Source organism: Phytophthora infestans, genomic scaffold (assembly GCF_000142945.1).
Source record: "Phytophthora infestans T30-4 supercont1.32 genomic scaffold, whole genome shotgun sequence".
Classification (NCBI taxonomy): Eukaryota; Oomycota; class Peronosporomycetes; order Peronosporales; family Peronosporaceae; genus Phytophthora; species Phytophthora infestans.
The window spans coordinates 1,553,383-1,619,629 of record NW_003303727.1 but is presented as its reverse complement, the minus strand read 5'-3'; the positions used below and the strand labels follow the sequence as shown (position 1 = coordinate 1,619,629).

Genomic DNA, 66,247 nt, shown 5'->3' with positions numbered 1-66,247 from the left:
CATCCCGATTTTGATACTGCCGTAGATCCCGTTTTGGCCGTCGATCCGGACTTGGACACCGCTGATCCTGTTTTGGATGGGGCAACGGATCCAGCCTTGGACGCCGTAGACCCAGTCTTGGGTCCGGATCCAGATTTTGACGCAGCAGCGGTGGATCCCGTCTTGGACGTCGATCCCGGTTTGGACACCGTCGATCCCGTTTTGGACGTAGCAACGGGTCCAGTCTTGGACGCCGAGGTAGACTTGGATCTAGCGGTGGATCCAGACTTGGATCCGGCACCTGACTTCGAGGGAGAAACGGAAGTCTTGGGCGCGGGTGTAGATCCTGCCTTGGACAAAGAAGTGGATCCCGCTTGCGGAGCCGATTTAGAAACCGGAGTCGTTTTGGGCTTGGCTTTCGGGGAAGCTCGGGCCTGCTTATGGGGACGGGAGGATCCGGTGCTAGGAGCGGGAGATGTACTACGCGGGCGTTTCGCAGTCGACGAATCCGCCCCACTTACCGTCGGAAGAGGAGCAGAAACGCTAGCAGCCTGAGAGGGCCCCGACAAGGGAGGAAGTGGATCCGAGACGGCAGCTGTCACCAGCGCCAGTCGTCGACGTGCCAAATCGCGCTCCGACAGGCCGCGATCGCGCTCCAGGATCAGCTGTTGCTGCTGAGTTTGGGCTGCGGAAAGTTGATCCTGGAGTTTCGCGGTGGTCGCATCTGCTTTCTTCAATTTGTCACCTAGATGGACAATTAACAAGTGAATATGGGAGTCACTAGCAAGGGCTAAAAGAGGATCCACGTACTCATGCGGCGAAGCTTTGGATTCCAGCTCCGTTAGCGCACGCTCGGCATCCGCCCACTCGGTAGTCGCCTTGTCCCGCTGGAGCTCGCTGTCTGCCAGTTTCGTTTGGATCTCGTCCCGCAATCGAGTCATACGCACGAATTCTTCAAGCGCGTAATCTCGTCCGGTAGACGCCCTCTCGAGCGACTCCTTGGTGTCTTGCAACTCCTCAGAGAGTTGAGCCAGGGCTACATCCGGCGACGAGGGAGGTGGATTTGGCGCGGGGGACCCTCCACGCGCCGACCCTAAGGCGGATCCGTCATGGGCGGATCCCACATAGTCGTTGGTCACCACCTCCTCCTGGGTCAAACGCAACTCGTCACGGAGGCGGTCCAAGCTCACATCCGCAGCTGCCCTAGCAGTCTGGGAATCCTCCAGGTCCCGCTCGAGGTCGTGGATCCGGGATTGGAGTTGGTGGATCTCAGATCCGGCGAGTGCCACCTCCCTAAGGAGATGGTCGTTGTCATCTCGCATAACGTCTCGTTGACGGGAGGCGCGATCCAGCCGTCCGGTCAGGTCGCGGATCTCGACCGCCTGATCAGCCAACAGGAGTCGCAGGTCCTGCGACCGAGAGGTCGCACGGTGCTCCCACCCCTGGATCTCCATCGCTTGGTCATGGATTTGGGCCCGCAAGGTCTGAAGTTGGGTAGTGTGTAGAGATGCAGCTTGGTCTTGGGCATCTTGAGCCGTCTGGAGCTCCGCCGTCAGGGTTTGCACCTGATCGGAAAGAGCCTGGGCTAGAACCCGCAGATCGGTGGGCGACATGGAAGACGGACTGACCGGAGGTGTAGTGGATGGGACCTTGCCCGACGATTTGCCGGTACGCTTGGTGGGAGACATGTGTCGCGAAGGGGAGAAAGCGGTTGTGGATGCTGGTGATGCACGTCGTGGACGCTGTTGTGCAGCGCCGACCACGTACAGGAGGCGATTGTGGTGAAGTGCTTTCTCAGAAATAAGAGAATGGTCCTGACGCGGGGTCACTATCCCGAATCAGTGACAATTTCAAGTGATTATAGGGGATTTGGGTTGTTTGGCACGGGTGCAAGTTGCCTGTGGTGGATTAGCCATGGCGAGCAGCACCCCGTATGGAATGACGATGGATCTGATATGAGCGATGTACGAGAAGGCAAGATCCACCAAGACTTACCTCGGATCCACCCTTACCTGGATTCACTAAGATGGATATGGGATATACTATACAAGAGTGGATCGAGTGTGGATCCTATGAAGGAAGGATGGTCGGTGCCCTCTGACGGTGGATCTAGTAGCCACGGCTAATGAAGAGTCAAGATCCACCGCGAGGTACCCCGGATCCCATACTTCCGAGTTCGTATCCAAGGAGGGAGGATCCCGCCTGGAGGGACCTGGATCCAGGGTATAGGGATGAGGGATACAGTGGATCTCGAACTTCCGTGGGACAACGGAGATCACAGATGGTTGCGAGATGATGTTGGATGATTGGAGAGCTCGGATCCACGGCGAGTGTACCATTACAGTGAGGTGGATCCAAGCGACCTGGATCCGGATGAGTGTACCCATAATAGGGTGACCATGATGATTACGTCATATATCCGGTGGATCTGAAGATAACACAGCTGGGATGATGGGTCAAGGGAAGAAGGGACATGCAGCCGAGCCTGGTAAGGGATTTAGCAGATGAAAGACATAGAAGGTAGAAACCCAGGCAGGTATAGGCTTAAATATCAATACAGAACTCAATTTGCACAGTATCACGCAAGTGCCTTCCTGCCCTCAAGAACCGGAACTACATTTGGCCGTACGAGCTCCGAGAAGGTTGGGAATTGCGAATCTAGTGTTGGTAGTGATAACTGGATAATACATTGGCCAGATCCTACAACCTAGTGAGCTTTTCCTTTACTCGTGCAGATCCGACAGGTTAACCGAATTTACTACTTGGTCGGTTATACCCTAGAGGCTCTCAACTTTCAAGATCCCGTCACAGGAGGCGGCAAGTACGACTTAAAGGACAACACAAAGGCAAGGGAACACACCCGCAAGGCAACCCTACGGCCAGATCCACGATCTAGGCCCCGGATCCATAAGCTCGAATATTCGCTTAGGATACGGAACCATCCACGGACGCAGAGTGAAGATTTTCCACTGCTGCTCCACCCCATCCCCACGTCTCGCCAAGACACTCAAGCTTCACCACTTGAACTCTTCGGAAGTTACCGAGAGAGCAGATCCCGCCCTACCGACGGGTACACAAGGTGAGGAAAGTTCAGCAGAACACGGATCATCGGGGGACCCCCTCCGTTAGTCGGTGTCTGGGCGCAGTTGGTAAGTTGGATCTGGCAATCTCGCAGATTTTGCTGATCCCGCTACACCACACGGCACCTCACTGCAAAGCACTGCCCCGCTGGCACGCGAGGCAGGCTCATGGATGAGCTTACGCAGCTAAAGAAGAAGCGTGGTAATACTGTCAGACAGTATAGCTGCGAGTTCCGAATGCTGCTACGAATGATACCGTTTCTCGAGCACGGCGAGAATGAAGCCGTCGCCGAAGCAGATGCGGTACGGATGTACCGGCAAGGGATGCCGATAGATTGGCAGGTTGAAGTCAATCGCATCTCCCGCATCTGGGACCTGGCGTCGATTGAGACTCAGTTTGAGCTCATTGAGAGAAACGAGCACGACGAAGCTATCCTACGAAGCAACCGTCCTCGGCGTAGCGAGCCCAAACAACAACGCGACCACCAGCGCGGAAACACTGGTCGTCAACAGCGCAATGAGCCGCGCAACTCTCGTGGCAATAATAACACGGTAGCAAGCGGCAAGTACTGTAATTACTGCAAAAAGGACAACCACAGTGACGACCACTGCTTTCGAAACCCTGCGTCACCGGCTTACCGACCACGCCCTGAAAAGCACTACGCAGGACGGTCCAATGCTGGGGGCAGTGGCGGCACAATGGCCGCGATGCAGGAGCAGCTGACTGACATGGCGGCAATGGTGAGCGCCATGCAGAAGCGTCAGAACAGGGAGTTCGCATCCATGCGATTCTACGACAGCGGTAATTCTGACATCATGGCGGCTATGAGGACGGAGGCTTGTATGAAGCCGACGGCGAAGACGCTCGACCCAAGTATGGAGATGCAAATCCTCATGGGTAAGCACCGAGTAAAGGTGCTGCTGGACACAGGCTGCACTCGCTCGGCGATGGACCGCACGACGGCGGAACTTCTGAAGTCTACGGCCCGATGTTGCCAAATTTAGGAACGTCGATGGCTCAGTTGGCACGACCACGACACCGCTCGGAAAGTTCGTGTTCCTAAAACTGCCTATGGGCGTGTCGACCGCTCCGGACGAGTTCCAGGCTGCGATGGACGAGATCCTCGGGGACCTGGACTACGTGCACGTGTACTTGGACGACATCTTGGTGACGTCGTCCACCTTCGAGGAGCATCTGCAGCACTTGGCGGTAGTGTTTGGTCGACTTCGTGATCACGGGCTAACACTACACCGTACGAAGTCAAAGATCTGTGCCTCAGTGATCGAGTACCTGGGGTATCAAATTTCGGATGATGGAATCTCGGCATTACCTAACAAGGTCACGGCGATTAATGCGATTGCCCCGCCGAACAACCGCCGTGAAGTTCGTCGATTCGTTGGCATGGTCAACTTTTACAGCGACATGCTGCCACGCAGAGCGCAACTACTGGCACCGCTGACTCAACTCACGTCCCCAGTGAAGTTAGCAGGTTATTCCAGAACACACAGGTTCTTCCTGCTCTGGTGCCTCGCACCGGGTATATATTGGAATGAGAAGGTTAAGTAGGTCTGCCACAGATAGTGATCCTAGGCTACCGTAGTATGTAGTGGGAGTTTCGTTGGTTTCGTATGCAGGCCGTCGCTATCGATAGTTAGGTCCCAGGTCGTTAATGGCGCAACTGCACCGATCGCAGTTTGCGACAGAATGAGACTTGCAACACTCCTCCTTGATGTGACGGGCGTGATATAGATGTATGTTGTCATGACGTGATCAATTTAAGCATCGCCACATTGCGTCCATGCAGTGTAGTACCGAGTGGTTTAGTCAGGATATCAGCTTTCATCTCCGTAGTTGGGCAGTAGCGTATGCTGATTCCCTCATTGCGAATAGCGTCACGAATAAAGTGGAACTTTATGTTGATGTGTTTCATGCGGGCGGTTGTCACGTCATTCTCCATGTTTTTGATGGCGCTCTGATTATCAACGTGTAAGATGACATTATCACCTTTGACTCTCAGTTTGAGCTCGTCAATCAATTGTTTCACCCACAAACAGTCTTGGACTGCAGTTGCTCCGGCAATATACTCCGCTTCTGCCGTTGATAGAGCTACTGTCGATTGGTTCTTGCTATACCAGGAGATCAGCATGTCATTTATGGTAAGCAAACCACCAGACGTAGATTTAGCGTCCTTGTCGCCTGCCCAGTCAGCATCGCTGTAAATGGCTACACTAATTCTGTGCTGGGGTGCCTGGGGTCGGAGGAACTCAAGCTTCAGCTCCCGAGTCCCTTTCAGGTACCGGAGGATTTGTTTGACAGCTGTCCAATGAGTAGTAGTCGGTGCGGCAACGAAACGGGCAAGGGTAGTTCACCGCCATAGTGATATCAGGACGAGTGCACGTACTAATCCACAATAACGAGCCAATGGTCTCTCGCATGTTGTTCGTGTCAAAATGCGGCTCGCAGTCTTCACTGTGTAGGTTTCGAGTCGATTCCATGGGCGTCTTCACAGGACGGCAATTTTCCATCTCTAATTTCGCCAGTAAGCTATCGATGTTTGTAGTCTGGTCCATAGAAATGCCCGATGTACTCTGCGCAATGTTGATCCCAAGGCATCTTTTGGCGGGACCCATGTCCTTGATCTGAAATTGGCCACTCAGCTTCTTCATTGTCCAGTTGCTATCGCTCTCACGCTGGCTGACTACTATTACGTCATCGACATAGAGACCGAGTATGGTGAGGCTGCCATTGTATCGTCGAAAGTACAGGCACGGGTCGAGTTGGCTCCTCTCGAAGCCGGTTCCAGCAAGTAGGCGTGGATGGTATCGTTCCAGAGCTTCCCGCTCTGTTTAAGACCGTAAAGACTCTTTAATAACAGCATACACTTGCCTTTTGGTACTCGAAGACCAGCAGGGGCTCGCATGTAGATAGGTCGATCCAGGTTAGCTCGAAGGTAAGCGTTGGGTACGTCTCCTTGGCGAACAATAGCGTGCCACAATGCTGCAAGAGCGACAATCAGTCGTAGACTTGCGATCTTCAGTACAGGTGCGAAAGTCTCTTCAGAATCAACTCCATATTTCTGGTTGAAGCCGCGCGCTACAAGCCGAGCTTTGAATCGTTCCAGTTCTCCTTTGTCGTCGAATTTTATCTTAGACACCCATTTTGCAGTTATCAGATTTCCATCGGAAGGAATGTCGACAATTTCCCACGTGGCGCTGCTGGATATCGCGTGGAGCTCCTCCTGCATCGCCTGCATCCATTCACGGCAGTACGGGCTGTTCATTGCTTCTGCGACTGTCGTAGGTACCTTAGTTCTATCGGATTCCAGTAGAGTTACAAATGCGGTTCCTTCACGGGGCGCTACTGTTAGCAAGGCAGTCACAGGAGTAGCGAATTCGTCGAGGAAAGATTGAGGTAGTTGAAAATCGTCTCGTTCTGGACTACTATTACCGCGATTTAGGCCGAAGATACGTTGAATGGCACGTGAGGTGAGTTGTTGGTTCTCCACTGGGCTCCCCACATCAGCTTCGCTTAGTTCAGACTCTTCGCGAGGGCTAGAGACATCTTCTGTGGCTCTGTCACCTTCGTTTGCGGCTTCATCAGCGTTGGTAGCGTCGGTAGCGTCCATATATCGCCCCACAGCACGCGTATCCAGTCGGTCAATGTTCTGGATGTGAGTCGTCGAAATAACTCGCTTGGTGCGCGGGATGTAAACACGGTACGCTTTCTTTTGAGAGTCAACGCCAATGACAATTCCTTTTTCAGCACGTTTCTTGGTCGATTTCTTCGAGGGATGGGCGATATGGTTTGTACATTTTGATTCAAACTTTAAAATGTGCGAAACACTAGGCACTTTGCCAGATAAAGCCTCAATAGGCGACGCGTAGTCTGCATTCGCACGGGTAGGCAAGTAGTTCTGGATGTAGCTGGCGTAAAGAACGGCATCGCCCCAGAATCTCTGAGGTAATGTAGAAGCCCACAGCATAGCTCTAGCGGAGTCCATCAATGTCCTGTGAAAGCGCTCGGCCTTTCCGTTAGAAGAGGACATGTCACGTTCAGTGAGTTGATGGCGAATTCCACGATTGAGGAGGAAACGATTCAGTCTTCCACTGATAAATTCACCACCACCGTCAGATCGAATCACTTTCACATTCGTATCATACTGCCGTTCGAACTCACTAATGAAGTTCTCCAAGTGTTCTTCAGCTTTACTCTTCTTACTGAGCAAGTAGACGCGGTTAAAATTTGTGGCGTGGTCCACGATAGTCAGGATGTGTTTGTGACCGAGGCGGTCTGGAGTCATGTCGGTCTTTAGGTCTACACACAGGGTCGCACCCGGTTCATTCGTTGGAGCAGAAGCAGACGTGTCGTGTTTGTTCTTGGGTCGGCGGGCTTGCTTCGCCTCGGCACAGTTCATACAGAAATCCACTTTCCTGTTAGATGCCACCATGCCACCGACAAGCTTCTTGTCCATCATGCGTATTAGGTCCTGGTAATTCACGTGACCAAGTCGTTCATGCCACTGTCGTAGAGTAGAAGTTTTCATTTCTGCAAAAAAGGCAGCAGCTTCCTCGATACCGACCGACCAAAGTCCGTTTAGCGGACATTTCTTCACTTCAGCAATCTGTTTGCCCGTATCACTCGTTACCGTACACAGGTCCTTCCCGAATTCGCAGGAGTATCCCTTTTGTGTGAGCTGAGCGACCGACATGAGGTTGCGATCGATACCTTTCGCGTAATACACATTTTTCAGTAGGACAGTATGCTTTTCTCCAGTACGCGTAGCTGTCGTGGCGACAGTGCTGCCCTTTTCGGTAGCGAGCTCAACATTGCCATTAGCGACTCGAACAGAGAGAAATGCTGGTGTAATTGCAAAAAGCTGCTCGCGATCCATGCACAAGTGGTGTGTTGCTCCAGAATCAATGGTCCAAACATTCGACTTAAAGAAATTGGCTGAGTCGGTAGTGCTAGCCGCTACCCAGACGTGAGCTTCATCGTCAGAGTCGCTAGAATAACTGCTGTCTCCTTCTTCAGCTGTGGCTGTATTCACACTACCGGTACTGACTGCAGTATTGTCAGTCGCCGTCGCAACATGCGCACTACTGGTTGTGGATGCTAGTTTCTTGGCTTGCTCCACCACTGGACATGTAAAAATCTTGTGCCCGAGCTGGTTACAGACGTGACATCGAATCTGGTGTCGATTTCCAGAAACAGCAGCAAATGCTTGACCATTGTTCTGCTGGCGAGACTGTTTATCACTGTCTTCGTCATTGCTTTTATGATTCCGCCACGATAATTCTTCCTTTTGGTTATTGTTGCGTTTTTGCCCGCGTACACCGTTTAAATTTTCGTTGCGGTGGTCACTTTGACGTTTTTTCCGGTCATCTCGCTTGCTGCTATGGCGTCGTCCATCGCCTCTAAGCTTGTACAGTAATCGCTTCATGCGGTCGCTTTCTGTAGCATAATCCGTAGTGTCTTCAGGTACGGCCGCCAGAAGTGTAGCTGCGAGCTCAGGGCATGCGTGGTTACCAAAGACTTCCATCACTAACTTCGTCTGGTCTCCCTCCATAAGTCCTTCAATAAAGTTCAAATACTCTAAGTAATCGTGCCACGAGTCACTTTCTCGTTTATTACAACGCATCTTGGTGCTGAGCTCCAGTTGGCTTAGCTTACAACCAAATTCTGCACGCATCGCGCGCTTCACCTCTGAATATGGCATGTTTTCACCGTCGTGACGTCGTTGCCACTCTGAGCTTTTCTTATGGTAATACCTGGACGCTTTACCTTCGAGATAGTTAACGATCACCGACGCCTTAAGCTCGTTGGTCCAGGTTGAGCCATTCACCAGCCCTTCGGCTCGAATTGCGTGTTCGAACTCGTGGATAAAGTTTTCAAATCCGGCGCCTAAACCAGGGTAAACCTCGTTTCCCTTGAAGTTTGAGCAGCGCACGTCCTTAATTTTGGGTTTCTTCGGCGAAGGAGGGGCTGATTCCATGCTAGTGTCCGACATTGACGGAGCTTTTGCTGCCAATTGGGTTTTCATGGCTGCCGGATCTGCCTGCAGCTGACGAATCAGCTGGAGCTGGTCGTGCTGCTCCATGGTGGCTTGATCCGAGGGATTAAAGCGTAGATCGTCAGGGAAACCTATCCGTATGTGTCTTCAAAGGCGTCGGCACCTCGCGCGTCGGCCTCTTCGTTTAGGTCTTCGACGTCGCCTCGCGTAGCGTCGAAGTCTTCACTGGTCGGGGCAGAGGTTCGGCCAGTTGGGCTCATAACCTGAAGTTAGCAGGTTATCCCAGAACACACAGGTTCTTCCTGCTCTGGTGCCTTGCACCGGGTATATTTTGGAATGAGAAGGTTAAGTAGGTCTGCCACAGATAGTGATCCTAGGCTACCGTAGTATGTAGTGGGAGTTTCGTTGGTTTCGTATGCAGGCCGTCGCTATCGATAGTTAGGTCCCAGGTCGTTAATGGCGCAACTGCACCGATCGCAGTTTGCGACAGAATGAGACTTGCAACACCCAGCAGTACAATTCCGCTGGTCGACAGAGGAACAGGCAGCTTTTGACGCAATCAAGGCAGCACTATCAGAGTGCGTGCTTTTAGCGTTCCCGGCTTGCGGGCGCCCGTTCCACGTCTTCACGGACGCTTCGAAGCTTCAGCTTGGCGCCGTCATTTCGCAGGATGGCAAACCATTGGCTTTCTGGTCAAATAAGTGTAACCATGCGCAGACCTCATACCCAGCTAACAGACTCGAGCTGTTAAGCATCGTGCTGGTACTGCGCGAGTTCCGGACACTGCTTTTGGGGCAGGAACTGCATCTGCACACCGACCACCTCAACCTGACCTACTCCACGTTCCACGACGTGCACATGATGCGGTGGAGACTGGAAATTGAGGAGTTTGGTCCGACTTTTCATTACGTTCCCGGCAGCAGCAACGTCGTTGCCGATGCGTTGTCAAGACTGCCCATCACCGATGAAAATGGCACCAAACTGGAGGAGAAGCCAACAGTCACAATGGCTGCCGTAGAAGCGGCTATAGGTGGAGAGTTCGCGGTGGACATGAGAGAAATTGCAACAGAGCAGAAGAACGACAAGGACATGGGCGAATCCGAAGAACGGGAGATTGCTGGAGTACTGGTTCTAGTACACCCCCAAGTCGAAGAAGATACTGGTGCCGACTCGACTACGGCTCCGACTTGTACAAAACTACCATGGCCTACTGCTGCACCCCGGAGCGGCAACGATGGTGAACACCATCGGGCAAGTGTTCTACTGGAGAAGAATGGAGCCTGATGTACGAAAGCTCACGGACAACTGCTTAGCGTGCTTGAAAGCAAAGCACCCGACGACTAGGTATGGCAAGTTGCCGCCGAAGTCGGTCGAAGTATGGCCGTGGTTTGAGATTGCTGTGGACTCGATCGGTCCCTACGGACGGAAAGGCTTCCGAGCACTAACGATCATCGACACAGCAACGCGGCTCATTGAGATACTACCCGCTACGGACGCTACGAGCATGGAGGCGGTGTACCTGATGGACAGGTACTGGTTTGCACGCTACCCCCGCCCGACACGCTGTACCCACGATGGTGGAAGTGAGTTTAAACGAGAGTTCGCAGAACTACTGGAGAGCTACGGTGTGGAGCGTGTGGTGACCACGACCCGTAACCCTCAAGCCAACTCCGTCATCGAACGCGTGCACAGAGTGATTGGAGAGAAGATGAGGACAAAGAGCATCAATACACAAGACGAGTGAGCGAACTTCCTGAACGACACCATGTTCGCCATGAGAGCGTCCAACCACTCAATGTTGAAGGCTTCACCGGCTTAGTTGGCATTCGGACGTGACATGCTGGTGGACATTGCCCACGAAACAGATTGGCAAGCGGAGCATCAACGCAAGGTAAACCAAGTATGAGCGCACAACGCTCGTGAGAATCAAGGACGATCCGTGTGGACATATCAGCCAGGCGATCAAGTACTACTACGCCGTGATGCTGGCGTACAGAGCAAGATGCAGCCTCTCTTCGACGGGCCCTTTGAAGTAATCGCAGTTCAAGAACACGGGACGCTTACCCTTGACAAGGGTCGATACCTTGAGAAGGTAAACGTACGTCGTGTGCGACCCTGCAAGGCCAAGCGTGGTGGAGACTGTGAGCAGCCGCAGTAAGATGCTCTCCATCGCACCTGCAGCACAGAACGCACGTGCTACTCAGAAGATGACGTGCTGCTCCCTGGGACCAGCAGGTGCGCCATGTTGACCAGCCTTCCAGTGGAAGAAGGCAACTACATATGCTTGACGTTGAAGTAGGATTAGACAGCTAGCACTACGAGCGCCTAGGACAGCAGGACTAGTTAGCAGAGCGAGTAGCAAAGCTGTAAGCATCTAATTCGAACTCAGTTGTGGATTTACCATCAAGAACACAAATCGACGGTCAACCACGTGACAGTCTGCTTGGTACCTGTAACGGGGTACAATCCAGTGTACATAAAAAGTGACCCGTCACTCTTGTGGACACCTGGTACACGGTACCAGGTGCTCTCGGAACCAGTCAGTGCATCTTCACTATAGGTAACCTCTAGTTTGTATGAGACCCAAGCATATCTTACTTATAAATACATCAGTCTTAAATCTACTCCTCTAAGTAGCAAACCGTTCCCACTGAGGCCGGGAACACGTGAACTTACGTTCACTCGGGTAGTTAATACCCTTAAGCACTTCCTCTGTGCAAGGTGCTGTGTGACCCCGTCACACTTGGTAGCACTCGTAGTCAATCCAACACTATCGCGGGTAGATTGAGCTACCTGAATCCTCTGTGCGCTCAGCGTTTGAGCCACGATGGACCGAAGCGATTTTCCTCGCTTGAACGACTCACAGTACGAGTCTGTTCGGAAGATGGGAGGCATCTTTGGACAAGATGTCCTTCGCAGCTTGGCGGCGGCGACGCCTGCCGAGCAACAAGAGCGCGTGACCTCGTTTGAGACCTACGAGCGTGGTCTCATCGCTCACGTCCGCGGGAGCTTGGAGGCCACGATGGCCGCTCCCCAGGCAACCAGGCCTAAGCCGGTGTGGCTGAAGGTCCCCGCGTTTGAGGGGAAGGAAGGAGATACCTTTACTTCTGGGTCCGTGAGGTGGAGATCGCCATGAAGGCGGGTCTCATCTCGGACGAGCCAGTTCGGGTGGCGTTTGCCCTGTCCAACCTTGGTGGACGTGCCAAGCACTGGGCGTACACCAGGGAGACGACATCTCCTGGATGCTTTGCATCCTGGGCTCAGCTGTGTGAGCAGCTTCGAGCCGCGTTCCTACCGGTGAACAACGAGTTCCGCCAGCGCTCACGCTTTCTCGCGTGTAAGCAAGGCAAACGTGAGCTGCAGGAGTACGCGCAAGAGATGCGCACGTTGGTGGCATCTCTGGCAGGGAATCCTCTGCCTGAAGACGTTAAGACAACAGTCTTCATGGACGGCCTGAAGGTCGGTCCTGCTCGCACCCAGCTATTCCGGGTGCAAGCAACAACTATGGAGGAGGCGATTCGAATCGCCCTCCAAGAAGAGTTCAGCCACAAGCAGGCTGGTACTCCTCGAGAAGAGGAACATCGCCACGATGAAAATGGCGTTCCTCGGGAGGCGGTGCATCGCAGCAATGACGCTGTTGCTCCTGCTGTCACGCAGCCCGTTGATACCGGTGCGTACAGCGAGCCCGAACCCATGGACTTAAGCTCAGCCGAGAGCTTGGTCCGCTGCTATGGATGCGGCGGACATGGACACTACCAGGGTGTGTGTCCCTCGCTCGTCCTCGGGAAGAAGACAGCCCGTGGACCCCAAGTCCGGTGGCGCAGGCCACGGCCAGGTGGACGAAGACGCCCCGGCCACCAGTAGAGGCGGTATGCCCTACTGAAGAGCGCTAAGACTTCGTGATGGGTGTGCAGGCTGTGCGCACCACGGGACTTAGCCCAGAGAGACGTGGTTCTCTCAAACCGGTGAAGGGCAGTGATGGGGCTGCTGGTAGTACACTCGGTGTACGGGGGTACGGGACCCCTTGAACGTTTGATGAGTTCTGGGGCGTTGATACGCCGCCGGAACGTCGCTTGGCATAGCGACATCCGACTGCACTCTATGTCAGAGTGGCGGTCGTGGGCTGGTCCTTGGTGGACTAGCCTTTGGTACGGTGAAAGAAGTACCAATGGTCCTCAACGGACCTGAACGTTTCGGCTCGATGAACTCGCGCACCGCGGTGTCACTCGCAGTTCTCGCCATGAACAACATGGCTGTGCCGAACATAAGGCACAGCCCGGACTTTGGTGTGGCAAGGCTGAGAAGGGCCTACCAGTCCAGGTCTATGACGGAGCATTGGTGAGTCATGTTCCCAACCTCCGTCATGACTGGGGCGTCTGATACAGACCGCCAGGACACAGAAGCGTCACGGAGCTGTCAACGCGCCGACAGCTCTGCGTACAGCAAGACCATACTCCGCTGCGGCAATGCCATGGGCGTGGGTCTTTTGCCCGGCGTGTGGACCTGCTACACCAGCAGCGTCCAACGCCGAAGGTCGTCGCGCCGTACGGGCTTTGACAGTGGTTATGCCTTTAAGCGCTAACCAGGTGGGTAACTTAGGACCACACGGTCGCCCAGACCTGAACTGAAGAAGAAGGCGCTGAATGCGCTTCCTGTGTGGATAACACAGTACCACACGCAGTCGCCCAGACTATAACTGAAGAGGAAGGCATGGCCATGCTTCCTGTGTGGGTAACACAGTACCACACGCAGTCGCTCAGACTATAACCGAAGAGGAAGGCATTGTCCATGCTTCCTGTGTGGGTAACACAGAGCCACACGAGTTCTCGAGTGCCTCTGATGTCGTCAACGAGACATCACGACGTGGGTAACAAAGTGCCACGTCACGTCAGCCGCAAGTCGGGTCTGAACCTTGTTCAGGCCGACGTCGCTTCAAGCGACTCGGAGTCCAGGGCCCGGACTCCTCTGACTCGTTCGGTGGACACCAACTCTGACCGGTGTGTGGGCGGGTCTGCCACGTCAGCTGACCCCAACACCAAAGGTCGTCGCGCCGTATGCGCTTCGACAGTGGTGGTGCCGAAGGGCATTCACTAGGGGGGTAACATAGGTCCACACTGCGGGTAACAAGTTCCGCAAGCAGCGAAGCTGCTTAAGGAGACCGACATTCGGTGCTCCGAGCGTGGGTAACAAAGTTCCACGCAAGGTCACTCAGACCATAACTGATAAGGAAGTCGCTGTATGCGCTTCCGGTGTGGGTAACAGAGTTCCACACAACCAAGGTGGGTAACAGAGCTTCACACCCAAGGCGAGTAAGATAGCGCCGCACACAGAGCCATTGGCTCGAGGCGCGAGGTTGTCTTGGCCTCGCCGGACGTGAGCAACTCGCTCGACGTCAAGTCGCGCAGACTCAAACTGCTGACGCGAAGGCTGAATGCCTTCGGTCGACACGGCCGACGCTGTCGGCCATACCGACGCAGTGCACATGGCGGAGAGCCGTCGTGCTGCCAGTGGCGATCACAAGCCACGAGAGACTCAATAGTCTCGAGTGTAAGTGGAAGAGAGGCTCGGAAATACCTTTCCTCCCTGGTCTTGAGGTAAGACCAAGTTCCTTACGGAACCAGGCATCGATGTACATCGACTGCAGGCTGGAGGCGAACAGCCGGGCTAGAGCTGCGGTAGCTCTAGCCGAACAAGACATAGTAGCGAAGAAAGCCACTGGCGCAAGGTGCCTCGGAATCGCTGAGCGAATCAGCAGTGTTGGGGCTGCAAGCAACCACACACGAGGCGAAGCGCGGACCTAGTGCAATCAACGCACTGGTCCCTTGGTCATGAACGACCTGTCGAGTAGGGTGAACGGAACGTCTCACCCGCCGACAAAGCGGTTGCGGTACGTGATGTACGCAACCCGCCGGGTATAATGGGCCGTGGAGCCATAACCCAAGTGTGGTGCACGAGTGCACACACAACTGACCAGGTGGTGGTCGAGGCAACGCACGCAGTCGTAACTGGTGCCGCGCCGAGCATGACACCGTGGTGATGGCTGCTTGCCTCACCATGGGTTGGTACCCGTGAGTACTCGGTGTCAATGCCAGACACCAATGCCGCAGTGGCATAGTGGTGAGATGTGCCCCCCACGGTCGAGTACCATTAAGGTACATGGTGTCTGTGACAGACACTGGTATAGGTGCAAAGAATATGCACCATACCACGACCCGATGCGCTCTGGACGCTGTGAGTCAACGCACGTACCGTGCATCGGCACTGGCTGCTGTTGAGCGGCCTACCAGGAGTTCCACGTAATGAGCTCATCGTGCATGACACACATGACGTGCACGGAGCACTTATGGTAGCTGTGGTACGTGTCGTACACAGCGTACCTCGTGTACGGGCCCATGGACCTGTACAGTGTGCTTGCACATGCGTCGTGCATGATGCGAGCACTGGCCATGAATCTGTTCAGGCGACAGCACAGCAGAAGCTGTTGCCGCCAAACATGGCAACCTTGTGGTGGGCGTACCGCACCAAAGGTTAGTATCGTACGGTACATGGTGTCGATGGGAGACACCTACACCACGGTTGTGTACCGTCACGGTACACGGTGTCGATGAAGGACACCTTCGCGCCGTTGGTATGGTGACCAAGACGCGAAGAGAGCGTGGCGTGGCAGAAGCTCCGACCGCAAGGATGGATCCTTGCTGGAGCCAAAGGCGTGGCCCGAGGTGAGCTGAGAGCTCCATCTAGTGCTGGGGAAGGTGTTGCCCTTCTCGGTGTCGTCCCCCGCGGGAGACACCATGCTCCGGACGCGTTCACGAGGACTGTCGTGTCCTCTGGTGCGAGCTGTGGGCGAATGCCACACGTTCGGATGGAGAGCCATCCAACGCACTTTTTTTTAACGATCACAAAAAATAGGATGAGGAGCGCCACAGACGCAGAAAGGGTCACCAAAAGAAAGAGCAGTACACCACACCAAAAATAAGTGTCGTTTCGCAAAAATATTTTCTCTCCACAAATAGATATCGTTAGCCACTACTACTAAAATAGTTAAGAGCTTAGCTTCACAACATCTAAGAAAATTAAAAACTAACAGCATTGTGAGTGAAGCATCGATACAATGGAGAATGATCACGGCGGCCGTACAGGACGTCTTCCGTGGCATGAAGTGTGGAAATCTGGTGATCCTGTCCCTTTTGATGACTTTCTGGCAGGATTGCCGAGCTTTTCACGGCCAACAAGTGAGCTACACCACTGTACAATTGATCACGTTGAGCGCTACGAAGATGAGCTGGCTGTAACATGGCATGAAATGCGGTATATCGTAACTAAATGCAAATCACAACGCTGCAAAGCTACAACACAAACATGCACTTGTCGCTATAAGATCCTGGAGTGTCAAGAAAGTGACGGAAAAATTATATTCGAGCAAGGGGATCATACGATGGCCGACGATGCTCCACCATCCCCCATTGCATCTAAGCTAACCGCCGAGATGAAGTCCTATCTAGCTGTCAAGCTAAGTGACTCTCCGTTTATGGTAGCGCAGGCACTGTACGCATTCTTGTGCCGTGAGGTTAAGGATGGGCGTATCGGCGGACCTACCCCGTAGCTTGCACAGGTCCAAAACTATCAGAAAGGATGGCGGCGTAAAAACCGACCGGATAGTATGGACCCCGTGCTGGAGATTTGCCGTCAGCGAATGTACGGCAGCGAACGTTCACATTCTTGGCAAACAGACCCAGATGCATTGCTAATATTGTGCGACACAAAAGTTGTGGACGGCGTTGTGGAGCCTTCTCTCGGCACGGGGTCTCAAGGCAACCCATTTTGCATTGGTGTGACGTGCAAGCGGCTTTTAGAGCGTTATGTTGAAGTGCAGCAGGACCCGTCTCTAACTACGCTACTGCACATGGACACAACACACAGCTGTGTGAAGCAGAAGTACCCTGTTTCTGTATTGGGCATTTCAGATCGCAGTGGAGCCTTCTTGCCAATTGTGTACTGGTGCACATCTCAAAGGCGCAAAGAGGATATTGTTTGGTACCTTTCCTGTTTAAAAAGAGTCATATTGAAGGAATTTGGGGTGCCATTCTTGCCTGACTTTGTCATGATGGACGCAGACAAGGCCCAACAAAACGCCTGCACTGCAGAGTTACCTGGAGCCACCATTTTGATGTGTTGGTTCCACGTAACACAGAATGTGTTTAAACATGCTCATGATGCAAAGCTGGATTTGATTTCGGTAAAGATGATTTTCAGGAATCTATATGATTTGCACTTTTCACGCGATGAACAACAGTACATTCGAAAGAGAGAATTTGTTCTGAGATCATGGCGCGGCGCTGGTGAGCTAAGTCCTCGTTTTCGGCGTATTTCGATCCACATTATTTCTCAATGGATTACGGGGGCTCGTTTTTCGCGTTGGCAAGTTTACCACACACCTACAGGGTATGCTACGACCAACAACCCGTTGGAGCAATATCACAAAACATTAAAACTTGTAAATGACAGTCAGCGTGCAAATCCTGCCGAACTCGCTGTTCGCTTGGATTTATCACGTATTGCGCATGTATCATCGAAGATGACTTTTGTCGATAGAGCAATTGTGTCGAAAAGATTGCTTGCTGCGTATCGAAGGACCGACAAAAACAAGGTGTGGGATGCAGAAGTGGTACACCGTGTACAAGATTCGGTGCTCGTTCGTGTGGCTCCGAAGCCCGCTGGTTCTTCCCAGGACAGTACATTTGAGGACTGTGTACTACCTAAGTCAGCGTGCACGTACGAATCTAAAAACTACGCAAGGATCATGTGGGAAAACATGCCAACCGGTGGATGGATCGTAGATGCAACAGGTCGCACATGCATGTGTCTCTGCTGGAACAAAGCTGGGGTTTGCTTTCATGTAATGAAAGCGACTCAATTTGCTGGGCTCCCTTGCCCTGGAATTCCCATGCAGTCACAGAGATTTGAGCGTCCAGTTCACCAGCAAAGATCTGTGCGGAGATCGGCTACGGATGGTGAAGATGCAGCTATTGTCGCAGCGGGGCCGGAAGCAGGTTTCCCGTTGTATGGTCCAGCGACGTTGGCAGATAGCCAGGACATCACTGATACAGAGTGTACCAGAGCCGATGCGCCGCGCAATGCGAGTGCTGGTCCGGTAAGTCACGCCGTGGGTGTAGTTGTTGCCGCGGCCAGCCAACGCGAAGAATCTTTCCTTCATTTGCCGCGTTTGGAGACTCCAGTCACTAATACTCTGCGTAGATCCCATCGGTCTAGGACTCCCACGCGTAGAGCACGTGAGGCAACGGCTCAAAACAAGCGTAGACGCAGGTAAAGGATCGGCCTTATGTTTCGATAGAACAGATTCGCTCCGATCATTGTGAGCCGATCATACTCTATTGCTCTCTACGTAACATCTGCCAATCATTTTTCTCTTTACATCCATACATGCACTTGCACTGCAAATTGCAGCTCTTGTTTGTTCCCACATTTAGATTTTTACGCGAGCAGGCCGAGAAGAGTCCGAATACGTGTGAGGCCGCATCTTCCTAATCTGTCAGTATCCAAGGACAGTGGCACTAGCACATGAAACCCCGATCGTTTGCACCCCTAATGGAGACTTAAGATCCGCTCGCACACGTTGGAACGCTGCTGCTGTCGATGGGAAACGCTGCAGCACGCTGAAGAGGGATGAACTCGTTCAACACCATCAGGCATTCTCCAATTTACTCCCGAGAGCGCAATCCACCTCCTGCCAAAACCGGGACGACAACGTTCCCATCAAGGAGGCCCAATGTGCTAAAGATACCGCCCTTCCATCATCACAAGCTCCCAGTGGGGCGAAGATCGAAGATTCTGATGCATGACGCCGTCCGGTGAGGCCTCATTTCAGCGGCAGTTTCCTCTACGAGATGGTGGAGAAGACGACATTACCTCGTATCAAGCACGACAAGGACCAGCACTCCCTCTTCGAATTTCTTTCTGCGCTAGTGTTCAGTGCCTTGGAGCCATGAAGATGGCGCAGTCGTCGCCGGCGTTCTCGTCGTCTTTCGGTCTACGCACGTTGGCCAACGCGACTGCCACGTACACGATCGACACGAGCAAGTTCACGGGCCGCTCGCCCAAGGACAAGTTCATTGTGGACCAGGCCCCGTCCAGCAAGAACATTTGGTAGGGTGACATCAACCAGCCCGTGAGCCCCGAGGTGTTCGACGAGCTGTACGAGACCGTGAGCGAGCACTACGACCAGGCCGAGAAGGTATACGTGTTCGACGGGTACGCCGGCGCCAACCCGGCGTCGCGCAAGAAAGTGCGCTTCATCACGGACCTCGCGTGCCAGCGCCACTTTGTGACCAAAATGTTCCTGCGTCCTCAGGCCAAGGAGAAGATTGCGGACTTCAAGCCGGACTTTACCACTGTGAACGCCTACAAGGTGACGAACAAGAACTGCAAGAAACACGGCTTCAAATTGGAGGTGTGTGTGGCCTTCAACATCGAGAAGGACGTGGCTGTGATTGGTGGCACGTGGTACGGCGGAGAGATGAAGAAGGGCATATTCTCCATGATGACCTACTGGCTGCCGCTCGACGGCATCATGGCCATGCACTGCTCGGCCAACAAGGGCACGAACGGCGACACGGCTGTGTTCTTCGGTCTGTCCGGCACAGGCAAGACGACTTTGTTGGCCGACCCGCACCAATACCTCATCGGTGGCGACGAGCACGGCTGGGAAGATGAAGGAATCTTAAACTTTGAAGGTGGGTGCTACGCCAAGACCATCAGCCTGAGCGCCGAGAACGAGCCGGACATCTACAACGCCATCAAGCGCGATGCTCTTCTGGAGAACACGTAGGTGAACGCCGAGACCAAGGAGCCGGACTTCTACAACACGTCCAAGACGGAGAACGGCCGTGTGTCCTACCCAATCTACCACATCCCCAACCACGAGCCTACCTTGAGCGGAGGCCACCCGAGCAGCATTGTGTTCCTCACGTGCGACGCCTACGGTGTGTTGCCGCCCGTGTCTAAGCTGAGCGACGACCACGCCATATACCCCTTCCTGTCCGGCTATACGGCCAAGGTTACCGGTACGGAGCGTGGCGTGACGGAGCCCACGGACACTTTCGGTGCCGCCTTCCTGCCTCTGCACCCGACCAAGTACGCGGACCTGCTGCAGAAGAAGCTGCAGAAGCACAACACGTCGGTGTACCTGGTCAACACCGACTGGACCAGTGGCGGCTACGGCGTGGGTAAGCGCATGAGCATCAAGGACACGCGCGCCTGCATTGACGCCATCCTGGACGGCTCCATCAAGAACTCGAAGTTCTCGGAGGACCCCAACTTCGGCTTCTCCGTGCCCAAGAAGCTCGGCGAGATCTCGGAGAACGTGCTGAACACGAGTGAGGCCTGGAGTGAAAAGGAGGCGTACGACGTCACGGCCAAGAAGCTGGCCGGTATGTCCCAGGAGAACTTCAAGAAGTACGTGTCCACCGGCGTGACGGACTACTCCAAGTTCGGCCCCAAGCTGTAAGTTAGTATCAGGAAGGCGGCTAGAGGGCGTTGCCACACAATCAAACGTCGTCTAGTTCTCTTGAACCACCAAAAGTAAAGAAGAAAAGGTTTGAAAACAGGTCGTTGGTTGCCGTTGTTGTAAGGACAGTGTTTCTAGTAGGGTAGATCGGTGTAGTCGACCGATAGTGTGGAAGACAAGAGTGTGTTTTACCTGAGTGTCCGAGCTGGACGGAGGCCAAAACTATGAGCTGCGTTTCACTTTGTGTCGTTTGTGTCGTTGGGGTCATCGAGTGCCATGTGCATCGAGCTAGCTTGCGGTGTTTCACTACCCGTAGCACAATGCAACAACGCTTTGTAGGTCTCTGTTTAAAGTACAAGTACTGTACTGTACAAGCATGAAGGGTATTTTTTGAATATGATCATCGAGATCTATAGTCTCTAGACACTGTTATTGACAAAGAAAGTCGGACCATGTTGACCACAACCTCCACTCCGTCCCCCATCTTGTAGTCATTGTCGGCTGCAACGACGGCCGTGATGCAGCCAAGAGCAGATTCATCCAATTTTTTTCATATGAAGCTATTCGAACCGAATTGCCACCGACAGTTGAACCTTTGAAACCAGTGCGGCCACACGTAGACAATGCTTCCATACAATACATTTACATTTAATTCGCAAATGCGGATCTTCAGCGGTTGAAGATAGCTACGTTCTTTCCGTTCTAAGAACTACACATATAGGGATCTAAGTGCCATTACTAGTGTAGTTGCGATTGTATGACACTGAGCTATCTCAGTGAACGTAGTGTTTTTACCGTTTGAGTTGGTGTGAAGTTCCTTCACATCTTGCATGTGTTCGTTTCTAAAGCGAGATACTGCCATACAGATGGTGCTTGCAATTCGCCACTATTTTGGTGCTGCTGCCCCCCCAGTCGTGGGATTACTCATACACTAACGTGTGTACAGTCACTTTATTGGTGTTTTGGTCTGCTCCTCGTTCGGATGCTATTGCACCCTGTGCCTAAGCACTGTACGCGCGCTAGCGCAGGAGCTAAGTGTAGGCTTTGCGGCCAACACAGTTGTGAACATAGGGATGCAAATCCCAGTGAGCTTTGGCAGCACAAGTCACTGTGGGGGTGACTGAGAGCCGCACCAGTCTCGTGGCTGCTCAGTGTGAGAATTCACCTTTTGGTGTTTTAATTCTCTCACTTCTGATTGGAGAATCAGTTGTGATTGGAGAATCAGGTGATTCTCAGTTAAGTGCGGGAGGATGTAACGGCATGTTACATAAAGAGTGACCCGTCACTCTTGTGGACACCTGGTACACGGTACCAGGTGCTCATGGAACCAGTCAGTGCATCTTCACTATACAGTGCCCGCCAAATCATTAAGACCCCCGATTTGGCGGGACAATTCTGACAATATCTCGGCTTCTAGCCTGAGTTGAGAGCTGCTACTTTGATATGTTCTCTCTTTTAGGCTTACAGAGGTGCCACTTGTGTTAACAACTTAGATTTCTATGTATCTGACAGGGCTGGTATACAAATTCAAGGTTTGGACATCAGCGTCAAATTATTAAGACCACATCCTTTTTATGACGAAAAAACACTTTTATGAACAGACCTTACAAATTTCTTTATTAAAAGAGTGATGGTCAAAATAAGTAGATGGTTGGCGGAAATGAGCGGGTAGCTAGACGCTACGGAGGCTGTGAGCCTTTCATTTTCTAATGGGCCACGGCAAGACCCTCTCCCAACAAGAGTACTGGTTTATCGTCGGTCTCCACGACGGAGGCGTCTCTCTGCACGAGATCGCTAGGAAGACAGGTCGGTCCCGTACGTCCGTCCGGAACGCAGTCAAGGCGGAGCGGGGACGGAAGGGTACAATCCAGTGTACATAAAGAGTGACCCGTCACTCTTGTGGACACCTGGTACACGGTACCAGGTGCTCTCAGTGCATCTTCACTATAGGTAACCTCTAGTTTGTATGAGACCCAAGCATATCTTACTTATAAATACATCAGTCTTAAATTAAGTAGCCAACCGTTCCCACTGAGGCCGGGAACACGTGAACTTACGTTCACTCGGGTAGTTAATACCCTTAAGCACTTCCTCTGTGCAAGGTGCTGTGTGACCCCGTCACAGTACCCTTCACCATCACTCTCGACTAACGGCAACAAAACTTCAACATGCGTGTATAATAGCGAAATGCCGCAGCAGCAAACACATTAGATGTAACTCAGCATTTTCTGTATAATCTTCGTTCTGTAGTACAAGCAAAGAGAGAGAAAAGAATACATGGAATTGAAAGAGTGGAAAGCCACCAAACCTTTGACACAGATTTCTCTAAATAGTCGTCGGTCGGCGGATCGCGCTGGCCTGCAGGGGGCTTCCTATTTGCGGCTGCTGCTTGCCACTCGAAGGCGGCACGAGCGATGTCGGTAGCTCCGCAGGAATAGGTTGGCCCTCCTGGGCCAGTGCACAGAGATGCATGGCTACGGCAAACTCATCGACGTCCAGACTTCCAGCTTTTGACTGGTCGGCGAGATCCCAGATAGTCCGCAGTGTCTGCTGTGAGACTGTCGTTGAAGCCTGCTTCTGCAGCGGCGCCATGCAGCTCCCCCCAGAGGCTCGTCCCATGGTATCCAACGATAGTGTAGCAAAGATCGCGTCATACTCTGCCTTACGCCCAAGCAGCTCCTCCTCCCATTGCAGTCTGTCCGCAGGGGCTATGCTGGCAAATGGATTTTTACTCGAACCACTTCCATTTTCAGGATTCTCCACACCAGCGATGCCCACGCGCGTGTGCTTAGGTAGTGAGGCCATCAATGCAGGAATATCCTTGGTGAGCATTTCGTCGATATCCTGTAGTTCTCGTGACTTTAGCGACGGGAACTTTGCGAATTTCCTATCAGCGCACTGTCGAACAAAGGCGTCGATCGGAGGGAAGTCTCCTGGTGGGAGGTGATACTTGCGTTGCACCTCTCGGAAGTTTTCTGCCATGTTGTCCAGCAGCTCACGCTGCTTCTTCTCCATCCCAAAAACTGCCGGCATCTTGTCACGCAGGTGTCCTAGAATACACGCGTGAACCTTCGCAAGTCGCGCGCGCTTCACCAATTCATTTACCTTACGAACAGCAGCATGCTGCGGCAAGGCTCGCAGCTCATCGAGTAAATCTCGCTCTTCGGCGTCGAAGAGCGCCTCGGGAGTGCCGCCGCAGCCGTCTTCACCGTGCTTTTGACGTGGTTGAGACCAGAATGAGCCAAGGTACACACGCATGACCTCTGGAGTCTTTAAAACCTTTCCTAGGGACCACATGAGTGCGCCGTAGACGCGTAGCAAACGCTGCTGGTCCACTTGATCTGCCTTGTTGAGTACGCAACGCACTTTATCACTTTGGCCCTGCAACACTTCGATCACGCGCTGGAACTCGTCCGAGATGTCGAGTTTGTGGGCGTCGAAGAGCAGTAAAATGAGATCGGATCGCTCGGCGAACCAACGCGCCACTTGCGTGAAATCATACCCGCGAGAAATGCGTTGTTTCTCGCCACTTAGGATACCCGGAGTGTCCACGATCGTCAGTTGGCTGAGCAATGGGGCAGGAAGCTGTGCTACCTCAAACTTATTGAGGAAGGCTGTACCAAACATTGACAACCCACCGTAGGGAAGATCTGGTGACACACATGCAGCGTTGCCTGGGACTGTCCGTTCCTCCTCTCCATGCATCACTGCGACAAAGCGATCCGTAGTGGGTTCTGGCCCAACACGTTGGCCCGGAAAAGGCTTGCCCAGAAGGTACTCGATGAATGACGTCTTGCCCACAGAATACTGGCCGATCATGAGCACCTGCGGCTTGGCTTCAAAGTCGGAATCGCTCAGAAGGGGTGAGTGGAAGTCTCCAAAGTCATAGCGCTTTTCCAAGGGCCGAAGTTTAGTGGCGTAAAGTTTCTCGAGACCATCGATGACCTCACGACTCTTAGCTGCGATTTCTGCGCCTTCACCGCCAGCGTGGAGTTCCGCGCCTCCTTTCCCGGGAATGGAACCTGACCGCTGGACTCGAAAGCTCGGGGCCTTGGACATGGCAGTAGCACGAAGAAGATGCTGGTTTGAGCGTCCGTTTGGGAGTGACTGCTCGCGCAACAAAAACAAAAACTGCTGATTACAGGAGTGTTGGTCGCCTTGTTACCCGACAGGTCATTTCGTTGCCGTTATTGAAGTTGCACATAGCTACCTTTTTCTCATCCTAACCAGCTCAGCGATGCACCTTAGAAGAAGTGTTTCCACGCCGCTTGCTTTTCGTGTTCTTCTCTGCAAAACGTTTGAGTTCTTCATAGCTAAGCGCTCGCTCGTCCTCGTCATCGTCTTCCATTTCCTCTCCAGTTGCAATTCTGCTAGCTTCGGGGGTTTTCTTATCGTTTCCAACTCGTCGGTGGTTCCCCATCATTTCTTCCCCCAGTGAAGTAGCTACAGCGAGTGCTCCAGCGAATTGGCGTAGAGAAACCGATTCACGACATGATGTACGGCGTGACGGCTTCGAGCTATGCCGTTTCGATGTCGGGCTGGTGCCTCCATCGGATGCCAGAGGCGCAGGCAGCTCGATGACCCCATCAACTCCACCAAATGATGGCACATGCACACGAAGCTTTTGACGCGGATCAGACGATAGTGTCGGCGGGCCATGTCCCACTGGGAGTGGTGAGGCTGCATCTGCGTTCGATGTCTGCGCTTGTACTGTACCTTGACCGCGTGCTTTCGCCGGTGAAGTTGCACTTGCTTCACCACCAGCTTTGCTCTGTAGTAGTGCCGTCGTGTACATCTCAATAGCCTGCAAATATTCGATAACATTCGAGTCCGTGATGCCCTGTCCGAGTGCCGTTGCATTTCCACTCGTGGTACCACCACCTGAGGCTGCATGAGCCATCGTGTTGCGAACCGAGTGCACCGAGGTCTTAATTCTGGCCAATACAGCATCTCGTTCCTCGATCTCAGCGTCCAGGTCGTCGCAAGCCTGTTGGGTTTCACGCAAAGCTGCTTCAACGCGCCTGCATTGCTGTTTCTGCGAGGCTCGACTTGCGATGCCTTCACGCGCTTTGAAAGTCTCAAACTGCGTGGTGAGTGTAGCCACTTGAGTCTGAAGTGCCACTTCCTCACGACTCAGTTCCTCCACACGCTTGAAGCGCTGAAAATTGGCTGCATCGCGTGCCAGTAAGTCCTGAGCTAGAGCTGAGGCGTCCTGCAGTCCTGTTCGCTCACGTATAGCGGAAAAGGCTTGATCATATTTGGTCATTAAGCTATCAGGGACCGACGTGAGGGCTCGATCCACACCAATTTTCCACGTTGACAACGCAGTGACTCGAGAGAGCGTTCCTGCACCAGTTTTATCGTACTCGGAGTTTGCATCCAGTTCCGATAACCCCAACGATGAGTTTTGCAACTCACTGGCAGCCAGACGCAATCCCGTTTCGCGGCGCCAGTGCTCGATACTGTGCTTAAGGTCCTGGAATTGGTGCTCGAACTCAAACTGCTCGCGTTCAGCAGCATCCTGTAGCCGTGCAACTTCACGAGCCAACGCTTCTCGAGCCTGGGTTGCTCGCGTCAAGTCAGCTTTCGCCTGTTCATGACGAGACCTGCATCCGCTAGTTTCTCGCTCGAGCTTCTTATAAATGCCGTCAAAGATGATTCGGTCTCGTCGAGCAGCATCCACTCGAGCGAGCAACTGTTTATTGGCAGAATCGACCTCATTCTTGCGGACGAGAGCGAGTTCTAAGCGGTTTTCCGCCACGCGGAGTCTTCCTGAAACTGCAGCAGCAGCGGCCGCCCCAGCTAAAGGTTTGCCAGGCGTACCGGCCTCGGCTTCGGCGGCGATCTGTGCTGCGGCTTCGTGTGCAGGAATTGGCTGCAATGCTAGACGCAAAGCTGCTAGCTCTCGAGTTTTCCGGTGGATAATCTGCTCGGTTTTCTCCACCTGACGCTGCGCCTTGGCGAGCTTTCCACCGAATGCGGCGAGCGAGGATCGGAGCTGCTCGACTCGACTGCGCTTTTCCTGGCCTAACAACTCTCGAGCTGCTCTCGCTTCGATCGATAATTCTTGTTGGAGTAGCTTGTTGTGGTTCTGCAGTCTCTGGATCGTCTCACGAGGTGCTTGCACGGAAAACACGGCAGAGTGGGCCCCATGCGGCTTCTTGACAGGACTCGAAGCGGCAAAGCTGTTGGGACCAGCTCCAAGTAGACCAAAGACGCTTCTCCGTCGAGTTCGCCCAAGCGGCCCCGGCATAGGAGGGATATGACCTTCGTCCTCGTCCTGATGCTCGTTCGCAGCTGCCAGCGTGAGCCCAGCGATAATTCCCAGCGTCGTATTCGTACTCAGCAATCTACTCACAGCGTCGGCGCTACCGCCATCATTCTCAGATTCAAGGTCTCCGCTCATAACGAAGGTGACAGACAGAAGGACGCGGGGCGTTTCAAGCGGGCGCAGTGCACTGTCATCCGTGTATTAAGTTTGACATTATACGTGTCTCCTGACACAAAGGGATCCTCGTCCTCTTCGATCGAAGTCAAGGCTGAGCTTGGCACAGACTCTGGTGCCTTCTCTGTTGTTCTCTCTATATCTTACAAACCGCGAGCTTTCATTCGCCATGCGGCACATCAAGTCGCTGCTGCAACGCTAACTTTTCCTTCAGCATGCAGCGGACACAGGGCGGCCTTGACGGAAAACCTTTTTACTTGACTTCTTGATCTCCATGGAGCGCGGCGCTGGTGGGGTCGGCTTGGCCGCAGTGACAGGAGTGACCGTCGGCGTGGATACAGTCGTGGGCTTAACCGTCTTGACGACCGCTTTGGTCATTGTCACGGGTTTGATCGTTTTCACGACCGGTTTCGCCACCATCACGGGCTTGATCGTCTTCACCACGGGCTTCACGACAGGAACAGGCTCGATCGTAACCTCAGGGGTGCTACCATTTAAGCTAACCGAGACTTCTTGCAGCAACGAAAGCGCCGCCGCACTGGAACGGCGACGTTTGCCACCATTAAAGACGGCACGACGCGGGAGACGGACGCCACGCTGAGGGACCTTCTCGCGTCCACCTGATGGCGACTCAGGTTCCTCCTCTTCAGCATCCCGAACCAATGCCGACGTAGTTTTCACAGGCGTCGCGGTGCTTACAGTCGACTTCTTAGCCGTTGATTTGGGCGTGGGAGTTTGCTCAGGCTCAAAGAGTACTACCAGTGGAGCTTTCGGCTTCACGACCGGTTTTAACGACTCTGGCTGGAAAAGCACTACGCCTGGGGTCTTCTGCTTTGCAGGTGGGGTTGGTAAGGGGGACCGAGGCCTACGTGGCGATGCCGCTTTGCTGTGTTCAGGGGAAGAAACCTGCGGAATTGATGCCACAGATGCCAGCTGACTCGGCGGAGCTGGTGCTGGGGACTTTGGCTTGCTGGGCGGCGCGGGGGCACGCGCCTTTGGTCGAGATGGGGCAGCAGGAGCGGCAACCTTAGCCTTAGCAGGCACAGATTGAGTCGGTGGTGCCGGAGCAGGAGTTTTCGGTTTGTCCGGGGGAGAAGGAAGTCGCGACTTTGGCTTGGCCGGGCCCTTTTCAAGTCGCTTGTCCTCATTGCTTCTGCTGTTGGGGGCGTCTGGCACAGACTTGCGGCCGTAGGCACCTTTGAGTCGACCACGCTGCTCGATACCGATATCGGCAGGTCGAGCGCCAAGGGAACTGCGTCTAGTCGCATCCGAATTGCGATCGACAAAGCTAGCCCCGAGATCTGACGGACGAGCACCCAGAGAGGCGCGAGAGTCAAGAGAAGCTCGAGACGGCGTCACAATTCGTCTGCACAGACACATATTCGAGCATCCGTGTTGCTGATGAAGCGGCTTTTCCCTCTTTCGAAGGCTACTGTAGTGGTCGTGTTTGAGCAGAAGATTGATCGTCTTGCCCTTGCCTTCCTTAGTCCGCGCGTACTTGTCAGTGTCGATGCGGAGCCGCTTGACGGGGCCCGTGTGCACGATTATGGTGACACCCAACAGCCTGGATGCTGCGACGAGCTCTGGGTGGCCGCCCCATGCCCCTGCTTCACGAAGTCGTGCACAGTACTTGACGACTCCCTCACCAGCCACGAACGGCTCGAAGAATGCACGCTCCAAATCGATAAAGTCTACCAGACGTCGACGCAGTTCTAAGTGGCGACGCTCGTGACCGTAAAGCTGGTCGCTCAGCGCTCGAAAGAGGCAGTTGCCATCCTTACGAATCAGTGCCACCTCCCAACCGAGACGGAGGTATTGGCGTTTGTACTGGTCGTCAGTGACCCAGTTGGCATCGCGGGACGTGACACTACTATCCACAACGAACGAATTGTCGTAGGTGATACGCGGCGCGTACGCCTCGGCGCCGGCGAACTGACGGTGCGCACGTTGGGCTGCGAGACGCTGGCTGTTGGAACGCGTCCTGGTTGTACCGCGATCACGGTTGCGCGCGTGGTTCCGGAGCCACGCGAGCGACATGGCACTGCTCACCCCCTGCATGATGCACGGAGGGCGCCACGTTTCACAATTGCTCGTGGCAATCCAAGTGCAGGCGAGCGTGGCAGTCTAGAAATGAGCCGAGGACCGAGGCCAGACGGAGAGAGCGAGCGGCCTGACGAAGCGTGGGAAGCCCGGACGACGGCGGACCAACTGCAAAAAGGACACGCAACAACGAGTGCAAGGTGCGTGACTGAGACCACAGCCTGTGGTACGGGTCAATGACCCTGTGGCACAGCCGGTCAAGTTGCCAATCAAGTCGCACGAGTTGACAACAATCGAAAAAGTTCAGCATGACACCTCTAAAATTCCGTATTTTGAAAACGTTTTGTTGGGGGTAATATTGTTTTGCAGTGGAAAAATTCAATGCTTTCTTGCTGCTGTATCGAAAGGTCGTAGCATCAAGTTTGAGGTGAACTGGCTAGCGGGCCTAGGGAAACAATCTGCGATCTGCTGGTCAACAGACTTGACGACTGAAAGGCACCTCGAACGTGGCCTCTCTTCTTCGCTTGCTGCATTGAGGCTATCCCAAGAGCTCAGGTCACGCTATTACATGTACTGTACATTGTACATGTACACGTGCTTGTTTTCGAACCGAAACCAGAATTTGTGTAAGTACTTTTATTGTAATAGCACCGGTATCAATAGGAGGGTCCCCCAGCTCGTATAGAGCGTTCCCCAGCTCGAAGGCACTGCCTTCAAGGCAGAGGATCTCGCCTTTCGCTTCTTGCAATAAGATTTTGCTGCGATGAAGACGGGGAGCGTGCGCTTTTTTGATAATTTGGCACATGCATTGTATTCGCGCGATGTGGACCTCGATATCTAGAGCAGCAGGTTGGGTTACTTATTTGCGTGCTCCACAATTCGGACCCATCGATAGGTCGACCATTGTGTTTGTGACAAACTTTGGCGGGCTGAAATTGCCTCTATCCCTGCATTGGTAAAGTCCAATATGCACGGCAACGCAGGGAAATATTTGATATTGACAAATGAGACAACCCAAAACTAAATGATACTTATGAGCCTAAGTACGAATCGCGATTTAAGCACTCTAAACGAAAGCGGGGCGTCTCCTCTATCTTTTGAGCCCTTATAAGCTGCAGAATGCCTAGAACTGAAGAAGTTGTGATCGCTCAAAAATATTATCTTCGTTTATGGGCCCTCGAAATGACGATATATTTAGGAGTGTTGTGAACTCAATATTTTTTTCATTTTTAGAGATTTAAGTGTTATTTAAAAGCTCTTGTTAAAAGCAGTTGAATAACGGTAGTTTTACAGTTTTTTCGCTGGAAGCTTACAATAAATTTCACTGTTTCGGTTAAGTGCGAAAATCAAATGGCAAGCTCGAATATCTCGATAACTCTAAATGGTTCGTAAGTATCATTTTGTTTGACGTTGTCTCAAATACGCAATTGTTTCGATAAGAGCAAAATCACTTGGTGAAGGTTTTTTTTTGTCAATTACATAGTGAATTAGATAATGGGAAGGACTGAGCTGGATGCACTCCCAAGGACTTGCCAGCCAATCAAGCAGTGGTTGATCCTCAGTTTTAGCTGGGATTGAGTAGTTTTGTGAAGCATGGGCAACAAATAATTCAGACGATACTGGATACATCTTCATCATAACAGGAAAATTATTCCATACAGATATTGCCACATTATTTTACTGCAATGATTATTCGGAAGGGCATTTTCACGTCACCTGACCAGCTTGGTGAATATGGTCGTGCTCGCTCATCCCGTGAGACTGCCATCAAGGCGAAGAAAGGATGTTGTACATGTTTCTCTTGTATTAACAGCGTCAAGTCTTCTTTCCCTTCGGCGGCATGGTGGCGGACTTCAAACGAAAAATACTGGCGACAGTGCCTTAGAGTAGGATATCTTGAAGAATACATGAAATAGTGAAGCAAAATCCGATTGCAGAAAGTTGGCATTCGTGGTAACAGGAATAGAGGTTTCGGAGGCAGAGGGAGTTAACAAGTCAGCGCAGCTCAAGCCAAGGATTTGGGTATGCCTATCCCGTGAAGGTAGTGCGAACTCCAGCACCACTCAGTTTCGGTTTCTCTGCTCAAGACCAAAGCTACAGCTCGTCCAAGTTCTTCGACCTAGTCATCAGTATGACCTCGTCCGCCCCAAGCTCTCCTCGTGCGGCCTCGTCCACCCCCAACTCTCCTCGCATCGTCCTAACGCAGCCCGACGTTAACTCATCGGGAGCTCGCTCATCCCTCGCATCGTCGATGCCCCTACCGCAACCTGACGATAGTGGGACTCAAGACGAACCGCTGGATGCCATGCTGTCTGCCAAACTCAGCGGTGGCAATCCGACGCCATCCCCGGCTCCAGCTCCGGCCGAGGGAGCCCAGCGCTCAGCTCCTGATGGAACCGTCATCATCGTTGACGGGGACGACGACGTTCCTCTTGCCTCGCCACCACAACGCTCAAGTGCACGCATTGCCACGCGGAAATCTGGTGCAGCCGGTAAGAGGAAGGCAAAACGTGCACTTGCTGCTGCACCTGGCCATGTACCAAGTGAACCATCGAAGAAGCCGAAGCGCAAGTCTGCACCTCCGGCACCGACCGAAACGCATCGTCCTCTGGCCACCGCGTGCAGCTCGGAGGCCGAAATGGCTACCGCCAGCACTAGCGGAACCCTGGCTGCTGTTCCTTCTGCACCCGTAGGCACCACATCCTCTGCTATACCCACGACCAGGCGCCCGCCGTCAGCGCCACGACGGTCTATCGTGTACACGAGTGAAAGTCTCGCGCCACCTCCACCGTCGCGCCAGGCCAGACCGTCTACGTCGACGTCCATCACAGGTGGTACTGCCCGCCAATCTGCTGAGAGCCATGTACCACGGCCTCAAACGGCGTCGTTCCGGCTTGACGAGTTTCTTGACGAGCTTGAGCACGCGGAACCGCCACTATTAGCGCTCGCTCCGCCCTCAGCCTCCTCCCGACCGGCTGGAGGGGGGGGTCCCTCGACAGCAAGGTTGACTGGCTATTCCGGTTGGTGATGGATTTATAGCAGCGACTACAACCCGGTCAGGACACGATTTCTTCTGGCTCCAACCAGCCGTCTCAGGACTTACACCCTGAAATTTGTACCGTACCGCCGCCTACGCTGACGGACGCAACGTCGACCTGGACACTTCCTCTTCTGGGAAACACGGAGGACATGCCCGATCGGGAAGTTTGCCACCTGCGCTGTTCCAGCTTCCCCGTGCCGCGCACAAGGGTCAAGGGGGAGTACTACCCGCCCCAGGCTCACCAGCTAGCTGCCCATCGGCTGTACGAGATCCTGTCGTCTCCTGAAGGTGCGTACACCACTCCAATGTTTTTTGTTCTTAGGCTTCGTGAGCACGATGCGGTCCGCTTCGAATCAACGCCTGCTGTGTTGATGACCCTCTACAGTGCCCGTCTCGGTAGTCGCGGCCTCACCACCCTGCATTTCCGACCTCAGTCAGAGTTGGAGCGCCTTCAACGGGGCTCGTCCAATGCCAACTTTGCATCCGACTTTGGGGCAAGTGCAGCGCTTCCCTCGGCATCTGGCAAATGTTCGAGCTACGAAGACCTTCTTGCAGCCATCGGTGGCCTGATCTCTGTCGGGGACGCGTTCTTTTTCGAATACGCTCGGCGGATGACGTCCCGTCTCAAGCGTTTCATTGTCGCCAATGCCGAGCGCGACGATAATACCCCAAAGCGGGTCACGCTAGCACTACAGCACGTGAACACGTTCCTCGGGCGTGCGATGTCGCACTTGCTTGATGACTCCCCTGTGTGGTGGCATAATTATTGCGAAGCTGTGCGAGCCATTGATTACCACAGTGCTGAATGGCAGGCAGCGCTGAACAACCTCGCGCTGCGCCTCTCTCGCGCTCACCATGCGTCTGCAAGCTCAACATCTAGACCTACCGGCAATGGTGTACCATCAGCGCCGCGCAGAGGCCCTTCAACTCGTACTCCCATCATGCCCGACTACATCCGACGCCAAATCCCGCGCGATGCCGCTGGTTTGGAGCCATGGCTGCGCTTCATGGGTGGTGGTATGTGCCATGGCGGAAGCACGGATCGGTGCGGTCACGGCCGACGTACACACACGTGGGAAGGACGGCTGCCACGAGATCTTCAGGAGTTTGTCGACCGGCACTACGGCGCTGACCGCCGGCACGACGGTCGCCGTGGACGTCAGTGAGGAGGCCGAGGTGCAGTGAGCTTTGCTCCACTTCGGTCAACAAGCCGTTTGCACCAATACACGCATCTCTCTGCTACAGAGTTTAGTTCCCCCGTCGAGTCCCAGTCGACCGGCAGCAGTGTGTTTTCATATTTTGCGTCAACGTCCATACAGCCGCCGGCGGGATGTGGAGCGCAGTCACTGGAACCCGTCGAACATGGGCGCAGTTACCAACATGATAGCAACATCAGTACCTCACAATTTCAACCGAATTCGCCCCACGGCAATTCGGGCTCACACGGGTCACCCCACGGCACCCAACCACTGAATCCCCATGGCACTCAGACACCAACACCCCCCGGCTTGGACGTCACCGTACAGAACACGCTGGAGGCGATCCACAGCACGGAAACTGCCGGACTGTCAACCACAGCCGGAGACGCCACCATTTCCTCTAGTCGAGCGTGTCACATGTGCTCTCCACTGTTCTCTAAGCCCCTGCGCCTTGTTTCCGACCCGCGCCAACGGTAGCCGCAACGAGGCGCATGACGGTAGCCGCGTTGGCTAGGCTCGAACTGTGGGAGTCAATTCGTATCCGTCTGATCGAACGCGCGTTGCGTGCTGTCGGACTTACCCACCCAGCATGCGACTCCGGCGAGGACCGGTCCTCCAGCGAAGGATTAAACAAAGCGTTACAGGCAACGATGTCGGAGCTCGTACAACGCACGCGTATGCCTCTTCCTCAGTTCGCCGAGCTCCTTCGCGGCCAGACCAAAGATGACTACCGACCGAACAAAGGCATGATACCGGCCGTACTATCGGCAACCTGTGCCGGATATGAACACCTCCCACAGCTTCTTGCCATCGCAGAGGCAGGAGCGCAAGTACCGCTATTACAGCCACTACCACCTCAGCAGTGTCGGCCTCGCAACCATGGTTCAGCGGATGAGCGCTACGCTGTGCTCGTGCGCAACATCCGGAAAGAGCAGGATGCCTGGCGTTGTATTGTGGTCGACATCGACCTTCTTTCAATTTGGACCGAAGTTCATATTAGCTCATTCGGAGTAGTGGACAAAGGGGACGGCGACAGAGCAACCACCGGTCGCGTCATCCATGATTTATCACACCCTGTTGAGCACTCGATCAACGACTTCACGGACTAGGCGGTGGTGTGCCAACCGGATTTCGCTCACTGCGATGCGATTGCCATGAAGATTACACGGCAAGAAGTACAGTTCCCGGGCGCTGGTATCACTGTCCAAGCTGGCGACGTTGCGTCGGCTTTCAAACACGTTTGCATCCACAGTAACTCAGTCCACCTATTTGGCGGGTGCCTCGACCGCGACACCGCGCTCGTAATCGACATGTCGGCAGATCTCGGCTGGTCAGGATCCCCCGGTAACTACGGTGTGGTCGGTGGGGCTATCGCACACGTCCATGGACATACTATTAACACACACAAGCCAACGGGTTTCTTCAACTACTTCTGGGTGGACGACCATATTAATGTCGCAGCCGACGTGGGCTCGAGCTGCCAGGACGCTGAGCAGTCTTTTCGCTACGCTATGCTGACCGTTTTAGGGCCTCTTGCCATCAATGAAGACAAGTTCATCCGCTGGGCCACACGTCAATGGGCGCTGGGTCTTATTTTTGACACCTCGCAGGGTCTGATTTCAATGACAGCAACCAAGATCGCGAAAGCCCAACGTATCGTGACTACGGCACTCCACTTATCCACGCTAGGTCGCTCGGAGTACCGTTCACTCCTTAAGTGCCTTCGTCATGTGGCTACGTGCGCTCGTCCGGCTCGTTCCTTCCTCCAGCGCCTCCGCCAACAGAAGCACCACCTCCATCGGTGGCAAGCTGTACCTGTCACTGATTCAATGCGGCAGGATCTGCTGTGGTGGTCACATATTCTGGGCCGCCCTGTATTGAATGGTGCTTCACTGGCTTATTTTGGACGCCATCCCCAGCCCGACGTCGTGGTTGAGATGGACGCCTCCGACACTGGGCTGTGTGCTCTCGTTCGCGCGGACAGGATCGTTCTCGTCTACCGGTTTTCAAATGAGGAGCGGGCGTTGATCTCGAGAACCAAAGACCGATCATCTGTGGGTTTCGACATCAATTATCGGGAATTGTTGTCGGCAACTATGGCAGCGCACACGTGGGGGGCCGCCTGGTCGAGCCGCTACGGCACGCGGGCAGCATCCTTACCAGTACATGTGCACTTACGCATCGACAACATGTCGGCAGTGAGTTGGCAGTCCAAAATAGTACCACAAACTCACGCGCACAGACCCTTATCTGTCTTCTCGGTATTTAAGAGGTGAAGTGGAATCTTCGTTTCTCGTCGTCTCACATCCCGGGGTCAGACAACACGACTGCGGACGCCGGCTCGCGAAGTACTGACGACGTCTCAGCTGCTAACTTATTTTCTTGCCTCACGCGTGACTGGTGTCAGGTTTCTCCCAACGTGACGTCGGCCGATCTCGAGCGGATATGGCTTTCCATCTCCGAGCTCACTTTGTTGCAGAGTCCACCTTCGGCCAGTATGTCAGGGCCCTGAGAAAGTGGCTGGTCTGGTGCTCCCGTCGGGGGGTTCATCCGACACTCGAGCCCATGTCCTTATGCGCATCCATTCAGCACATTACCGATTTCGCACTGCTGGGATTCCGCGAAGGCTATGGATCCGGCCTACCAGTGCGAAGTACAACAATTACGGCCACGCTTACGGGTATTCGACATTTCTTCGCTGCCGCGGGCCTACACTTCCCGTCTGACCATCCACAGGTTCGCATGCTTATCAAGGGCATTAGTCGCCTCGACACGCCGGTGAGACACAAGGCTCCGATCCCCATCCAGTTGCTGAAGACGTGCTTTCACTCCTTTCACATGGAGAAGCCCTTTCACCAAGCTCTTTGGGGGGTACTGTGTCTGGCTTTCTTTTTCCTTCTGAGACGCTCCGAGATCGCAGCGGTGAGCTCCAACAGATTTGCATGGTTTGCTCTGAAGGCTAACGACATTACCGTTCTTGGCTCGAGCGATCAACCAACTCTTGAGGCGAAGGATGCGTCGGCAGTGCACATTCGGCTTACCGGATCAAAGACGAACCAACAAGGAGACCCTACAAGACGTTTGCTGCGACGCTCGGGACACCCGTTCGTGTGCCCAGTGCTGGGTACTCTGTGCCTGCTTAAGACAAGGCGTTCACTTCCTGCCGATATCCCCGCGGCAGTGTACACTAATGAAGATGGCGTTCCTGAGTGCGTCTCGGGTCACCAAGTATCTGAAGCAATCCGACAAGCGGCGGCAAGTACAGGAAAGGACCCTAGGGTGTACAGCGCGCATTTACTCAGGGCAGGAGGGGCAACGCACATGTATCGCGCAGGCATTGACACTTGGACAATTCAATCTCACGGTCGCTGGGCATCGGATACTTTCAAGCAGTACACAAGATTGTGCCAGGAATCAGTGGCCACTCTATCGGCTAGAATCATCAGCGGATTCAAGCAACTACACAACCTCCAGTGAAGTCAGAGGTGTTGCCCCTACCTTTCGGTGGGGAATCAGCCCGTTGTCTCTACAAGACCGTGCTGAGGGCCAACACCAAACCATAATCGACTGCCATTTTCCCCAACGACCGTGTAGCTGTGGAAATTGGCATTCGTGGTAACAGGAATAGAGGTTTCGGAGGCAGAGGGAGTTAACAAGTCAGCGCAGCTCAAGCCAAGGTTTTGGGTATGCCTATCCCGTGAAGGTAGTGTGGACTCCAGCACCACTCAGTTTCGGTTTCCCTGCTCAAGACCAAAGCTCCCACCACACCACTCCCTATATTTAGTTATATTTATACTACATATTTAGTATTTTAGGGAATCAGCCCGTTGTCTCTACAAGACCGTGCTGAGGGCCACCACCAAACCATAATCGACTGCCAATTTCCCCAACGACCGTGTAGCTGTGGAAACGTCCCTGTGGATCGTGCGTGAGAGACGCCCGTGATCCAAAGAGGGAATCACTGAACACAGAGGCAAGTCACCGCTGCTTGGTTAGAAATAGCGCGACATACCAGTAACGAATTTTTTCTTCTCTTCTGTTTTGCATTGTATGGCTGGTATCGTAGAGAGCGTAGGAGTACTTGATGGAAAGACGAGAAAAGAAGAAGTGCTATTAGAGTAGCGAGCAGCGGCGGTGTCACGCCGCTGCAAGAATGGCTGGTGGTGCCATAATTAGACTGCCTCCTGGTATACCTATAGTGAGCTACAGAGGTATTTGTATAGGGAGGTTTGTTGTGCTCTGTTATGTGAAGTGCTATACACTAACAACCACTCTGCATCTTTACATAACTCACAGAGTATACGGGATAATAGGTTGAACATATAATCAGAGCTGTTCTTTCAAAAAGTTCGCCAGGGAAGCGCTAGTTGCTGCCCTGCCTTGACCTTGCGGCGGACGCTCGTCTTGGAAGGCACGGGCTCTAGTGCAGGCCATGGTGGACGGTCAAGCGACTTTGGCGGACACGGACAGCAAGCCATTCCCTTCGGGGAAGAGGAAGCGGTCCACGGCTGCTAAAGTTCGAGCGCGAAAGCGCGCAAAGGCGCGCCGGCGTGCAGCGCTGGCGGCAAGCGGTTTAGCAGACTCGGCGGCGGGGTCATCGACGGGAGAAAGCGCCAAGGATCCCAGCAGCAAGGCGCGCGGCGGGAGCGGCGTGGCTGCGGGGGGACGCGTGGGTGATGATGGTGCAGCACGCGCCGACGCTGCACGCGTATCCAATGTCACTAAAGAGGGAGTAATCTAGTGATATGGCTGTAGCCATACAGAATGTTACTCATGTGAGTGAATTTAGTGACAATGCTGTACCCACTTCCAATCCGGCAACAGCACTTGATGTGCTAGCGGCAACTGCTACCGAGCAGGACTACCAGGACTGGTTTTGCCGCTTGTGCACGGTGGGCAACAGGACTACCGCTCGCAAGTGCAGTAACTATAGAGTTCTACGGTGTGATTTCGCACCCGAATCGCCAGATCGCGAGGTTGAAGAACAAGCTACTGCTACAGACCAAACGGCTACTGCGACAGATCAAGCGGGTACTGAACCTGACCAAGACGCTACTGCGACAGACCAAGGCACTGCTACGACCGATACCTCCGAGCTGTACTTCCGTATCTACGGTGAGTACTATGGTCCATCCCGAGTCACAGTTGGTGACAAGTTTGCCACGACAAAGCTTGGCAGGTTGCCAGACTTATCAACAGGCGCGAAAGCAAGTTGGGCTTCGAGTATCGCGTCTTGTGGGTGGTATCACCGCCATAACCTTCGGTATTACCAGCGCACGTGGGAGCCAAAACAGCCGCTGGTGGAGGATGGCTTCGAGGAGGAGATTGCTCTCGTCGACAGGTAGAAAGACTCAGACGTCAGCGAGTTCAACAAGGTCTGCAAGCAAGACGAGTTTGGCAAGCACACGATCGGGGCAGACACGTCTGGATTGTGCATGTTCAAGGTGTTTGTACAGGTGGCGAAGTTGGCTGGACGACCGGGCATTGCTACCCAGAAGGACATTGACGACTTCGTTGAGAAGATGCGCAAGGAGTATGGAATTGACCTGTCTCAAGGAACGTCGTGGGCGACCTTTCTCGTGTTTCTGCGTGGTCTTCGTGATGCTCGTCGTGACTTCATCTTCAAGGCCCTTGTCAAGGACAATTTCGTAGCTGGTGGTCGACGCGGATCTCGTGTGTTTGAGGAATTGGAGCTTCGCGATGGATTCTACCTCTGTGCGGCCTACAATGACTCTCACTGGTCATGCATTCGTGCTACATGTACAAGGTGCGAAACGACTCTTGTTTGATGACGACGGCGTCATGATTCCGAATCAAGCTACCTGGATCAACTTCGTGTCCTTCGTTCGTCCGTTCATCGTCTTCACTAAGAAGTAGGGGGTATGAGTCGGTAGGGATTTCCGCGGGTTTGCCTTATTGGTAATGAATTTTTCCAGCAATTTGTTGTCTTTGTGCATGGATTATTACGTATTCACGTGCCTGTTAAAATTCGGTGTACTGACCGGGGAAACCTCAATGAGGAGAAACCTTTGTCGCCAGTAAACTCAAAACTCCAGTGGGAAAAAAGTGAAGATCGCATTAGAGAGGGCACCCTTCATGCGGCTGTGTGATATTCATACATTAATGAACGTTATATGCTCAAAGGGGTTTCATCCTATGTTTGGTTCGTAATTCTCTGAGCTGATGCTTGTCTAAGGCTTTAGTGAAGATGTCAGCAGCAACCATTTCTTTTGTGTTGCAATAGTCGACGGTGAATTCGTGTCGTTCTACCTTTTCTTGTACAAAACAATATCGGGTGTGTACGTGTTTCAATCTCCCATGCAGTTCTGGATTGTAACAGATTTTGATGCAGCTCTAATTGTCCTCATGAGTAGTGTTTGTTTTGGTTGTGGCAAAGCCTAGCTTTTTGAGGAGCAGTTTGGAGAATATCATCTCTTACATGCAGTGACAAAGGGCAATGTATCTGCCTCTGTTGTTGAAAGCACCACCGTGTGGTCTTTGCGTGAGAGCCATAAGATTGGACTATTTGCTAACATAGTGACATATCCACCGACAGATCGTCTCGGGTCGGGACAGTTAGTGTAGTCAGAGTCACAGTACGCTGTCAAGCTATTTGCTAGGTACTGTGGTGTGATATGTGGTGTAGTGATTTCTCCGTGGTTGCGGATTATCACCCGTCGACAAAGACGTGACACCGCCCAAGTTGTTCAAGCGACGAACCCTCGGTCGAGTGATGTACGGGGACGCCAAGGTGCAAGGGACTCGACGGCGTCACCTCCGAGTTTTCAACAAATATCGGATACGGCCCTATGTCACAGAATCCAGGCTGTCCTTATTATTAATAATGGACTGGCCGGATTCGCATTCAGCGGACCATCTACGGTACGAGCTCTCAGTGGCGGTTGGGATGAGTTCGCGGAATACTCAGCGACCTTTGGAAGACACGTTTATCGTCTGGGACAGGGCGCGGACCGTTAAAGATGCTCATGCGACAGTGCAGACGACGCTTGGCATGCAAGAAGATCCATAACGGATCATTGTTCACTTTATATTTGTATACTTGATTAGGACTTCTTATTAGGAATAGACCCGAAAGGGTAAGCTTAAATACAGAACAGAATTTCCACTCAAGCACACAGAGCGACGTCCGGCTTCAAGGTAAGCGTCAGGTCAAGCTTGTTTGAGTGTGTTATGCCTGTCGGTGAGCTCGAAGCTCTGTAGCGAGGGTTCATCCGGCAAGGCCAAGAGACTTTGTGTATTGGCCGATTATTATCGGGAGGTTTTACGTGACGGCTTATTGTTGCCTATTTGCACGACTGGGAGTGCTTGAATTGCCTCCCTTTTATTTCTTCCAGCCGAGTGTTGAACACTCGGTGATCTCGTAAAAGGCTTACCCGTGCCTGGTACCCTTCCGCTGTTGGGACCACGAGGATTCAAAACACCTGCTAGCTTTGCTCGTGCTAGTAGCGTGTTCTTATTTTACTGGTTGGCCTATATAAGTAGTTTACAAGGTCCAGTTTGTCCCGGTGCAAGGGCAGAACTGGGGTCTTCAGGTCCGCCCGAACGATCGTTTACTATCCTAGTAGACGTATTGTTGTGGGAACATCCTAACTACATCTGTAGCTAGAGTTCACGTGGGATTTCCAACACCACAACTGGTGCCGCGACCCGGGAACAGATTGTGACCATTGTGAACTGTTTGTATGGCCTTCCAGTTTACGTGCTACCAAGAGAAGAAGAACAAGAAAAAGACAAGAAACATGGCGAAAGGACAACCGACGGTACCAGTTACGCCTGCCAAGTCTGGCGGGGCTCGCAACGAGAGTTCAAGCCCGGCTGCGCGCTTTGCAGCCGCCACCGAGCTTTCAGTGAGCTTCGACGACGAAGCGGACATCGGTCCTGACGCCCACGATTATGAAGATTACGAAGATAAGACGCCGGCTCCAGAGCCAGGCGCAGCAACGCCGGAGACGGCCACGCTATCATCGGGGCTGAGCGGGGCGACCAAGTCCCTTTCGAGGAGCCTCGCCGACGAGCTCGATGATGTTGCGGGACCGGAACCGGCCTATGATGATTATGACGATGGGACCGAGGGTTTTAAACCTTCGGTGGCGAGTGCAAAGCATTCAGCACTGCTGAAGGCACCTCGCCCACCTATCGACGGTGATACACCAGCCGCCAAGCGCGTTTTCGACCGCGTACAAGCGCTGATGCAGAATGATGAGTGGATGCAGCTGTTCAAGCCCATCCCCAAGAAAAAGGCCGACTGGCCTGCGCTTGCGCAGGAACTTCAATACCCAGTCAACTCGGTTTCGACTAGTCAAGTTGCCGAGGATTCAGTTTCGCTACTGTTGTCGCTGGGGTTCGAGAACGAGACGTACCCATCGACGATGTCGCTCCAGGATTGGAGTCCACATGAAGCCGGAGCTGCTCTCCAGAAATGGAAGAAGAAGCTTCGGAAGACGTTTGGCGCTGTTGGCATTAATGCCGGAAAGCAGCCTGTGAGTCGACCGATGATTCAAGATGAAGATCCGTCTAAGATTCCACTGCCGCCGACGCCCCAACGACTCGTTCGTACTCCTCCGACCAAGCGTGGAGCTGAGCGTGGTGCCTTTGGCACTACCGAAGCTTCACCGTACTTTCAAGACTCGCACATGGTTACGCCACGTTCGGAGAGCCGTATGCAACGTATTTACGCCAGTCACCACCCTATCGTTAACCTCGAACGGCTTTCCCCGCGCTCCCGAAGGATGACATGCCGCATCGATCTGATTTTAAATTTTGGATCGGACGTCTTCTTACAAACACACACTTTGATTTTTACCGCCAAAGACAATGGGACATCGCCCTTCCTCCTACATGTCCCACATAAAGCAGTTTGTGCGAGAAGAACAAGTCAGATCCTGCATGCTCTCACTCCGAACTTGCTCGTTGGGCAGCCGAGCCGCTGAAGACCCCCCAAGCAGTTCTCAGGCTCTCGCAACAAGAGCGAGAACTGTATGCAGTGGCTCCGTGGGTTCGTCTATGAAATGACTGGACCCACACAGATGCCGATAAATGGTGCATTCCATTTGAGCTAAGTCTCCGGGACGGAGCCATTCATTGGTTCCGTCAACTTCCGAAGAAGACGAGCGCAAGTGGAAGCTGTTGAGCGATGCGTTCATCCGCTACTACTGCTCGCAGTTCACGCAGACGGCACTGTCGCGTTACTACTCCGCCAAGCGGGAACGTAATGAACATCTGTGCGACTACATAAACAGGCTGAATGGCTACGCTCGGACCTCCCGTCTACACTTTGAGAAGAGTGGTCGCGACGCGAAAGAACACGTACAGCAATTCCTGGCAACATGCGACGATGACAAGCTAGCGGAGAGTCTCTACCACGCTCGAGTCGCCGACATTCACGAGCTCGAAGAGATCATCGAAGATGTTCTCAAGGGCAAGGAGAGAATGGCCAAGCGTGACAGTGAGTACCGATACTCCAAGAGTCGTGATACGCGACGCGACGATGGGTACGCCCGCAACAACCGGCGTGATGACCGTCGCCGCGATGACAACCGCAACAAACCAAGCGTGACACTCATTGAAGCCACGGTGGACGACCTACTAGCTGAATTAGAAGGTCGTGAAGCTGCTCAGGGAGGCACCGAGTATTCAAACGAAGATCCGAACGCCTACGACGATGTCCAAGATGAGTACAACGACTTTCAGCCTGATAATACGGACGGTGATTTCTCATTGGACGAAAACGACCGATACCTCGCCGCGGCTAACGAAAATGAGCGCCGTGCAGCTGCTGAAGGCACCTACGCACGTTCAGACAACCGTCAACCACGTGGAAACATGCCTGATCGCGATAATGGCTTCAATCAAGATCGCCGAGGTGGTGACCGTGGGTTCAATCAGGACCAACGCGGTCGACGTGACTTCAACCGCGACAACCGACGCCCACAGTACGGACCATGCGCGGTGTGCGGTGGCATGAGTCACTCCGCCCACTACTGTAACAAGCGATGCAAGTTCTGCAAGCAGCTCCACGATGCTGGACAATGCGAACTTTTCCGCAGCTTCCAAGACCTTGCCAAATTTGTGCGCACCAAAGGCACGAAGGAGGAACTCCCGCCAGAGCTCAAGGCCGTCGTTCAAGAACGTCATTTAAACTAGGCAGCCCGCCAACTACAACTGGGTTGGTCCCTATCGGGCTGCCACAGTTAACCGAGCCTTCAATGGAAGCAGAGTGTATCTTTGCTTTCATGGGGCAGAGTGAATGGCCTGATAAATACGTAACAAGTGTGAACGCGACGGAAAATGAAAAGGAGAGGAGTAGAATCCTCGGTGGAGGTGTTGGAGAAATAATGGAGTGTGCTGATGCTGATGAGGGCACCAGCGAGGGTTCGCTCGGCTTGGTTTCGAGTGCAGCGCGAGACGAGCCCAAGGGTCACTCCAAGATTATGAAGTTGAACCCTGGCGAGAGACAGGGGTGGTGGTCGGCCAAGAAATTCGACCGACCGATCAGAATGAGAGCTCTGGTGCAAGGCGCTGTGAACGACCAGCGAACGAGTATCCTCCTCGACACAGGAGCGAACGTTAGTGTGATCACTGACGCCTTTGCCAAGAAGTTGCGACTCCGAGATGTACCTGATCACGGACGCCGCATTGACATTCAAGGAATCAACGAAGGCAAGGTGTCTACGACGCGACGAGCGTGCGTCAAGATTACGCTCGGATGGAAGATGGTGTACGAGTTTGAGATGTGGGTAATGGCGCATAGTGCAGGCGTCGACGTGGTACTCGGGACCGACTTTATGATCCCAGCTGGGATCCGGTTGGACCTGTTCCACGGCGCGGCGCAATTACCGCACGAAGTCCAAATCCCGCTGATAAAGACCAAGAACATGATCGACAGCGAAGAATACGGCTCCCATGTTAACGCCGGGCCACCCGAGCGGTTGGACATTCAAGCGCACGAGTGGCGAGAATATCGACTAGCGAAGCGTCAAGTCGGGCTGGAAGAACACGTACTGTGGGTTCGTCGAACGAACAAGCTAATCCCGTCAGTGACGAGGTTTCGACGTGGACGGCCTCAGAGCATTCGATTGACCAACGTGTCTGATCGAACTGTGTACCTGCCAGCACACGACTCGATCGCTATGTGGATTCCAGATGGGGATTTGCCACGAGGTGACGGCTATGTGCGTCTGGAGTCCAAGAAGTACCAAGACTGGCAAGTGTTGGCCTACGAAGGGTGTAGAGACCGCGGGCTCTTACAGCGTGAATGCGAAATCTACGAACAGTGGCTTGCAACTCAGCCTTCAGCAGTTGATCGACCATACTACCCAGAACCCGGTGGGGTGCTAGCACGACCTCTAGAAGACTCGCTAGTAGATTCTAGTGATCGTCTGACATGTGCAGAGCGCTGGGCACTGATCCTGGAAGAGCGTGAGCGAGTGGAAGCCTGTCTGGCGTCTGGGGTGACAGCCGGGGATTTGGCCGACGGTCAGCCTTCCGCAGAACCTTTGGACACTTACACGACAACCCATGGCGGAGGCAATAACGCGAACGAAGCCTCGGTAGTGCGTACACACGAACTACTGAGGCCGGTAAACGTGGTACATACGCCAACGAGTGTTAGTGTCCAGTCAGGGGTGACCACGGAAGCGACAAGCAACGGCACTGGATTGAATGGAGTCACCCGTTTTGACGAAGCTGTCCCGGCCTTGTGTGTCACCAAATCTGCGAACGAGCCATCGGTGGTTGATCCAGAGGATACAGGCATCGCGCAGAAGGTGTTGAGTACGGCACCGAGTATTCATTGCAAGATTGGTGCGAATTCCGAAATGTCAAGACAGCGGCAGAACGAGGAGCGGAACAAAAGTCAACAACCCAATATGTCGGCGGCCCACGCATTCAATATTGCGAACGACGACTCGGCAGGTGGCCCAGAGATGAGAAACCAGGATGGGAAGGAGATGGACCAAGTACCGACTGTTGAAATCGAAACGGATGGCAATGTTGAGTCAAGGGAAGAATCCATAGCGGCGTTGGACGGAACATACATCTCGGTTGCTCGAGTGTTTACAACCGAGGGAAATGAAGCAACGGAGGATACGAGAAATGGTTTCTACGAACACCCAGCTAACAACATTGGCTTGGACGACTACGCGAAGGAGCTGGCATTCCTGCCGGATCTGACCGAAGAGATCAACACGAGAATTGACTACACTGCGCCTAATGTTGCTGATCCTGAGCTGTCGACTGAACGCCGAGAACGTCTAGTCGCGACGCTAAAGAACCACGAGCACATCCTAATTGCTAGTGGTAACGCACTGCCGCCGCCAGCCTACGGGGCGGTATGCGATATCGACACACAGGGGCACGCCCCAATTAAACAGCGTGCCCGGCGCGTGCCGCTGCGATTTCTCGGCAAGCTGTACGAGCTGCTGCGCGCTTTATTGCGTGCAGGACTGATCGTCTTTTCAGACAGTCCATGGGCATCGCCGATCGTGATTGTGATGAAAAAGAACGGGCTGGACATCCGGCTCTGCATTGATTACAAGATGGTGAATGGTATCACCGCGATCATGGAATATGCAATGCCGCTAGTCGACGACCTGTTAACAGATCTCGAGCGCTACCTATGGTTCTGCTCGCTGGATGCAGCAGGCGGCTTCTGGGCGGTCATGATGACCTTGCGAGCGCGTAAAGTATCGGCGTTCGTCTGCGCACTCGGACATTTCGAGTGGTTACGCATGCCCTTCGGGCTAAAGAACGCGCCGATGATCTATCAGCGTATGTTTGACAGCGCACTCTGGGGGTTCGTTCAGCCTAAAGGAGGTTGGTTTGAATACTCGGAGAAGATGCGTTTAGCTGAAGAACAGGCCAAGGAACGTCGTGGGCCAAGCGTCGAGGGTTCGTTTCAAACGAAGTTCGCGGCAGACCGCGAAGCACCGGTAGAAACCGACCCTGTACTACAACTCGTCAACAGCCCCGTTGCTGACATGTTTACGAACGGGGAGCCAGACGAATCATCGCTGGTACCTGTATTTGGTCGACGGTCGTTTGTGGATGACATTTGCTTCGGTGGCGAGGATTTTGACAGCTGCCTGGCGACGCTGGACCGATTGCTAGCAAGATTCGCACAGTGTCGGATCAGCATTAGCTTCACCAAGAGCATCTTTTGCCAACCCAAGATGGACTTTCTGTCGCATAAAATTTCGCCAGAAGGTATCAGAGCTGACCCCAAGAAGCTTGCGGCCATCACCGAGCTTTCGTTTCCAACGAGCAAGAAGGGCATGCAGTCGTTTCTTGGAGCGGTTAATTACTACAGCCGCTTCATTCAAGACTTCGCGGTCTACGGTGCGGCGCTGTACCAGCTCAAGGATGAAGACTTTGTCGTTGAAGGTGGCCTTTCTGTGGCACGTCATTCATTCGAAAGATTGAAGACGAGTGTTTCACATTCACCCATCCTCAGGCACTTCGATCGGTCGAAAGAAGTTCACGTCATGCTCTTTGCGAATGAATGGGCGTTGAGCACTACGCTAATGCAAGAACATGACGGCAAGTTACACCCCGTACGGTTCCTCGGTCGGGTGCTCAAGGAGGCCGAGATGAACTACCATCCTGCTGAGAAGGAAGTTTTGGCGTTACTTCTGCTGTTGAAGATCTGCTACGTCCAGCTGGCAGGAAATACGCTACATGTCTATACACGATTCTCGACGTTAGAGTGGGTGCATAAGTCGAAGTCTCTCTTCGGACGCGCGGTCCAGTTCGCAGTGCTGCTATCGCAGTGGCACCTTAAGGTGCAGCGCGTGAAGGAGAAGGATGTCGCCTTTGCGCAGCTACTGCAGTCAAGCATCACGAGCTTCGTTGACCTGGAAGACTCGCTCGCGCCGGTGGCGCCTCCAAACAAGGGTTCCCCGACTATTCGAATGGACCCCGCGTTGCTGTACGCCAGGCTTTCCCGTAATTACAGCGGATTCGTCATGTCTTTTGACGGATCAGCGAAGACAGAGAAGTACGGTGGCTACGGGAGTTGTTCATGGGTGCTGTGGAGCCTTCCTGAGTAGAAGGTAGTGATTGCTGCAAACGCTTACCTCTCGGCTACCACGGTGAATGAGGCAGAGTATAAAGGTATGATCAACGGTGTCAAGGCTGCTATTGCGCACGGTGCCGAGGATTTAGTCATCGTTGGGGACTCAAGGCTCGCGATTCAACAATCACTTGAGGTGATCGCATGCAGGAAGGAAACTTTGCTAGCGCTGCTGAATACTCACAAGGAACTCACGGCCAAGCTTCGATCAGTTAAATATCTTCACGTTGTACGAGAATACAACGCGGCCGCGGATTCGTTAGCCACTGAAGCGCTGGAATCGAAGGTCAGTCGGGTAATCTTGGCTGAAACTCGCAAGTCGGAATTGGCATCGCTGAACCGCATCCAGGAAATGATCTACGAGCCGGATGAAGACTCGGTAGATGTTTCGTCACGAGGAGCAGAGCGTCAAGTACATGTACTGTCAGGCAGCGAGTCTTCAAAGTGGAAAACTTTCGAAAATTTCGTGGTTGATTACAGCTCACCAAAGTGCGATTATGGTAATATAGCAGTGATGACTCGGCGACAGACCAAAGCCAAGAAACGCGTCAGGTTTGCAGATGAACACTCGGAGGGTGTCTCAAAAGCTCAAGAACAGCATGAAGAACGACGAGAGACGTCCACCGAAGATTCATTCGGCGAAGATTTGCCAGACCATCCTCACAAGACTGTACCATCGGCATTTCCCGATGCGGAAGATGTTGATCCGGTAGCGATACAGCGGGAAGGACGCAGACGGATACTGGTGGCACAAGACGAGGAGCAGAAGTGGTTTAACATCAAGAAGGTGCTTCAGGGCCAAGCAGAAGAGCTGAGTTACAAAGAAGCTCGAGATGCCTGGAAATACGCTGACCGGTTCGTGTTATCAGAAGACGGCGTGCTTCACTATCTTGTATTGAATCGTCGGTACGACCACGGTTGGCAAGAGGAGACCAAGCTGCGGCTTGTGGTACCGACAACGATGATTCAAGAGGTCTTGCAGAACTGTCACGACTCGCTGGAAGGAGGACATCAAGGTGTGGTGAGAACGTTCCACCGCGTTAAGTCCGATTATTATTGGATCGGCTTGTACGCCGACGTGGAGAAGCATGTGAAGTCATGTCCAGATTGCAGCTCGAGTAAAAGCCGTCCACAGCTTCGTGGATACTCACCTGGTAACGTGCTAGCCGAACGACCTTTCCAGATCGTCTCGATGAATTTTGTGATCCCACTACCGAAATCTCGTAGGGGAAACACGGCGTTGCTCCTATTTCAGTGCTCGTTCACGGGATTCGTTATTGCCAAGGCTATGTCAGATACGACTGCACTGAGTGTTGCCCAAGTGTTCGAAGAATGTGTGTACCGACGATTCGGAGCCCCATCATTAATAAGGCACGACCGCGACCCACGCTTCATGAGCGAGGTTTTCCAAGCATTTGCAGAGATGATGCAGTCAAGATCACGAGCGACTTTGATCTATCGGCCACAGGCTAATGGACAGCAGGAACGCTCGGTGAAGTCGGTGATGGGATCCGTACGGGTGTACGCGGAAGACCCTCTACAGCAAGATTGGGATGAAATCGCGGAGAAGCTAGTATTTGCTATTAATACTTCTCAAGACACTACGAGGAAGGAAACGCCGTTCTACCTCGTTCATGGTTGGGATGCGCAGTCGACGTTGCGGTCAATGTCGTCATCACTTAAACGAGGACTCGGCAAGCAGTCTGACGCACTGGCGTGGCGGCGCGAGATCAATCGACAACATGAGGTCGCCCTCACTATGGCCAAAGATTATCAGGCTGTAGAAAAGGAGCGAAGGGGTAAAAAGCATAATGAGGCCCTGAGTCGACTGGAAAGCTGCTGTACCTCAACCAAGTGGAAACGAACACTCGGCGAACCCTCCAGAAGCTTCGGAAGAGATGGAAGATCCGGCAAGAGCTCCACCGAGATCTCTTTTTGAGATTGGGAGCCGGGCGTGGTTGTACATGGAACGCGTCAAACCGGGCTTGACGAAGAAATTAGCTCACCGATGGCATGGACCTTTTCGGATCAAGCGCAAGGTGGAAGAGTTTGCGTACGAGCTGGAACTGCCTGATCGAAGTGGGTATCGCTTTTACCCAGTAGTGCATGTGTCAAGACTCAAGGCTGTCAACGAATTCAACAGTCGACCGAACACTCGGTTGGTACTTGACGCGACTAATGAAGCAAGACTCGACTTCGATGAGGAACTACTGCCTGAGGACAGCTGGGAACCAGATCAAGTTGCCGGTGAATATGAAGTCGAGGCCATCCTCGACGACAGAACACCACTAACGACGAGCACAGAGCGTGCTGTACGCGAGTTCAAAGTCAAGTGGGTAGGCTATGAAGATCCAACTTGGGAACCATCATCAAACTTGTCATGTGGAGGTCTGCTGTACGACTATTTGCGAGCCAAGAAGAGCGAGAATCGGCTGCAGATGGCGCAAGTGGCGAACGAAGACTAGCGTGACTTGATCACGTATGAACTGTCCACAGGGCGATGCAGCCTGTGGTAACAGACGAAGAACGTTACTGCAACAACAAATTGTATATGCATTTGAAGAACAACATGAACATGATTACGCTGTGGAAGTGGATTAAGAATAAGAAAACATGAATGCCGACCGCGGAGCGATCACTGAAAACGAAGTCACGCGGGACACCTCAACAGTTAGCTGAGATGCTGGAGAACGTCGTAGAACGTGCAGCGAGGATTCAAATCGATTCCAAGTGTCTGGCCGCGGTGGCCAAGAGTGTCAACAAAGCCGAGTCACCACTCTCCTTCTCCTCTTCATCAAGAACCTGAGCCTCGGCAGCCGGAGCTGAAGCCGGACCCTGCGAATCCTCGGTACCAGCTTCAACAGGAGCAGCAGCCAGAGCAGGACGTGGAGTACCCGGTGGCGAGTCAAACAACGAACGCCAGGTCGGAATAAGCTCGGTTGAATCGAGAGACGGGTCAACGATCACGCTTCGGTACACATCCACGAAACGCGTACCACGAGGATTGAAGAACTCCGGATTACGCTGGCAGGGGAAGTACGTGGTGTTGTACGGGTGCTGATGCGGCGCATTCATCCATCCAGTACGCCATGGCTGACGAGCGTCGAGAGCCGGAACTTCGGAAAGCCAGTCAGATGTCTGAGGTGCGAATGGCAAATATTCAATGGGGTACCACGGCTTAGACGGCTCCAAAAGCAACTCGGGACGAATGAATGACGCTCCGGAAGCACTAGATGAAACCGAGTCACGACTCCACGCCATGTACTGTTCACGGCACTTGTTACAAAGACGATCGGCACGACGGTCGCGCTCACTGAAGAGCTTCTTCAACAGAGCTCTCAATTCCTTCAAGCGTTCCTTGTCGTGGCCAACCTTTTTAGCTTCTTCAGCGAGACCTCGTTCAATACCAGCTAACGGAAGCCAGTGGAGACGCTCCCACAACGCGAACCCGAGGTCACCTTGCTTACCGCCGTCACCCCGAAGGTTCGCCCAGATCATCTTGAGACGAGTCTCAATCGGAGCACGCTTGGAGATGGGGACGCTTGGTTTGAAGTCAACAGTGTCGAAGAGACAAGCTTGAAGAGGATAGAGCTGCCGAAGTTGCTGGTACGGGTGATCAGGATGCGAATAATCAAAGAATGCCTGGAGACCCTCCAACGTTGTACGCACGGTCACCTCACCAGCTGGTTCGGGAAGCGTTAAGCTCAAGAGTCGCTCGAAACACTTCTTGGCGCCTGCGTCGGTAAACTCTATGTCCACATACGGAAGAACCCACGGTGGCAGGGTGGACGAAGCCGGCACCATAGGGCGAATACCAGATAACACTCGGTGAGGCAATGGATCAACCGACGGTGCACCACCACGACGCGGCACCGAAGTGTAGGTTGCCGTAATCATACGTCCAGGTCCAGCATCGAGAGTCCAAATAGGCGGACGAGGAGACCCTGGAACAGGAAGAGAAGATGCTGGTGCCGGAGGACTTGCTGGTGGCGAAGGAGGCGGGCCGGCAACGATGATTGGGGAAGTCATCATCGGCGAAGGATTTGGCCGAGGTGGAGTCGGAGGACGAGCTGGGCCAAGATTACTCCAGTTCCTGTTTGAATCTTCAACATCTTCGTCATCGAGTATGCTTGAATGATCGGTGGGGGGCGGTACATCACCGCTACCACTGGGAGCATCAGGAGAGTCATCCACCGAAGATTCATTGTCATCCACGTCATCTCCATAGTCGTCATCAGCATTCCCATCGTCATCAATCTCCATCGAAAGGCCAGGCGAAGACACGCTTGGTACATCAGTCGTGGGAACAGTCGGAGCCGACTTCGAAGACGCGGAAGCTAGTGGAGCAGCCTCAACAGGGGCAGACCCTGCTGTAGAAACCACTCCCGAGACTTCAACTGCCTTGGATGTCGCGGCAGACGCCGAAGCAGACTTGCCTTGTGGGACAGTTTGGTTTGACTCTTCATCTTCGTCACTCGAGCCAAACATGAGCCGCATTTCCTCGGCCTCGCGCAGAGCCTCTTCAGCAGCACGTATGTCGGCTGGAGAAGGTGAAATCGTTGAAGCTGGTGACTTGGCCACATCGTGTGGACCCTGAGGCGGGGGCGAAGGCGCGTCAGGAGAGACAGGAACATCGTCGTGATCCTCAGGGTTCACGTCCTTACCCGAAGGCTCTGTAGCAGTTTCTTGAACCGAAGGGACGCTGCCTGGATCAGCAGTCCCCATGTCCACGTCACTCTGGTCGCCGCTGAGGTCGACCACTGCGGGAGTCGAGGAAGACGCTGGTGTAGGAGGTGGCGACCATGAACTTGGAGAAGACGGTACAGACTTGGACCGAGTCTTTATATGACGTCGTGGCGACTTAGCAGGAGAATGAGGACGGGGTTTCTTGCGCTTCTTCTGGGCCGCCTTCTTCCACGCCTTCGGACCGAACAGCGATCTACAAGCCGACTTGGGAGTTGAAGTATCGGCAGGTGGCGCATCACCGAGACCGGCAGCTGCCATCGAAGCACTGGCCTTGTCCGTTGGGATTGGAGCCTTGTCTTTGTCAGAGTCGTCCGGATCGTCGTCTGAATCCTCGCCACCTGGTCTAAGACGCTTATGGGATTTCCCATGGGCCACTTGGTGAGCGGCTTTGGCCAAAGCTGCCGGAAAGGCTTGAGGATCGTCCGAAGACGCGGTGGCAGACTGAATGCGCCGCAAAGCGACTAATGTCTCCTGATACAAGTCCAGCGCGTCCAGGTCCAGCTCACCCGCAGTCAGACCTATCACGAAGGATTGTGAACGAACGTTAGTTGCTGAACACACGGTGGAAGGAGCAACATTAAGAGCGTACCTTCGACAGCCAGACGAAGTACCTCGGGATCCATCCCTGCCAGACTCACGTGTGCACGGAGGGTACGATTCGCTTGGAGGAGGCGAGTGTTACGGTCTTGCTGGTTCTCGAGGACCTTGAGCGTGTCGTTATCGACATACTTGCCCTGGGCAAGCTTTACCAGAAGGAGGTGGAGCTTCCGGGTCTGCTCAGTATTCGCGCCAATAGAAGACTTGTACACTTCGCGTTCGCGAGCCAGCTTCTTCTGCAACGTGCTGATAAAAACGTCCCGAGCTTGGACCTCGCAGTGCAGACGATTCAAGTCTTCTGCGTGTCGTTCCATAGTGGCTTGAACAGTGGCGAGCATGGCGTCGTTCTTGGCGTTCGACTCGCGGAGAATCTTGACGTGGTGGTGTAAGGCTTCAATTTCAGCGTTTGCAGCCTTGAGGAACGTCTCCGCGTTCTCACGGGCCATGATGTGGGGTGCCACCGAACGCACGGCGGCAGCAGCCTCGGACTGAGCAAACCGCAACTGACGCTCCAAGTCGGCAACTCGTTCTGGTAAGGCCGACAGCGCGTCAGCAACAGGTTGTATCGCAGCGAGGACCTCATCGAAACCAATAGCTGTCTCGAGACGACGCTGAGTGTGTATATCGCCGTGGAGAGGAGGCACAACGCTGATCTGCACGTGGTGACGAGCCATTGCAGTCAAGTACGGGATTATCGAGGTCATCATGTGATCGACCGATGCCTCCGTACTTTCAGCCAGCATGGCGCGCAGCGAATCTTCGGTGAGTGGTGGTGGACCACCAGCTGGGGCAGGAGGAGCAGCAGGAGCCATCTCCGCGGATTCAGCGACGACGGGGAGTGCTGCAGGAGCTACCGCAGGAAGTAAAGAGTCTGGGGCAGCGGGAACCGGAGGACCGGTTGATGACGCTGCTGTCGGAGGGAGTGCAGCAGACTGAGGGGCGTTCGAACCCTCGGTCTTGCCCTCTTGAGAAACAAGTCGAGTAATCGGAGGTGATGAGCAAGGTACCGATGATTCAAGAGAAGGATGGGCTTACGTACCTCCAGCTGCTCACGCTCGCGACGTCTACGAGGATTGAGACGCTGAAACGCGTCGGACACGACTCGATTCAGACGCTTGGACATACGGTGGCGAGATGGTGAATTGAAGAATGAAGAAATGTCACAACGGGCACCAGGACCGTGGCTTCCATTGCGACAGGGGCAGTTGTGGTGTAGTGATTTCTCCGTGGTTGCGGATTATCACCCGTCGACAAAGACGTGACACCGCCCAAGTTGTTCAAGCGACGAACCCTCGGTCGAGTGATGTACGGGGACGCCAAGGTGCAAGGGACTCGACGGCGTCACCTCCGAGTTTTCAACAAATATCGGATACGGCCCTATGTCACAGAATCCAGGCTGTCCTTATTATTAATAATGGACTGGCCGGATTCGCATACAGCGGACCATCTACGGTACGAACTCTCAGTGGCGGTTGGGATGAGTTCGCGGAATACTCAGCGACCTTTGGAAGACACGTTTATCGTCTGGGACAGGGCGCGGACCGTTAAAGATGCTCATGCGACAGTGCAGACGACGCTTGGCATGCAAGAAGATCCATAACGGATCATTGTTCACTTTATATTTGTATACTTGATTAGGACTTCTTATTAGGAATAGACCCGAAAGGGTAAGCTTAAATACAGAACAGAATTTCCACTCAAGCACACAGAGCGACGTCCGCCTTCAAGGTAAGCGTCAGGTCAAGCTTGTTTGAGTGTGTTATGCCTGTCGGTGAACTCGAAGCTCTGTAGCGAGGGTTCATCCGGCAAGGCCAAGAGACTTTGTGTATTGGCCGATTATTATCGGGAGGTTTTACGTGACGGCTTATTGTTGCCTATTTGCACGACTGGGAGTGCTTGAATTGCCTCCCTTTTATTTCTTCCAGCCGAGTGTTGAACACTCGGTGATCTCGTAAAAGGCTTACCCGTGCCTGGTACCCTTCCGCTGTTGGGACCACGAGGATTCAAAACACCTGCTAGCTTTGCTCGTGCTAGTAGCGTGTTCTTATTTTACTGGTTGGCCTATATAAGTAGTTTACAAGGTCCAGTTTGTCCCGGTGCAAGGGCAGAACTGGGGTCTTCAGGTCCGCCCGAACGATCGTTTACTATCCTAGTAGACGTATTGTTGTGGGAACATCCTAACTACATCTGTAGCTAGAGTTCACGTGGGATTTCCAACACCACAGATATCAGTTGATCCACAAAAATGAAGTCCGTAGTTTTTTGTACCTGAGAGATACTTGAGACCTCGAACGACGGTGCTCCTGTGCTCCATTCCTGGATTAGCTAGGAATTGGCTAACCTCACGTAGATGGAATGCCATGTCAGGCCTGGTGCCCACATAACACTACCAACTGCTTCACGATACGGAATGTCTTTCATCGCATCTTTCTCAGCATCATTGCTAGGTTGACTGCTTGCGGAAAGTTTAACGTTCCTCTCTGCTGGGGCTGCAATCGGGTACGAAATGTATTCGCTGAAGCGGTCAAGGACCTTCGTAGCGTACTTGTGTGGGTGGATAAAGATCGTTCGGTTCTTACGGTATCGTCGAATAGACCAGCCGAGTAAGTACGTCACCCCCCCCCCTCTCTATATCTGTCATGGAGAACCTGTTCTTTAGGACTGATTTCAGCTCGCGAACGAGGGCTGCTGTTGGTGCAATAATGATAACGTCATCAACATACACTGCGATGTAGCAGGTAACATTGTCGCGCGTGCGACAGAAAACGCAGCGGTCTTTGATGAGCTTGTGAAACCTAAGACTCTCAATGAAGGCAGATAGTGTCTGATACCAAACACGTGGGGCTTGTTTCAACCCGTACGGCTTTTATAAGTCTGCACACTAGGTGATCTTTACCCGGGATTTTGAAACCTTCGGCTGAGCCATGTAGATCTTCTCCTCCAAGAAGCCATTCAGAAATGCTGTTTTGACATCCATCTGATGAATTTCTAGATCGAGTAAGGCTGCGATCGTAAGGAGGAGTCGGAGGACTTCCATTCGAATCACTGGGGAGAAGATCTCATTGTAGGCAATGCCATATTCCTGTAGAAAGCCTTTAATCACCAGACGCGCTTCGAAGCGGTCAATATCTCCTGTGCCGGTATACATTACTACAAATGCCCATCGGCTTGTAAGGATTTTCCGTCCCTGAGGTGGTGGTACTAGCACCCATGTTTTATTGTTCATGAGGGACTTGTATTCCGAATATGCTGATTTGGACCGCTGATGAGCATGAGAAGACTGCATGGCCTCTCGATACGTAGTGGGCTCTGACACATACCAAATAGCGAGTAAAGCGTACAGTAATTGTTTACGCTGTTCATTTCCTGTAAATCTTCTTCAGAATTGAAAGCTACATCCGTGTCATGTATAAGACGGGGCCGCGTAGGTGCAGGAGGAGATGGAGGATCAAATCGCGTCTCCGTTCTAAATGAATAATGTACCACTTTATCACCATCGAGCGCCTCCCTGAATGATGGAGGTCTGCGCTGATTGATGGCTCCACAGGTGTAGGCGGTACGGATGTGACCATTGCAGGTGCATTCGTTACAATTTCAGGTACTGGTGGAGGTGCAGGCTGTTGCATCTGCGTATCCTGTGTTGGTTCCAAAGTGGACGTCAAGTTGGCGAGAGAGGGGAATTCATCCTCTTTAGAAACTACATCCCTGCTGTAGACAATAGCATGGGTGTTGAGTTCCGTCAGACGGTATCCTATCTTGTGATCCGGGACGCCAAGGTACACACACAGTCTAGATCTGGCGTCGAGCTTGTCTCGGTATTGATCAGGAATGTGAACGTATGCACTGCATCCAAACACTTTCATGTACTGCGTGGATGGTAGTCTGATATACCACATTTCATATGGAGTGCGTTGGGCAGTCTTGGAGCTAGGTGTCATGTTGATCAGCGTGGTCACGTGACCGACACATTCCGCCCAGAGTTGCAATGGGAGTTTTCCGTCCAACAGTAGTGCTCGTACCCGCTCCATGATAGCTCGCATGCGTCGTTCAGCAACACCATTTTGCTGAGGTGTGTACGCGTTCGTAAACTGGGTGTGGGTATCATACTTCTGAAAGATTATGCGGTCAAGTTTCTCGTATTCTTTCGCATTATCCGCTTGAAACCGTTGAATATCGTGGTCTTCCATGACGTGAGTATGCTGATGTACATTGACATCGCGTCGGTAAATGTTTAGGGCTTTCCTTCTGAAGGTCTCATAGCATTCGTATAGCTCGCTACGGTTCTTTATAGGATAGGTGAACATGAATCAAGAGAAGTCATCGATAAAGATCACAAAGTATCGGCAACCAGTAAGGCTAGTCACAGGAAATAGACCACAGATATCTGAATGCACTTTTCCCAAGGGAGATGTGGCACGTTCAACAACTCTATTAGAATAGAATGGCGCGCGGTGTGACTTCGCTAACGTGCATGCAGTACAAAAGAACTGAGCTTAACGGTCTACAGCTGCAGAGTCATCGAGTCCATCAATGGCTTGGCTCCTTAGTAGTTCGTGCAGAATGCGAGCGTTAGAATGGCCAAGACGTTTGTGCAAAAGCAGAAAAGATCGTTGCTTACCCGAGGTCACAAGTGCCTTTGCGGTCACCACTGGTTGAGCCTGAAAATGATACAAATCAGTGTTGGTCGCCATTGCCGCCTTGATTTTGAATCGCTGGTCTGTCGATACAGCACACTGTTTGCGATCAAAGCTGAAGCGGTAGTTTTGCTTCACGACAGGCGGGACTGACAACAGGTTGAACTGCAGTAGTGGCGCGTACAGAACTCCACGAAGGGATGAGCGTCTTCAAGTTGCCTTTGGAGTCAGTGACTTCCAGTTCAACACGTTCAAAGCCTTCTATTGGGATATGATTGTTGCCTCCCATAGTGATCGATCCACAACTTGTGGAGATGTCACTGAACCACTGGGATTCGTGCGTCACGTGGCTCGTACATTCGTCCAAGTAGGGTCCAGCTGAACATCGGCTTTGGCTGCGAGGCTCGCTGGTCGGTTGATCGACGCCGCAACTGCGATCAAACCAACATCGCGACGGCCTTGATGAAACACCTTACGGCTGTTCTCGCAGTCCAGTCGCCGTCGTCGTCATTGTCGGATTCAAACGGACGATTGCTGCCTTGTTCACGACCGCGGTACTTGCCACGATTCGCATGATTGTGCTTCTCGCCACGGCCACCACGGTTCTTGGCTCTGTGGTTGTTACCACCTCTGCTGTTGGGGCGTCCTTACTTCCAGTTCTTGGAGCCGCGGTAGGGATGCTCTCGAGTCACGGTGTTTTTGAATGCAAAGTTGGCAGGCAAGACAGTGCCAGCCTTCACTCGACCATCTCGCAGATCTTTCTGCAGGCCGCGACATTGACGAATGTTGTGACGCAGACGGTCACAGTAGGAGCATATATCCTCACCACGAGTGTCGTTACGCCGGGCAAAAGGTCCGGTAGCCACTAGAGCACGCTCATTCTTGGTGTCGCTTGTCTCGGTTGTTCCCTTCGAGAGCGTGTATCGTTCCTGAGCTTGGATGTCGCGGACCTTGCCTTCGATACGCTACTTGAGGTCTTCAAACAGGATGTACTTCCGTTGGCCCTTCCAGATGCGGCGATCGTTCTTTCAGGACTTGGACATCGAGTGGAACAGATGGATTGACTTCTGGCCTCGGTCATCACCGATTCGTTGGCTTCCGACGCGGCTTTCATCGCGTTCTCCAGCTTCAGAAAGAACTCAGTTAAATCTGAGCCTTCCTCGTACTTGATCTTCATCAAGTAGTGCTGGATGAAGTAGGGGTCACCATGGAGCGCTGCGCCTTCGTACTTCTCGCAGATGTACGGAAAGAAGGCGTACGAAGTCGTGAGATGCTGGACCTGCCGAGCGTGCGTGTTATCCATGGTCTTCATTAGGAACACTTTGGGCTTGGCTTCCTGGCGACGGTACTCGCGCTGGCTCAGGGGCTGGCGCTTAGCTCTCGCAGCCCGCTGGCGCTCCTTTTGCATCTTGCGGAGGTTGATCGGGCGTACGACTGGCAGCCTTTTGGCCTTGGCAGAAGAGTCAGAGCTCTCGTCGGAGTCTTCATCGTCGGAGCCGGACGGCGGCTTGAGGTCGTCGTCGCTCTCGTCGTAGTCCACAGCGTCGGAGTCGATTTGGGCGACATCTGCCGGCTTGGACATCGGCGGGTCGTCCACGTCGGACATGTCGCTCCCGCTCTCTTCACTTTCCTCGTCAGAGATGCGATCGAGTTCAGGCTTGGTCACGAAGCCGAGGGGGTGCTTGCCATCGAGGGCTGCGCACACACGGGTCTTCCACACGTCGAAGTTGTCGGGTGCCAACAAGTCGGGGGAGGTCGTCGCTTGAGGCTTGGCTTGGGCTCATAACCTATGGCTGCTATCGTAGAGAGCGTAGGAGTACTTCATGAAAAGACGAGAAAAGAAGAAGTGATATTAAAGTAGCGACCAGCGGTGGTGTCATGCCGCTGCAAGAATGGCTGGTGGTGCCATAATTAGACTGCCTCCTGGTATACCTATAATGAGCTACAGAGGTATTTGTATAGAGAGGTTTGTTGTGCTTTGTTATGTGAGATGCTATACACAAACACATCGACAAGTATGCAGAATGCCTGAAATCAAGACCACGCATCGGTCGCGTCACTTTTTACTTTAGCTGGATCAGTCGTTGATTAGGCGCTAGCGTAGCTCAGTTAAATTTTCTTGCTAAGCGTGCAAGGCGTTTTCTTTTTTTTGGTACTGATGTTTGGTACATGTATCAGTGATTGAATCAAGGTTTCTTTCGTGACTACGAAGCCGGGACGAGACTAGCAAGGAATAGTACAGTCGTTGTGGTCGGGGCAGCAAAAGAGACACTATACCGATCTTGAAATGCTGCCACCGTTTTGAAGGCTTTTTTTTTAAGATTCAAAGCAGCAGGAACGCAAATGGTTCAGCACTTGCCTCGGAATCAAACAGGCCACAACACCCATCTCCCTGCATAAACTTGCGCAGCTTCATGACCAACAATCTTCATCTTTTCAAGGCACATGATTGGCTAAGAGTTTTGACTTCCCTAAAGCGCGAAGCGTTCCCCCCCTCTCTCAACCAATAATATGTTCATGCCGCGGTAAGGGCTACAATATTAAAAAAAAGACGATTTGGTATCGTGTATGCTGGAAAGGCGTAAGGTAAATTTACGCCTAGATAACACGACTCTCTTTAAGCATGTATATCCAAGATTTACGAAGCATTTGGTCCATGATATCGCACTACCGTGTATTGTTTTCTTACCTAACCAGTCTAGATTGCTGCAAAGTCGTGTCATTTGCATACAGATACACGTAAAATGAGTGCAAAGTCAGTCTGCCACACCGCACACCAAGGTTTCAGAATGCAATTTGATCCAGTACAAAAAAGAGCTACGGACGCAGCAACTGCTTACGCCAGCAGCCCGGCCGTGCGTTGCCGCTATTCTTGCTGAGTCCTGGACTCATTAGTAGATGAGTTTCGCTGCTTCACCGCCTCCGCTCCACGTACCCTCTCATCATTTGTCACCTTCGCCAGCGTGCGCGCAAGTCCTTGGACCAGAATGCAGCCATCTGTTATGAGGATTCAACAACCCAATCTTTTAGTAACAGTTAGATATCAGGGATAATATCGGGTGCAGATTTCAAAAATGTGGTCAGAATGAGCTGATTCGCAGTCGTTTTTGCGCTATAAGATTATTTTAAAGCTCATTCCAGAGGCCCCAAATTTACGGGAAACGGGTTGCCTTTGAAAAAAATATGAAAAATTAACAACAAGTCACGTAATAATTCACACGGAAGTGTTGCCAGTCCGCAACAGACACACAGAGGCAAGACCTTCCTTCGGCGCACAGGCTTGCTGAGAGTTGGAGCCACCGCCAACCGCTCCAGGATGGAGCAGCACATCTCAACATTCTTTCCTCTAAATACGTATTGGCTCGACAGTCACATTCACAACTCGGCGCACTCCGACGTCTTTCGCCAGAAACCCCCAACTACCGTCAGAACCCCTCGACAGTGCCTTCTGACAGTGCTCATACGACCCGAAAACCTGCTCAATTAGCTCGTGCTGCTCATACGGCCCAGAAGGCTGCTCAATTCGCTCGTACTGGAGGGAGTACTGTTTACACCAGTCTTTGTTAACAAAACACCAAAAGTATACTACCAGCACCCCAGAAATCCATGCGGCACCGACCGATACCTATCAGCCACTCGTTATTGTGATTGTGACACCACCAGACCACCACCAGCACTCTTGTCCCGGAGACGCTAGCTCGGTAGATTATTTTGGCCAATGGTCAAAGTTCTATCACAAAAGTAGCATCCAGTAATACTCGAGGGGTTCGGGCTTTCCTTTACTATCCACCATTCAGCAATCTCACCCCGCTCAGCCAGCCCCCAACACCCCTCATGGTTTTCCGACACCATTGGCAGACACTCGCGGCTGCGACGCCCCAGATCGAGGCCGACCGTCTACTCTGAGGCCTTAAGAAGTTCCGTGTTGCGAAAAGTGATTTGAAACAGTGCTATGTATGCATGAACGCCACTCCGCATCCAATGCGGATGCAGCGCCTGGCTTGCGCGTGCAAGGCCTGCGAGGACGTCTCAGGAGCTGCTGTCTGCCCCTGGAGAGGTCGCGTCATGACGTGCCAGCAGACGCATCTCGTAACGATCGAAGAAGCCTACACCCATGCTACCCCTGCCCGCGTCGCAAGCGCCCCCGTGCTAACAAACGCAATGAAAACGGCAGTGATGGATTGGGCTAGTCAAGGTCTCAAGCCAAAAAGGATTTGGAGCGCGCTAACCCAGCGTTTCAATCTAACTGAGGCCACTGCACCACCGCTGGTGAGAGTCCAGCGCTTTGCGCATCACCATGTCGCGGGGCGGCTTGGTGGCAGCGACCTGCGTGCCGCCGTTCACCGTAAGGTGCAGGAAACCTTTTTTACCGGTCAAGAAGAAGAGGCAGCTGCGTTCACGTTTACGAAGCGCCCAGATGTGAATGGCAATGCTGTCATAGGCAACGGGAGCGACGCTAATCCCTTCGTGATTGGAATTAGCACGAAGAAACTTCTACGCCGTGCCAATCGGGACGCTGCATCATTTATCCTACACTTGGACGCCACGTACAAGCTCACTCAAGTAGGCTACCCGGTCATCGTTGCTGGCATCTCAGATAGAGCGAGACACTTCCATCTCTTGGCGGACTTTATTGTGTCGCAGCAGCAACAAGACCAGCACACCGAGGAGCTCCAGCTACTTCGCCGCGTTTATCTTACTGTGGTGAGTAAGCCTCTTACTGTTCGCTACGTGATGGGTGTTGCCGACGCAGCCCAGTGGAATGCCGTTGAAGAGGTGTTTGGGACAGACTGCGAGTATACATACTTGATGTGTTACTTTCATGTGGCCAAGAAGATATTCGAGAAAACACGCTCCATGGATTTCAGCATAGCAACATCGGTAGTGGCTGATGTCCACGACTTGCACTATACCACGAGCGACGTCGCCTTCCAGGATAAGCTAACTGCAGTGCAAGAGCGCTGGGCAAAGCGCAAGGATCTAGAGGACTTCTCGAAGTACTTTTTCGAAAGTGTGGTTGAACCAACGATTCGGGCGGTGGCAGTGCTTCCACACACCAAGCGGTTTCGCAACCACCAATAACCCCTGCGAGACTTACAACGCTGCGATTAAAAGAGACGTCACTCTGCGTCGAAAGCTCAAGGTCGGCGCTCTCATACCACTTCTGAGGGTCCTATGTGAAAGCGAAAGTGTCGCTGCAAGACCCTTCACAGCTACTTGCGAGCCAGACGCAAGACTTGTGCGACGCGTCAAAGCGATGGCTAGACCTGGGCTACTGTCAGTGTACGCCACCTCAAGAAATAGCATTGCTTTCCTGCTATCCAATCCTCCCGACGTTTCGTCACGTGACGTAGTCGATGTTGTTAGTCATCCATCGCCCCGCGCTTATGACGAAATGAGAAAGAAGACAGTAGAGGACCTTCCGATCTCTTCACGACTGAACAAGCTCACTGCAAATATGGAGACGCAGGGAATGCCTGCATCGGGTTGGCCCGTGGATATGCAATCCCGCTCGTGTACAACAATCACACTGACATGACCTCAGTGACAGCCCTATTGTTCTCCCGCTTATACAAACCGATGTTACGACTCAGTGAATAATGAATCAGTCCTAACTGACACTCTCTGATTATAATTAACACCAGGGCTGCGGCCGATCCAGATTATGAATCCTGGAGAAGCAGGGTACTTAGGCTCTGTCGTGCCAAGACTAATACACAGACGCCAAATCTGGCCTGTAGAAACTTTAAGAGATTACTTGAGCTTAGCAAAATACTTTACAAATGAATGTGAAAACAAATATTGCAAGTTAGGCTGCGAGATAACTGTGTCAGAGTGTTTAATTGTTGGATCTTTACGCTAAATAAAAAAGCGCCTGGAGGTCGTTTATACAGAGTGACCAAATCTGGCTTGTACAAATGGTGCGGGTAAGTTTTTCTATGATGCCTCAAGCAAGCTGGGTCCACTAATCGTTAATGTGCAAGATAAGCTGCAAAAACCCATAGTTTCAGAGGAGGCGACCGTAACTACAAGTGTTCTAGAACTTATATTTGACAAAATGTAGCTTGTACAAGTTTAAGCAGTAGTACTTTGAAAACTACCTGTACGTCGAAACAGTCCCCCAAATCAAAATTTCAAGTTAGGATGCAAAAAGAAATGTATTATCAGAAATTAGAATTCTGATTAGGAGCAAAGTGTACTGCAGTCACTTTTGGTGCTTGGCAGCCCGTACGACAGCTAGCTTCACATTCAGTTTACGCTTCTTTTCTTTCTTCTCGTTCGCACCTACACGAGCTTTCTCCGACTTTGCTGGTAGCTTCAACTTTTTGTAGAATATCTTCTTCTCATGCTCGAAGTTTGCCTGGTCATACACACGTCCCTCCATCGTACAGTACGCTGTTAGCAGAGACTCCCACGATCCAACAGAATCCTTTTTACTTCCTGATGCCAGCTTGGTTGCATATCGAAACGACGCAACGCGGTCCACTTCACAAACCGCAACGTCGCCATAAACACCGCCCCATTTGTCTTCTTCAGCAGTGCCCTTCTGGTAGACGAGAAGTACCGAGTGAAACACCAGGTTATTCAAGCACACGACATCGCCGGGTCGTTGGATAAGCACGGAGCTTCCAGGCGTACGTAGCATCCTATTCAAGGAGTCCTCCTTGTTACCGTAGTTGAAGGATGTGGTCGCCTTAGAAGCCGGAGGAAATACCACCCAAATCTTGAAGGCCGTCTTCGCGCACGGGGGCAGGTACGAAATCACACGCCCGTGGTCGACGTGTATGGGGAACTCACGGTTTCCAGATTGAAGCCAGTATTCAGACCTATACCTATAGGCTTCGTTGTGCGGAAACACGAGCTTGGAGTAGTAGTTTGGCAGGTGTACGCTGTACTGGTCCGAGGGGCAAAATCGGCCTTCTTCTTGCTCCTCCCTTGCACCCTCCTCCACGAACTCCCGAATGTTGGTTGTTCCGAGGATGTCAAAGATATGCTGGGGGTCGCTCGGAATACGTGTATACCTACGTACCCCTGCCACCAAATCACACGAGCCAACAAACACCAGTGCTGGTGCCTCGGAATCCATCACACGCGCCCATGAGAACGCGCCCAGCACGTATCGGTCCTTGCTGTACGGTATGCGTGCCTTAATCTTCTGCAGGTCGTAGGTCCGAGGGCCATAGTCTACCCGATCGACTAGCTGCACCAACGTATCGATAAATTGCGCGGTCATCGTCGAGTGAGGTCGATATCTAGGCTTGCAACTATTTGTAGAAAATTGGCCAATTAAAAACTGCCAGCGAGTCGTTGGGTGCTACACAGGGATGCCCTGGCTATACATGGGTGCTATTTGAGAAAATGCAGTGTTGAGTCCCTAAACGGACGGTGTTTTTCGTATTTACTCCTCGTACTGCTTATACGGCCCGAAAGCCGGCTCTATTCGCTCGTGCTGCTCATACGGCCCAGAAGGCTGCTCAATTCGCTCGTGCTGCTCATACGGCCCAGAAGGCTGCTCAATTTTCTCGTACTGCTTATACGGCCCGAAAGCCGGCTCTATTCGCTCGTGCTGCTCATACGGCCCATAAGGCTGCTCAATTCGCTCGTGCTGCTTATACGGCCCGAAAGCCGGTTCTATTCGCTCGTGCTGCTCCTACGGCCCGGAAGGCTGCTCCATTCGCTCGTGCTGCTTATACGGGTTAAAAGCCGGCTCAATTTGCTCGTACTGCTCATACGGCCCAGAAGGCTGCTCAATTCGCTCGTACTGCTTATACGGCCCGAAAGCCGGCTCTATTCGCTCGTGCTGCTCATACGGCCCATAAGGCTGCTCAATTCGCTCGTGCTGCTTGCTCGTACTGCTTATACGGCCCGAAAGCCGGCTCTATTCGCTCGTGCTGCTCATACGGCCCATAAGGCTGCTCAATTCGCTCGTGCTGCTTATACGGCCCGAAAGCCGGTTCTATTCGCTCGTGCTGCTCATACGGCCCGAAAGGCGGCTCAATTTGCTCGTGCTGCTCATACGGTGCTCAATTTGCTCGTACTGCTTATACGGCCCGAAAGCCGGCTCTATTCGCTCGTGCTGCTCATACGGCCCAGAAGGCTGCTCAATTCGCTCGTGCTGCTCATACGGCCCAGAAGGCTGCTCAATTTTCTCGTACTGCTTATACGGCCCGAAAGCCAGCTCTATTCGCTCGTGCTGCTCATACGGCCCATAAGGCTGCTCAATTCGCTCGTGCTGCTTATACGGCCCGAAAGCCGGTTCTATTCGCTCGTGCTGCTCCTACGGCCCGGAAGGCTGCTCCATTCGCTCGTACTGCTTATACGGCCCGAAAGCCGGCTCTATTCGCTCGTGCTGCTCATACGGCCCAGAAGGCTGCTCAATTCGCTCGTGCTGCTTATACGGCCCGAAAGCCGGTTCTATTCGCTCGTGCTGCTCATACGGCCCGGAAGGCGGCTCAATTCGCTCGTGCTGCTCATACGGTGCTCAATTTGCTCGTACTGCTTATACGGCCCGAAAGCCGGCTCTATTCGCTCGTACTACTTATACGGCCAGAAAGCTGGTTCTATTCGCTCGTGCTGCTCATACGGCCCAGATAGCTGCTCAATTTGCTCGTACTGCTTATACGGTCCGAAAGCCGGCTCTATTCGCTCGTGCTGCTCATACAGCCCATAAGCCGGCTCTATTCGCTCGTACTGCTTATACGGCCCGAAAGCCGGTTCTATTCGCTCGTGCTGCTCATACAGCCCATAAGCCGGCTCTATTCGCTCGTGCTGCTTATACGGCCCGAAAGCCGGTTCTATTCGCTCGTGCTGCTCATACGGCCCATAAGGCTGCTCAATTCGCTCGTGCTGCTTATACGGCCCG

General features: G+C 53.0%; 5 protein-coding genes across 5 annotated transcripts; 2 read left to right on the top strand and 3 right to left on the bottom strand.

The window, feature by feature from the left end:
• Positions 1–3,227: 3,227 nt before the first annotated feature.
• PITG_14255 (uncharacterized protein) lies at positions 3,228–3,661 on the top strand (the record flags this gene model as incomplete). Its single annotated transcript, XM_002899297.1, has 2 exons — positions 3,228–3,561; positions 3,648–3,661. The coding sequence occupies 2 exons, from the start codon at positions 3,228–3,230 to the stop codon at positions 3,659–3,661; spliced, it is 348 nt and encodes a 115-aa protein (XP_002899343.1).
• A 15,295-nt stretch (positions 3,662–18,956) lies between these two features.
• On the top strand, positions 18,957–20,594 carry PITG_14254 (phosphoenolpyruvate carboxykinase; the record flags this gene model as incomplete). Its single annotated transcript, XM_002899296.1, has 1 exon — positions 18,957–20,594. One exon carries the CDS (start codon positions 19,422–19,424, stop codon positions 19,914–19,916), a length of 495 nt encoding a protein of 164 aa, XP_002899342.1.
• Positions 20,595–22,919: 2,325 nt separating this feature from the next.
• Positions 22,920–24,653, bottom strand: PITG_14253 (uncharacterized protein; the record flags this gene model as incomplete). Its single annotated transcript, XM_002899295.1, has 1 exon — positions 22,920–24,653. One exon carries the CDS (start codon positions 24,651–24,653, stop codon positions 22,920–22,922), a length of 1,734 nt encoding a protein of 577 aa, XP_002899341.1.
• A 172-nt stretch (positions 24,654–24,825) lies between these two features.
• PITG_14252 (uncharacterized protein) lies at positions 24,826–27,000 on the bottom strand (the record flags this gene model as incomplete). Its single annotated transcript, XM_002899294.1, has 1 exon — positions 24,826–27,000. One exon carries the CDS (start codon positions 26,998–27,000, stop codon positions 24,826–24,828), a length of 2,175 nt encoding a protein of 724 aa, XP_002899340.1.
• A 249-nt stretch (positions 27,001–27,249) lies between these two features.
• PITG_14251 (uncharacterized protein) lies at positions 27,250–29,076 on the bottom strand (the record flags this gene model as incomplete). Its single annotated transcript, XM_002899293.1, has 1 exon — positions 27,250–29,076. One exon carries the CDS (start codon positions 29,074–29,076, stop codon positions 27,250–27,252), a length of 1,827 nt encoding a protein of 608 aa, XP_002899339.1.
• Positions 29,077–66,247: the final 37,171 nt, after the last annotated feature.